Source organism: Glycine soja, chromosome 10, assembly GCF_004193775.1.
Source record: "Glycine soja cultivar W05 chromosome 10, ASM419377v2, whole genome shotgun sequence".
NCBI classification, from domain to species: domain Eukaryota; kingdom Viridiplantae; phylum Streptophyta; class Magnoliopsida; order Fabales; family Fabaceae; genus Glycine; species Glycine soja.
The window spans coordinates 15,365,801-15,437,889 of record NC_041011.1 but is presented as its reverse complement, the minus strand read 5'-3'; the positions used below and the strand labels follow the sequence as shown (position 1 = coordinate 15,437,889).

Sequence of the window (72,089 nt, the reverse complement as noted above, 5' to 3'; positions counted from 1 at the left end):
AGTTTTGTGCAATAGATGCCTCAACTGTTAAATTTATACTGTTTTAGGTGTTTTTGTTTGGTAGAAACATAGACAAGGGATTTGAAGAGAAGTTGAAGCCTGAGGATTCGGGCTTAGCGTGTCAGACTCATTTAGCGAGCTCTAGTCGCTTAGCAAGAAGATCCCTACATAGCGTGAAGAAGTTGCTTAGGGAGCCTGAAGTTAGGTGAAAGGGCGCTTAGCGCACGTCGTGTGCTTAGCACCTAATCACTTACCTGCGTGGGAAACAATATAGAACCCTGGAGCTCGAGGAAGGAGAAGAAGACAACCATTGGGAGCCACTCCTTATCCACATATCCATCTTCCTTCCATTTCCCTTCATATTTCCACCCTTTTTGTATAGTTAAGTCTCTCATAACAATGAGAGGCCAAACAACCCATTGTTGGGGAGCTTTCTACCGAACTCTCTTGATGTAATGACTCTTACTATTTATTTAATATTATTACTAGTTTCATTGTCTCTTTATGTGCATATTCACTTGTATTTGGTTTGATCACCTATTTATATGCTATGTAAGGGTTTAGGCATTGTAAAATGTGGTTAATCCTATGAACTGGAAAGAATATCTAAATTCTTCATTGCTAGGGATAGTGTGAGGTGGTATTTATACATGTCTATTAGTCATGAGGTTCCATGAATTTAGTTCTTGAGGGATTAAGAAAGGAATTAAGGGAATTAGGCTCTATCGTGTGAGTTATCATGGCTAGAGTACTTTAATAGATATAGGTGATAACTAGAATACTATTAAATAGAGAAAAATTAACTATATTATGTCAAGAGAAGTTTCGGTAGGAAGCCCCCAACATATTCAACTCCTATGTTCGCGATTCTTCATTGTTCCCGGTGTTTGTTTTCGTTGCTCAGTCTTAGTCTAGAATTATATAAATATCTAATATACAAACAAAATGATTTGAATTGCACTTCTTAAATCCATTCATTAATTGCACAAAATATGTATATACACCATCTTGAGTACAAACAAAATCCCTATGGAAGCGATACTCGGTCTTACCGTTTTAGAATACTACTTGGACAATTTGGTGCACTTGCCAATGAGTTAACAAGTTTTTGGCGTCGTTGCCGGGGATTTTGCTTTTTGTACTTAGTTGTTGCATATTTCAATCTTGAAGCAATTATTCTTTATTCTTTGATTCTTTAATTCCATTCTTATTGGTAATTTAATCCTTTGTCCTGGTTAATTGTTCTGTTGTAGCTTACTTCTTGTATGCAAGGTAAAAATCCAATGGAGTACTTAGCTCCACTGAACTTGGAGATTGAAGCAGCATAGAAAGAACAACACGACCAGATTAAGAAATGAGCTACAAAAGGTGACAATTGATCAAGGTGATAGAGGAATCCCATCCTCTGAATCATATTCTTCATTTCAGTTAACTTGAAGGAGTCGCTGTGTATACTTTTGGGGAAACTATCATGGCAAAGACAGACCGCCGAAGGTGACCCTTGAGGATTACTCTAGCTCCTCCACACCTTAGTTCTTTACTAGTATTGCATGGCCAAAGCGACCAATATCTCATATCCACATTCCCTAATTCAGCTAATTTAGGACAACCTCTTCCATGGCCTATCGAGTGAAGATCCTTATGCTCACCTAGCCACCTACTTTGAAATATGTAATACAGTGAAAATAGCGGGAGTCTCAGAAGATGCCATACAACTCAACTTATTATCCTTCTCGCTAGTTGGTGAAGCCAAGAGATGGCTACATTCATTCAAGGGGAATAGTTTGAGAACTTGGGAAGAGGTAGTTGAAATTTTTTTGAAGAAATATTTCCCAGAGTCAAAAACAGCTGAAGGGAAGGCAGAGATTTCCTCATTCCACCAGTTCCCTGATGAATCTTTGAGTGAAGCCCTGGATTTTTTATGTGGGCTACTCCAGAAGACAACCACCCATGGGTTTAGTGAGCCCATTCAGCTCAACATTTTCATTGATGGCCTGTGCCCCCACTCTAAATAGTTGCTTGATGCTTCAGCAGAGGGAAAAATCAAGTTGAAACCTCTTCATACCAGCAAGGGGGCAACTTCTCTCACAATTAGGGCAAAGGTTGGAGGTCCCATCCTGGGAATCATTTCAACAAGGATCAAGGAGGTCCATCCAATCGACCTCATAATCAAGGTCCTAACTTGTACAAGATGACCACTAAGCTGAAGGATACATTGACTAAATTTATGCAAGTATGCATGTCTAACCATAAAAGCACAGAGTTAGAAATTAAAAATTTAGAAGTTCAAGTGGGGCAATTGGCCAAGCAACTAGCTAAAAATTTAGAAGTTCAAGTGATCTAATAAATTTTGATACAACAACTTTGATAACTATTGTATCAAGAATTAGTAATGGTGGAATAGAGAAACTTTAGGCCACTTCAGAAAGTGACATGAGGCAGTGGTTTAAGGAAAACTACAATTTTGTGATTAGTCAAGTAAGTTCTCTTATTAAGACTTTCACCTCTTGCTTTGTGTATCTAACCTTTTCCATGCTTACACTCAGTTTTGGCATAAGTCTCATTTCTCCTCATAATGCATAATTAAGCATCTTTGTACTTTCAGTTTTGGCATTCTGCTTTCGCATTGCTATCAGTTAATCTTACAAATTTATCTAGGCTAGAACTCATTATATTTTGTTATACTATTTTATTTTATTTTTATTGGTAGGAATCACCAAAGGCTCATGAGTCTAAGCCAGAGGAAAATCCATAAGAAGAAAAGAAAGAGCCTAAACCACCATCTCCGTATGTGTTGTTTCTTGACTTACATTGTAAAGGATGCACCAAGAAAAATAAGAAATCTATGGTGAAAATGAGAGGTTCATTCTATTCTGTCAGCTATCTCTTAATTTTCTTAATTTTGAATATATTCCCCATGTCATGCATATGTATATCCACTCATCTTCATTAATTTGTTTTTATCTTCTAACAAGAGTTGAGGGAGTGGTGATTGATATGGCTAAAAATAAAGTGACCTTAAAGGGAATTGTGGAGCCTTAAGCAATCTGCAACATGATTTTGAAGAAAACAAAGATAAGAGCCCGAGTTATATCTTCATTGCTAGAAGCAGTGGAAGGAGAACCTATACCTTCTCAGGTAGGTTTGATTATCTAGTTGTGATTGCATCTGACAAACCAATTATACGTAATAAACAAAAATTAATTTAAATAAATTTTTAAAGGTTTCACAAATTGACTCACCGTAATAAAACATTCATTGACTAATCCTACTTTTACTTTAAATATGGGTCTTAAATAGTATATGATTGTACCAAATCCAATTCTGGAAGCAAACATGCTCCTAAACTTTCATCCCACTCAGTTATTGAATATCTCCTGTAAGTTACATTTTTCTATTGTATAGTACTATGTTACAGAAGATAGCAAATAGTTTCACACAATTAAACATAAATATAAGGAAGTAATTTTTATTGTTTCTTATAATTATAAATATCAACTTATTTTTATTTTATTTCTTGTTTAAAAATATAAATAAACTAATATTTTTAATTCTTTAATTTTTTTTTAAAAAAACACATTCTAAGATGTTTCCCTAGAAATTGCCTTCTACTTTTTAAGACGGTCTTAGAATCCTCTATTTTTTATTTTTAAAAAAAAATACATTCTAAGATGGTTTTCATGTCAAAACCGTTATAGAAAGGGTTTCACACTACTATAAAAAAGCGTTCTATGCCGGTCAAACAGAGGATACAATGACGTTTTTCACCTGTCGTAGAATGTGACGTCGTTGAAGGTTAAAAATTTCAACGACGGGTCCAAAATCACCGTCTTAGTAGGTGAGCAACTTTCAAAGACGGTGCTGAGGAAAGCACCGTCTTTGAATGTCAGCTTACTAGGACGGTGCTTACCTCAGCAACACCTTTGAAAGTTGCTCACATTCTAAGATGTTACTTACGTCACCTTAGAATGCCTACTTTCTAAGACGTTGCTAAGATAAGCATCGTCTTAGTAAGCTGACATTCAAAGACGGTGCTTACCTCAACACCATCTTTGAAAGTAGGCCTTCTAAGATGTTGTTGAGGTAAGCACCGTCTTTGAATGTCTACTACTTTCAAAGACGTTGTTGAGATAAGCTCCATCCTTGAATTAAATATTATTTTTAAATATTGATATTTTTTCTGGTTCATATCCCATAAGAGAAAATATAAATAATTAAAAATAATATATATTAGCATGATTGTAATTAATAATATATATTAGCATGTTAGTAAAATTCAAACATTCAAACTATCAAGGAGATTTTTAAACAAATTATCCAGAAAATTACCACAAACTCATCAATCATCATAAAGCATCGCAAAGTTTCTTTTTACCCAACACCCTTAATTGTTGCCCGATAAAATAATAGTGCATAAGTGCGGCATTATTTGCATTCTATTTTATATGAGAGCTAGTCCTGCAATTTAATCCCCACTACTCAATTTCCAAACATTTTGACCAGATAATCAACCTTAAGTTACTTGGATATGAAGTGCATAAACGTAAACAATGATCATCCATATTCCCATAAAGATATAATGGACAAATAATTTTTTATTTACACAAGCACCACTTTGATATACAAGTTCCACCTAAGGTCCATACTTACGTTCCACCAGGACATGCTTTTCCCAACTCCCCAATAGCAGCAAGTCGTGCATCCTTCTGTAAAAGCTCTACTGTAAGGACATCACTTGCCTGAAAATTAAGTATAAACCCATGATTATAAGTGTGAATACCACTTTCATTTCTTTTAAGTTTTAACACAATACTATTACTAGAGACATATTTCAAATAAACGGAAAGTGTTTCTTCTCCCAGCAAACATGGCACATTCCAAATACCGGTATTGATAATTTTCATTATATATTTGGTCTTTCATATTTTAAAAAACTAGTATTTAATTTTGATATTCATTGCATTTATTTATTACATAATATAATTTATATTTGACTATTTTACCTAATTTATATTATTTAAATTATTAAAATAACACTCATTCATTTTTTAATCATAATTTTCTGTATCTAAGAATAAAAGACAAGTTCTAGGAAATTTACTAGAACTCATGCAGTCTGTTAATCCTTGGTAATCATATAAATTTACAACAACATCATAAAATTGCGTGAAAAAAGTCTAATAAATAACTGAGAAATAATCTAATAATAAAATTTTCAATTTTTTTGTTACATGTTAAATTTATTTTTCACATAACTTTTACTATATTCATGATTTCTATTTGATTCGAAACATCAATTAAGTTATATAAATTATATGTACGGGAATTTAATAAAACTAAGTGTCATGTCTCAAATAAAAAAAATTTAAAATTGAGTTTCAAAATCTAAAATAATGATCATCTTTATTTTAGAATGCGAATTTTAATTCACTTTAAAAAATAATGAATTAAATTAAATTATTAAATGATAAGAAATTGAAATATAAAAGATTAAAATATATTTTATCTTTCTTTATAGGTTATTAGTGTTGCTATATATATATATATATATATATATATATATATATATATATATATATATATAAATTAGAAGGTGAAATGGGGGCAAGTGAATCGTGTAGTGTATAGAAGACAGGTGTTGAGTAGTGGTAGCTTGTTGTGTGACGTGTTATGTATATACTGATACAGTAGTAGTAGAAAATAAAAGGCACTCAACTCAAGTTTCATTGATATGGATCATAAATTCCGCGTGTGGATGAGTGTATTGGTGTGCTTGTGTCTTAGTAACGGTGATGATGAAGAGTAGAAGAAGAAGAAATCATCTTCGTGAGAGTGGCAGAGACTGCCTATCAGGCACTATTTCTTGCAAGTATTGGTCTTGGCATGCTTAAGAACCTTGTCAATCACGCATATTCCTCCAAATACAGAGTAAGCTACCTTCAACTTTGTTTTCTCTCTCAATTATGTAGTTTGAAAATGTTTTAGAAGAAAGGATGAAGAAGGGAAAGGCAAAGAGAATGGAGCAGGGGAGAAGGTGACAGAAGCTTTAGAGAAAAGCCTAGGAAATAGCAAATCTACGTTGGAGTATTCATAAACAATTATAGAAAACACCCACTATGACAACAAAGGAAATGAAGTTAAGAAAGGCATCAATTATTTAGCACTTACAGAAAATTATGATATCTTTGAAACCATATAATCTTCAGCTCTGAGATTGCTCATCATCAAAATCTCTCCTGTTAGCTGAAGGGAATATAATAGTCTTAATTTCACTCCTTCTTGTGGCTATGGTTTTCTCTTTAATCTACAAATTTCACAGCATTGCATGAGTAATAGTTTCAGACACAATGTAAAAAATTAAAAATAGAATACAGGAACCAGTGTCAACAATTGAATGTTTGAATTTTCACGCATATATATTTCATTTCATATATTCACCTGATATACAATGAACATGTCAACATGTAAGAACTTATATATGCCAAAGAAGGATGGGAAATATACCTCCAGAAACTCAAAAAAGTTCAGAAACACCTTCTCTGAAAGGTATGTTGGCATTACCAATTGATTGTCTTATTGAATCATATGTAAGTCCTGCAACATCCAAATTTTCGTAAACTAGATTAAAAAGGATTGTTATTTATAAATAAATAGAATTTTAAAAATAATGATGATATTTTATAAATAAATAAATAAGGAGATATAATTATTAATTAAAATAATGATTTGAGAGAAAATAAAAAGGGTATTTTATTTATTTGTTTGATAGAGAATAAAATAGTTTATTTTTATAAAATAATAAATAATAAATAAATAAATAGAGTAAATAATAGGTCGAAAATGCCCCTAGCTATAAATAGCAACATGATAGGTCAGTTTTCAGACAGACTTCTCAGTCTCCTCTGTTTCAAAATTTCGTTTTTTTTTTCTCTTTTCCCAAAACCCTCTCTTTTTCTCGCAGGCCACCTAACCTGTCTCAGAAAAATGACGATCTCAGACTCATTCACCGTTGGATCGCCGTGAAATTGGAGCACCACCGTTGCAACCCAATTCGAAGCATTCTCACCGTTGGGAATTTCGATATTATTTCTGAGCTAAGAGAAATACCCCTCACATTGTAGCATTTTCCTTTCCCGCAGAAACCCAGAGCTGTCTTGGAAACATTATGATCCCAGTTTCTTTAACCGTTGGAGTTTTATGAAATTTGGATATGTTGTTTGAAATTCGGTTTAGCACACTTTCACCGTTGGAATTTGTGAGATAATATTTGTGGAGGGAGAAAAATAAATCTCATGATGACAGTACAAGTGGAGGTTTCAATCCCTTCTCTATCTCTTTGACGTTTAGGAACTCTATCGAAGCAGTTAGAGGAAAAAAATTGGAGGAATCTCAGGGAACCGCTAGAGATGCTGCTATCGCTGGCTGAAGACATGTGAGCTCGCTTAGAGGTAAGGGATGAGTTATTCACAATTGGGAATTAGTGAGAACATGTGTAGGGATCCTTAGAGATATCAATTGGAATGGGTTTTGGGGTGTTTTTGCAATTTTCATTTTATCCTTATAATTATTACAGTGAATTATATATGTTTGACAGACCAATCTTTGTGAAATTGATATGCTATTGAGTTGAGCGTGAACCCTATAAATCGAGTACTTTTTCTAATTAATATGAATTGATGAAATAAAGTAATGAGAAATTTAGATAGAGATATTGATTTTGTATTTTCTCTTTTTCTTGCTATTTAGGTTTTCATATATAATTTAAAAAAAAATTAATATCATAATTGAAACTAACCAAAGTGTTCATATAATTATTTAGAATTTGTGCATTGAAAGCTTACTTTGAAATTTGTGATTCAATATGATGTATGCTAGTTTATAGATATAGAGGTAGTTATTCATATTAATAATTTATGTAAATAATATTGTAGAGTGTTATAGTATGATTCCAAAAATTATTAAGTGTTGGAGTTTGAGAATATTATGGTTAAATTTCATGAACATGTGTATGTTATACCTTATGAATATCATTGGAAATGTTATGAGATGGTTGATGTGATGTTATGAGATGTTAAAGTGTGGACATGATATTCGATTGTGAATAAGTGGATGTGTTAACACTTGATGTTACATTAATTATATCGTGAGCTATGAATTATACAATAACCCGACCAATGTTTATGCGCAGTGTTAAAGAGAAAGTGTAGGTTCCTAGTTAGGAACCAGTGTTAAATTGTAGCGCAATTGTGTTAAACATGTTTGAAACATGAGTGTGAGGTCGTGGTATTGTATAATTCATTAGCAGTGCTTATAAATGAAATATGTGATGAATTATGGAATAATATGTTGCCTTGAGATTATAATATTGTTATTGAGATTGAGTAAAAGTGTAAAGTAGAACAGGTGTTGAATTGTGAGATGCATGAAAACATGTGATGGTGGATTGTGACATTATGAGATGTGAAATTGTGAATGAGTTTTGGTTGTGAACAAGTGTGTGATTAACTCTTGATGTGACATTATTTGTGTTGTAAGCTGTGAATTGTACAATAACTCGACCAGTGTTATCTTGAGAAAAGTGTAAATGCGCAGTGTTAAAGAGAAAGTGTAGGTTTCCTATTTAGGAACCAGTGTTAAAGAGAAAGTGTAGGTTCCTATTTAGGAACCACTGTTAAATTGTAGCGCAATATGTTATACGTGCTTAAGACACGAGTGTGAGGTCGTGGGTATTGTATAATTCACTAGCAGTGTCTGTGTGCTAAAATGATTTTAGGGGTTGGACCTGAATCAGGAGGGAGAGGGCCTGACGGACTCTTCGGAGTGTAGGCCTTGGGGGCCACCGGGTTTGAGTGCTCCTTTAAGCCTATGCTGATCCCATATGGTTGGAGCATTCTCGCAAAACATTGTGACCCTGACTGGTCTCCCTATGATCTTACTTAGTGAGAGTGACCTGACAAACCCATGGTGTGGTGTGTCTTGTTATGTACTCCTAAGCGCCCCAGGGTGGTTTTTCACTGGCATGGTACCACATTGCATATAGGATTGAGTCTTAGCATAACTGTTACATATGCTTGCTAATTGATGTGTTATTATATCTTGATCGAAGTGTTGGATTCTTGTGTAATGTGATTGATGATTGAAAAGTGGATTTTGAATGACGAAGTGGTGAAGTGGTGAAGTTACGTGAGCTATGTTTAAGCAAGTGGTATCTCATTTATATAATATGTATATTTAATTTTCTTGTTTCTCTATTAGCTAGGAATGTGATAACTCACTCCCTGCGTGTTGTTGTGTTTGGATCCTGTGATGATCTTGAACTTGTGTTCGGGGGAGCAGATGAATAGGTGGATGACTATGAAGAACCTCATGCTAGAGGACACGGGAACACAACGCTCTGATAAGATGTGACAGTGGGGCATAAGTTTTATATTAATTGCATAATGTTAGTCTATTTTATTTTATCTCACTGATTTAACAAAATATTTTTGAAATTTTTGACGGCCTTGTTTCGAGCCGAATATATTTTTAATAAGTTTTAATTGATAATAGTAAAGTGAATGTGAACCTTTTACCCGTGTGAATTTGGTTACCGATATTTTTTATATATTTTATTTATTTATATGTCGGGGTAGAGGGTGTCAGAAGTCCTCCCTCAACAAGAAGACCCTGTGTTTTTCCCCACCTGAAACACCACATTTAGAGTTTCACCAAAAAGCATTAATGCCAAAACTGAATGTCACGGTTCAACTTAGTGCCTATATCTCTACCATCAATTCACACACCACTCTTCCATGAGCTTTGTTTACTCTTCAAGTCCAATAGTCGGCGAAAACTCTAATGGATGGTAATATTCATATAACTGGTGCCTCTTGGCATTATATTCTGGATTACCCTGTTGTAAAAGACCATGACTGGCTACAAAAGTACAAATGAATCTATGAGATATGATACATATCAATTCCTAATGACAGATTTTCTTGCATCAAAACCTCAAAGGGAGGAATAAAACGTTGAGGGAACAACATACTTTGTTCATGAGTTCCATTAACCCAAAACTTAGTTAACGTGGCATCAAAATCAGCAATCAACAATCTCAAAAAAAAAAAAAAAAACCATTTTTCGAAGGCAACCCATTTTTTAAGCCATCACATTGAGCCAATTCATTTAGCACACAAACAAAAAAATAATTATGGAATACACAATACAACACTTAAATTAATTATCAACCAAATGCATGCAAAAACCTGAAGCTTCTAGGGACCACCGAAACGAATTGCATCAATTTTCTTCTCCAGTGAAGCAGGGTCACCCACCAACAAGTTTGAAGCAACCTTCATTTCTTCCATTTGCAAATTTTTCCCGCAAACAGAACTAGAAAATGATACCCTTTAACGAAAAAGTGTCATAATAATTAATAAATTCATAAAAGGAAAAGAAAAATACAAACTTTAACATATAGATGTGCAATACAAATGAGGGTCTTGAATTATTATTTACCTGGAACCTACAAATATAGTTATTGTTGCCCATGATGGCCCTTGAGGCTCTGAATGGGCTTTCGATTAGGGTTTTTGGGGCAGAACACAATCCATAAGCTAGCCACGACACTTTCGCTTGGAACTCAAACTTCTCCGCGTTGCTTCGGAGAGATCTCTTCGAGATCAACTACACCTCCCTCTCAATCACAACAACTCACGCACGTTTATACACAAAAAAAACAAGAGAACAAGAGAAAAAGGAAAATCAAACAACACACACCTCTTGACGACATTTGAATCGGTTGAAAGGCCATGAGGCACAACACCGATCTTGTCCTCCACCTTCGGTGGATCTACAAGCTCGTCGGAATCTCCCTCGGCATTCGCCTGAAACATTCAGTGGATCTTGGTCTTCTTCTTCATTGTCTTCTTCGTCCTCCTCGGCGTCGAAAAAGGAGCGGAAGGTTGAGGTCGAAGACTTGAAGGAGAAGGAGGCGTGGAATTTGAGGGGAAAAGGAAGGGATTGAGGGGTTCTGATCCTTAAAGAGCTAAATGCCTCCTTGAGGAGTTCTTCGCTCGAGAGAGAGAGAGAGAAACGAGACTAAGGAAAGAAATGAAGGGTCACATGTCTCTGTAGCTGCTAGCGAAATAAAAGAGAGAAAATAATAATAAAAATATAATCATTCAAAGATGGTGGGATAAGATCGTCTTTGTATAGAGAAGCACCGCGATGGTCTTTTCATTGACCGCCTTAAATTTGTAATTTAATTACGAGCGTGCCATCCCACGTTGTTAGCGCGTCGTAATAAGCAGGTTTTGTAGTAGTGTCATTCTAAGACAGTTTTGACTTGAAAACCGTCTTAGCATGGTACCCTTTTAAGATGATTTTTTAGGAACCGTCGTAAAAAAATCTTGACTTTACACAGCGTTATTTTCAAAGATGGTTCAAAATCATCTTTAAATATGTAAAATAATCGTCGTTGGTTTACTTTTTCCAATGATGATTAAAGTTACTACCCAACAAATATGTATTTAGTTATTGATAATGTTTTTAAAGGTGTAAGAATTGTGATGAGTTCCATTGTATTGTATGGATCCTAATTAAATATGGATTTAGCTATTGTACTTTCTGATAAAAAATGTTATATTTCCAAATTAAATAATTTATAGAATAAATTTAAGAAATAACTATATATTTAAAATATTTTATAAAAATATTCATAAATAACATTTATCTTTGGATGACACGAGTCACACTCTAGTTTAATGTGCATGTGAGAAATTAAATATTATATCTAACGGTATGAAAAATAAATTATATAGTTGATATTTGTTCTCTAGCAGGAAGCAACTATTCTTATAGCCAAAAGTCATGGGACTAACCCTTGAGGAATAGAGATCACTTACATGACTTTTGCATCTCCCAACAAATTTTTTTCATACACACAACTAGATAATCAAACCCCTCCCCTATCAGCATGCTTAAGAAACCTAACCATCTACTAACTATATTAAATGCTGGTTATTATATTGTTTATATTTTGATTTAAAAATAGTTCCAAATTGATAAAAAAAATTCTGTTCCAAATTAAAATTCTCACTTTTGATTTAAGTTAAATAATTTTTTATTTATAATTAATGCTTGATGATTGTATTTTCAATTTAATATAAGACATATTAATTAATGAACACACATTTTAGAAGGACTGATTAAAAAAGATACGGACCTATTATTTTTAAAAGGTCAAATGTTAATTAATTTAAATTAGTTTTATATATTTTCTTACATATTTTTGCTTCGATATAAAGTTTTAGACAAACTTGAACAAGATTAGTTCTGGACAATCAATCCAGTTTGTTTGGATTATATTTATTTTATTCGGTTAGTCATTGCAGTTGGATTGTGTGAGTATTTATATTATTATTTTGAGGCTAAAATATATTTTACATTCTTAATAAATATTGAATTTTATGTTTGTTTCTTACTAATTTTTTCATCATTTGTACTTTCTAATAAAATAATGAATTTATTTTTGGTCTTTGACATTTTTTTAAGTCCTTGATAATTACAAATTTTGTGTTTGTTCCTTGATAATTTTTTGCTATTTTTTATTAGCCCCTTTGAAAAAGATTAAAAAATAAAAAAAAATAACTACCCAGAGTAAACACAAAATTAGCTAATTTATCAAGGATTAAAAAAAGTGTCAAGTACAAAAAATAAAATTATTTTATTAGGGACACACTATGAAGAAAGAATTTATTAGATAGCAAACAGAAATTTTGAATATCTATTAGGGATAGGAAATATATATTTTAGCCTTATTTTTAACAAACTTGAACAACATTACATCTTTTTTATAACAAAAATATTACATTTTTAACGCTATATTATCTAAATCTATCAAAGAAGATGGGAGTTTTATGTTTTATATATGTTATTGTAAGAAAAAAAAAAACACAACAAGCAACCGCTTGAGTGTATCAGTAGCATGGCTAGTGTTTGTACCCATTAAAGGTTGGGTATGTGTTCAGTGTATCAGTATCATGGCTAGTGTTTGTACCCATTTAAGGTTGGGTATGTGTTCTTGCACTTTCAGTTGCGCCCCAAGCTTTGGTTCTTCTTCTTCCACGAAGAAAAGGAAGCTTTCCAACAAAGCCAATGTTGGTTCAAGAAATAAGAAGTTCAAGAATGATGATGATGATGAGGTTTGGAAGATCAAGAAAGTGTTGGAAAAGAGCAATATTGGGACCATGCGCAGGTTGATACTAAGGAGAGAGATGGAAGAGGAGTTTGTGTTGCCTGTGTTGGGGGATGATGCTGATTCAAGAGATGGGTTTCTTCAAGAAGTTATGTATTCATTGGCAATTGGATTAAAGATTTTGTTGCAAGAAGGGATTTAAGGAAAGGAGATGAAATTGGTTTTCAATGGAATCCATTCAAGAATGGCTTTGATTTCTCTGTTCTTCAAATCAACTATATGGGATAGGCACCACTAGTAGAGGCTCTAGTCAATTGCGTAGTTATTCTATTTTTGACTGTGGTCAATTGTGTAGAATGAGGGGTTCTAACCATTCTTCCATTTATTAGAAGCCTTCAAAGTCTTGTTTTGAAGGTCTTATGTATAGAGGACATATGCTCCTATATTGTTATTTTTGACAGTGAAATTTGGACTACAACTATAGCACCAGTTTTGTCTCTTCTTGGTTTTTGTTCAATTTTACACTTTTGAATAGTCTAGTTTTATGTATGTTTATGGGCTTACTAATATTTTGCAACTAAGCTGCGTGATTCAATTAGTGGCTCTAATGTGACTCAGTTTATCAGTGTTGTCTAATGTTCTATAGTTTTTGAAGTTATGGTTTTTCTCCTTTTCATTTTGTTTGTCTGACTCTTAATCGACAATATGCATTTGGTTTAGTAATGCTATTTCAGAGTATCCGGAATTCAATCATGAATCTGAATCTTGTGCTTCGTTAGCACATGAGATCACATCATAATAGACTTTAATTTATGCCAAAGAATAGGATACTTGTGAACATGGAGAAATAACTTGGTTTTAAGGGTTAATCTTTGCCACTTTTGCATATATTGACAATAGTCATCTTGGTTCCTTTATGTGCTCCATCAATAACACTTTTCCCCTTCATTCAAATAGGTGCATCTTTTTTAAGTGAAAAGCATTGCTTTATCTACTTATGTGTAGCGATAACATAGATGCATTCATGTCTCGGCCCCATAGCAGTTTGGATAGGGATTAAAACTGTAGGGGACACTCGGCTGGTTATTAGTAATGCATGAGCTTTTTTTTTGGTGAATAATAATGCATGACCTGTACATGTTAGTTAGTGCTATATTTTTGTTTTCAACATTTTTCTTTTTGTTGTAGTTCTAGACTTCCAGTTATGGCTTTCACTGTTATTTTATTTTACAGTTCTTTTTCTTTATGTGTTTTCCTTTTGTGAAATGCATGACCTTCCATTTCCATATAGTTATTGTACATGAAGAAGGTAATGCGTTGGAATAAGAAACAATTTCTTCCAAAGATTAAAAGAAAGCAGTCAACTGGTGTTATCTTCAGGATTAGCTAATTATTTATCTTCTATGTTTTTAGAGACTCCAAACTATATTAAAAACCTAATTGTTAAAGCCCTGAGTTTTCAAATGAAAGGTTGACCATGAGAGCATGGACAGTGAATGGGGCTTCAATGAAGATGAGATTAGTCTTCGATGAAACGCTTTCAAGAATTGCTTTGACTTCTCTGTTCTTCTAGTCTAGTGTGTAGTTTTCTTTTTTTGACTGTTGTAAGACTTGAGGGGTTCTAACTATTCTTCCATTTATTATAAGCCTTCAAAGTCTTGGTTTGAATGTTTAATGTATAGAAAAAATTTACCATCCATCCCTTGTCTTTTATGCAGTAAAAAGGTTCTTTCTGAACCTATTATTTGAGTCTGATTACATTTTTAGAAAAGCACTTCACAATTGCACAAAAGACCTAAGGATTCATTTGAGTAACATTGAAAATAAGTTTTCCATTTCATAACATGCCTTTTAGTATGAAATCTATAATTGAATATGGAAATGCTAAAATTTCAGGATGGATGCAGGTGAGTATCAGGTATGCAGGTTAACTCAGGAAGTGTCCTGTATTTTGACCCACTAGTTTGGGCAGAAATTGGTTTGGGGCATCTATAATAGTATGTATTTGTATTTGCATAACATATATTACGTGCAAGTGATAAATTTAGGATCATCTATGTTACTTGATATATGTTAGATTGTTAGTTCATCGTGAGATTATTAGCATACATAAGACTAATGATAGCATGCAGTATTTTAATTTTACAAATCATATGTACAGAAGTGAGTATAATCTCTTTTTTTGCATTGAGCTGCCAATTATATATTACCTTTTTCAGTTTGTCATTTTGTTCCTTCTTGACTTACATATGCATTTTTATGTATTCCCTTTTTCTCTTGGGATGATTAGAATTCAGAATTTTCCAATTTCACTTGGGCTGTTTGGATGAGTTTATATTAGTTTCTTAACGCTTATCATTTACATTTATTCCCAATCCGGATTAATAAGTTGGTTCTTGACAATGACACTGTGCTTGTAATTAGGAATGAACTTAAATAAGAAATCAGACCCATCATTTGATGATCTTATGCTTTCAGCCACTGCTAATTACCTGAGACTTTCAAAATCAATTATTGTTTTGAAGTCTGTTTTTTCTGTTCCTTTTTTTTTCTTCTGAAAGTACCTGTGATTGTAAGGATCATGCATGTAATGTGAAGATTGAAAATGGTTTAGTTTACTCTTGCAAACTTGAAAATTGTGTGATTTACTCTACACTCCACATAATGGTTGTATTTATTTCATTCGTAGTATAATGGAAACTCAACTATGCAACACCTAAAAGGTAAGGGAAGTAGGGGAACTAGTACTTACATAGATGAGATGCTTTCAAAGTATACATATCGGAGCATGAATCATAGCAGAATAGTTACTTTAGTTTATGTCAGAATAGGATACATGTGAACATAGAGTAATCATCCCTGCCACATTCACTTATATCCACAATTGTCTTTTTTGTTCCTTTACTTTTTCATTGACACTTTTCCCTTCTTTTAAATGGGTGTCATTTTGAAGTGGCAAACTTTGCTTTATCTACTTGTGTGTAGGAGTTATTTTAATAACATAGATGCATGTCTTAGCCCCATTTGTAGAACTATTTGGATAGGGATTCAAACATTAAGAAGAAAGAAATAATCTTTAAAGGATCTTCAAAATTAATAACGGAGAACTCTCTACTATGCCCTTGTACAGTTTAGTTGGAGCTATATTTTTGTTTTCATGAATTTTTTTTTCTCTGTAGTTCTAGACTTCTAGTGATATCTTTTGCCATTTTTTTATTTTACAATTATTTTTCTTTATGTTTTTTCCTTTTTGTCAAATGCATGACCATCTATTTCCTTCTTGATACTATACATGAAGTGCAGAAGAAAGTAATGGATCAGAATAAGAAACAAATGTTGAGTTGTTAGCTAACGGTGAGATTATTAACATAAACAAGACTAATTTAATTTATTCAGCTCTGCTATGATATGTTTAGTAGACATTCACTGATACATACTGGTTGAAAGGAGGTATGACTAATCAATTAACCTACATCTGATATATACTGGTTGATCAATTCTTATAGTTGTTTTGTACAATAATAAACTGAGAATTTTTATTAAAAGTAGTCTTGCAGCATCCATGGTTCTTTTATAGAAGCTTTGTGATGAGTCTAATTAACCATCGATACCAAAGTCTCAAATGGAAGTTCATGATAGATGTTCAAATGCCCCAATGGAAGATAGTTCAGCAATTCCCCCACAGATTCCAACAAACTAGCTAGCAACTCTGATTCTTCAATGTATATTCATAGCCAGATGTCTGGTACTTTTTCTTTTGTTAAAATAAAAATGTGTTCTTACATTCTTAGTGATATTTTTTTCAAACCACATTTTGAATATGTGGACACAAGTGCATGCTCAGGTTACAGCATGCTAGTGACGAAGAAAGTGCTAAAATAAAGACATCGTTGTAACCAGTTTTACTTATTACTTCATTAAAAGAGGTAAATTCACACATTTTATCCTTATTTTCTCAGTAGTATGTTAGAGTAAACGTTGTATTAGGAATTCCTCATTTCAAATAAGCTTCTAATTCCAAACTGTATGGGTTGCTCTTCAAGATTCCATAATTAAAATTGTTTCAGATATTTAGTTTTGATTTTGAATACTATGTTATCGTAAAGTTTGAGTTACATGCACTTGAGGCCATCTAGTGATGTGGCATTACTTAATTATCAAGTGAAAGCTTTTAAAATCAAAGGTGTTTCCCATGAAGCACGAATCTTCATCTGAGGGTTTGTTGCAAATAGTACCTTTCTTGGTTCCATACATTTTCACATTTCCAAGAAGAGTTTTTTGGAGGATGGTGTATTAAGTGATGATGAGAATATCTGCCATCAAGCAAGAGCTTAGAGTTTCTGGATGAAATGCCAACAACTCAGAATATTGCTGCTGGGAAGGTGCCACCTGTGGCTATCATCATCTCTCATCAGAATCTTGGAGGTGATGTAAGTTCAATTTTCAGTACACCTTACAAGGCAATCATATGCCCTCTGGGACAGTCTTACTTGTAAGGAAACTGATCTCTATGGACATGAAAATAATGCACTACCAGAGCAAGATAGTTATAGTTATAGAGCTTCGAAGGCTGAGAAAACTAAGTCATGAAAATGTAATGAAACCCATTGGATATGTTATTTGTAGTGGTGTAGCTCTTCTCATTCATCAGTATCTACCCAAAGAACATTGGCTCAACTTCTTTATGAATCTACAATACTACCTGGAATTCAGCCTGACTGGCGTGCTAGACTATCACAATGATGAATCAAAAGTTCAATCACAAATAGGTTTTGAGAGTAGCATGTGCATACACACTTGTGCATGATAAAAAGTAATTTGATAAAGTAAACAACAACATAATGATATACAGTTAAATGTCTCCTTTTTCATGGGGCAATAGAAAGTTTACCTGTATTGCCAGCAGTCTAACCAAATGAAACCAATTAGCACTCATTTTTTATGCACTTTATACAACAAGGTACTTGTCAGATCAAACCACAATCATATCCCATGAACTCATACTTTTCCAAGATTAACATTTTGATTTATAAATGATCAATGTTTACATAATATCAGAACTTTCCAAAGCTCAATTTCAAAGCCATCCATAACTTTCTCTATTACTCTTACATACACACACTCTCTCTAAAAAGTCTTTAGTGCAATTATCTGTTCTTAAATTCATTAGAAGAGATTTTCTATTGAAATCATCGAATAGGCACACATCAAATTGACATTTCATCAAGCAATAATGGACAACAAAGGTGATTTCAGATTCAAGCATTAAATCCTAATTCCAACAAGTTCATGTGATTTTTACACAAGAATGAGAGTCAAACAGAAAAGAGGAACAAAAAACTGATATAACAAATTAGAAATAATGAGTGTCGTAATTATGCTTCACAAACCATGACCATCTTATGTGCGTGCTTTATTACACAATCATGATTACCTAAACGGAAAAGGAAAAAATGATCAAATCACAATGAAATAAAAAATAACCGAGATCGTGACAAAGAAAACCCAAATTTCAAACTCGAAATCCAAAATCACAAAAACGTGAGCCATGCAAACGAAATCCAGCCAGCAAAACAACAAACTGTCAAGTAATTATCCAAAAACCGATGATTTTTTTTTTTTGAAAACTACAATATCAAGAGACAAACATTAAATGAGATATGCGACCCAACAAATTTTTTGATTTCAACTAAATTTCAACTAACAAAACTTACAAAAGTGTGTATTTTACATGAGTAGAATTTTTTACCTATTTAATACAAAAAAAATTACCCAAATAATACAAATATAAATTTTTTTACACAAATGATATATAAAATAATGTACACGTTCAAAAATCTAAACAATGTTTTTTGTTTTATTTTTAATAATTTTTTCTACATCTTTAGAAATCTGGGAATCGATTATTTGTATAAGTTTGTTTCTATTTGACAATATTTCTCTTCGTCAAAAACTTAAAAGGTGGATGTACACTCTAACACAATGCAAGGTTATGAATGATATGAATCGAACTCATTTGCTATATTCAATTTCTAATTATAAATATTATCCATACTTTATTTATTTATTTATTTCATCACGAAACATTTAATGTGAATTTAATTAATTAAAACACATCACTTAATAAATCATTAAAATTTATACATTAATTATATTTTTGTATTAAATTAAATAATATAATAATGAAGGAAAAATCCCTCGAGAAAAACATAATTTATAGAAATGAACCACTCCTCTAACATTAAAGTTCTACCAACACATGTATGGGACGGGCACAAATATTGTTTTTATCAAGCGTATGAGAATGGTTCTATAGTACCCTTTTGAGATCCTATCCATTGTTATCCATATTGATGATCCATTTTTGTGTTCAAGAGCTACTCATATTTTTTATACTAGTAATAGGTATAATTTTTATTTGTAATAAAATACTCATACAATGTTAAATGGTTTTTTAGAATACTTTTTAATGTTATTAATATAATATTTATAAATAGGTACATTTGTCTTGTTTGTTATTTTATTAAAAAAAATAATAAATAAGCTATTTAGAAAAAGTAAAAGTCAAACACATATTTAAGAAAGTTAGATTTGAAGAAATGTATTAGTATAATAAAATCAATGGTATGAGCCAATTTTTTTATTTAATTAAAAATGTAAATATGTATTTTTTTAAAACATTTTGAAAAACAAAAGTCAAATGTATAAATAAGAATGTTAGATTTGAAAAAATTATTATTAGTATAACAAAATGTATGGTATGACACAATTTTTTTATTTACTTAAATTTAAAGAAATTTAGCTTTAAATCATTTTGAAAAACAAAAATTCAAACATATATAAAATAAATTACATTTAAAAATTATGATTATAACATTTAATTATGTTAATATAATATATTTAATAACATTGGAGCTAATTTAATCCATCTTTTTCTTCTTTTTCTACATTATACTTGATAATTTCTTTTAATTCTTATAGGTACATAGTGAATTTATTGTGATAGATTTTAAAAATTAATCAAATGTTATGGTGGTAACACTACAAGAAAAGGGGCTTATACCGACCATCATAACAAATTGGCTTAAAAATCTTAATTGGACATATATTTTAGAAGTTTTAAGCTGCTTTTAAACTTTTAAATATTTTTCTCTTGCTCTTGTGACCATTGGCCATCACAAGTAGAAAACAATAAATCGAGGCCGATGGTAATGCCACCATGAGCACCGCCATGGACAAGGAATGAAATAGGTTAACATCCTCTACGTAAATTGGTGACAGAAGCATTAACAAGGTACAAAAAAAATTCCATCAACTTTCTCCTCTAAACCCTAACCTGATTTTTTTTATTTCTCTTCACTTGCTAAAGAATGCAAACACAAGTTACTGTATTGATTTGATAAAAAAAAAATATTGAATTAGGAACTAATCTTTTGCTATCAACTTAATTACAAGAAACATTTAAATTGCTTAAACTAAGAGCAACTTGACAATTTTTTGTTTTGTTTTGAGCTTTTATTGTTGATTGCTAACATTATTTATTTATGGTTGCAATGTATTTTCATGCTAGATCATTAAATATGTTTCACAATGCAGAATAATTTATTCTTATTAAGAATTTTGATTTTTAATTCACACTTGGATCTAGATTGGTTTCGATTTAGGCAGAAATTATGATATTTTCCGAATCAACAAAAATGTTGTTGTTTGGACATTTTTTCTCTGTACATAATATTAATTTATGTATATCTAATCTTTAATATTTCTATTCTTTATTGTTATCGTATTTTTCTAATTATCATGTGATGTCTTGGATTTCATTTGTTAGGTATTTTATCATTCTAATCACATTGGTAATGATGTTGATTCAACTATGTAATTTTTTTTCTGACATTTCTCTTAAACAATAGTCAAGATGTACATGTGATTGATAACACCAATTCAATATATACCCCATATTGTATATAAGATTGTATTTATTTGACAATATTTGTCTTCATAAAATACTTGAGTGGTGGATGTACACCCGTCCCAATTGAAGCTTATGAACGAGATCTATTCATATTGATAACTTTATTCAATTTATAACTATTATTATTTTACATATTTTTTATTTACTTATTTTATACAAAAAGAAACTAATGTGAAATTAATAAGAAATTAATTATATGAATTTAATAATATAAAATATATCATTAAATCTTATACATTAATTGTATTTTTGTAATAAATTGAATAATACATTAATGGAAGAAAAGTTGCTCAAGTAAGACATATCTCTTTTAAATCAATCATTCCTTTCATATTAAAGTTTCAGCTCGCATAGGTTTGGGATAGGTACATGTATTGTTTTTATTGCATGAATCGGAATGGGTACAATAGTACGCATCCTACAACTGCTCATTGTCATCCCCATTGATGACCCATCTTTGAGTTCAAGAGTTGTTTATGCCGATGATTTTTTTTTAATAATTTATATTTGTAATAAAATATTCTTATAGTGTTAAACGACTTTTTTTTTCCTATTTTCTATATCATACTTTTAGTACTTATATTGTGAGAGATTTTTAAAATTAATCAAATATTTTGTAGTAACACTAAAAAAGGGTCTTTTATTCTGAATCATAACAAACTACCTTAAAAATCTTAATTAGACATATATTTTAGCAGTTTTATAATGTACATTTGATTCCTTTAAATATTTTTCTTTTTCTTTTTTGGCACCCCAACATATCACTTACAATTCTTATTGAGGTGACATATCGTGTCACCTAATAAATATTAAATATAAAGTATCCAAAACTACAAATAAAATAAAATCCTAACAAAATCGTTGATGTTTTTCTCTCAATCCCTCTTCATCTCCAAAACCACCTTCTCTTTCAACCCTTCTTCATCCCTAACTTCTCATTTTTCCTTGTCAAGATCATTAAAATACCCTTTGCACACTTTTGCATTAAAGCCCTTTGTTTATTTTATTGTTTGATCCGAAAAACAAAAAACTACCTTCTCTAGTTCTTGGGGCTATTGTCCATCGCAAGTTAAAAACAATAAATCATGACTGATGATAATGCCACCTCTAGCACCACCATGGACAAGGTATGAAAAAGGTTGGCATCCTCTACTTGAATTGATGATAGGGGTGTTAGCAAAATACAAAAACTATTTCATCATCTTTCTCCTCTAAACCATAACTTGATTTTTTTTTATTTCTCTTCTTTTTGCAAAGGAACACAAGCATGAGTTACTGTGTTGATTTGATAAAAAAATATTGAATTATTATCATTAAGTTCTCATTAAGTTCAACTGAGAGAGACACATAATGAGAGGTAGCCAAGCTTCAAATATTTGAAGTTCTAGCTAGTACACTTGAATTATTATCTTTTTTCTTAAGCTCCTTTACCTCTGCCTGGTAGTGGCTGGGATTGAGTAGGCTTATGTGACAGGGCAACAGAGATTGGGAAGTTAATTTATGGTTTTGGGTTGCAGATGAGTGATTTAAGTGATAAGCTAATGATAAAGTTTCTGTGGGGATGTAACTGTGTTTAGATGTTTTGAAGGTATTTCTAGATTAAAGGTTAACATTCATAAGACCTAAACCTTGCCGACAAGATGAAAATGGTTATGGGGAGGCAAACTTGCTTGAAGAATTTTAAGTGTCATGATTTGTTGGCTCTAGCTATCTGCTTGGAGCCAACTATGTAATTGGATTTTTGGATGTTACTATTATTCATCAATTAGTTACCATTGTCCTCAACGTTTTCAGTTTAGAGTGGGGGCATGCGGACAAGCATGTGAGTATGACTATGTACTATGTAGTGCATATATAGGTCATGGGAGAAAAACCTATTGGCAAATGACTAAATTGATCTTTCTCCCAAAAGAAATGACAGGAATACACTCTTTTAAGCACACTCCTTCTTTGCATCTTCTATTGGTCAAAGAAAAGGCATGAGTGGAATCTTAATAATAAAGGCACTCTCTAAATGATAATGTTGTTCTTCTTTCTATGATAGTACATGATAATGGTAGAGGACGTAGCTACTTGTTACAATATAACTACCGTGGTACTCCAGTCAAGGGAAATCCGACAAAGTAACAGTAGTAAAATTGTGGACATCTGATTAAGTGGAGTCCTTGTTTTTTACAGTGTGGGAAGCATGTTAAGTACACATATCTCCCCCAACATTTTCACATCAAAGAACCAAAGTAACAAAAAGCAACAAATAATTGCTTCCTAGAATATATGCACTATTTTTCCTTTAAAATAAGACTTTGATCATGTATGGTTATTAGTATTGGAGTAAATTACTCTAACATGCCTTTTAAAAAAAATTCTAACCACGAGTTTTTGTGAAATTATACATTTTTTTTTACATTTATACTAATTTTCTTAATTATTTAAAAAATATTAGACCAACACTTCTTCTATATTACACTAATTCCTCAAATGTTGCTAAAAATGTTAAAAAAAGATGAAAATTTTGTGTAATTTCACAAAATTCCTAAGATGATTAGTGAATTTTACTCTACTCTTTGATTTATTTTTTTCTAAAAAAAAAACAGTAGAGGAGAACTAGAAGAAATTAAGTACTAAAAAATTACCGAAATTTTGTTCCAAATCAAGGCTGGTCCAAATCACTATCTGCTGCAGCTTCTGCCTGATACTCATTTTGAATATTTGAAGTTTTGAACTGACCTTTCTAGTTTCTACACACAACTATTCAATCAATATAGAAGAGAATCAAACTTCAAAATGCTGACACATAGTTCACCTACAAGGCTACTCTACTGAATAAACTTCATAATAATTGATGAAAGTTTTTTTTTTAACTAACACGGTACTTTCTGTACCTGGTCTTGGCTACTTCTGATTAAAAAGTACAAACCCTATGTTGAAAGAACCAGCACAAGGACAAGGACAAGCGTGAATTATAATAGAATCAGAGGAAATAAGGGGGGACACAAAGGATGGGATTTTTGTGCTTTTGTGGAAACTTAAGATACCACCTAAGGCAGCGGTATTTACATGGCGGCTTATCAAAGACCTCTTACCAACGAAGATGAATCTAAGAGGGAGAGAAGTAGAGATAAGTGACCCAATGTGCCCGTTATGCAACAATTCAGAGGAGGTTGCAGCACACCTTTTCTTCAATTGCAGTAAGGTCCTCCCCTTGTGGTGGGAGTCACTCTCATGGGTTAATTAGTGGGTGGTTTCCCGAAAGAACAGAAAGATCATTTCATGCAGCACAGCCGAAGGAATGCTACACGAACAAAAGATATAAGATGGAGCTATTGGTGGATAGCCCTCACAAGGACCATATGGCAACATAGAAATAAGGTGGTCTTTGATAACCAAACTTTTAATGCAAGCAAGCTGATGGATGAAGCACTTCTTCTAGTCTGGTCCTTGCTTAAAGCTATGGAGAAAGATTTCGATACACATTTTAATCAATGGTCTTCCAATTTGACACATGCCTTTGTGTAATTAGAAAGGGAGGATACATGCTGAGACCTCTTCCAAGAGGTGCAACATATATGTACTTAAGTTATGGGGTGTAGCTGGTCCATAATAGCTAAATGTTAATTTCATCTTTTGAACCAACTATGTGTTTAAACTATACTTGTACCTATAGTACCTCTCGTACTCTTTTATATATATAATATATATCTACTTTTGCTGAGCCAAAAAAATAGTGTGTTTTGTGCAACAGGAGCAGGAAAATTCCACGGTGGTGCGGAAGAGGTTTCTAAAGGAACAACATGAGGAAAAGACAAAATAGCTGTTATATATAAGCTGGAAGCAAGTCCTAGTTAGTATCATCTAATGCTAACAGAAAAAATAACTAATGTGGCACACAATTATGACGTGATATCATATGTTGCTAAGTTAGTCATGTAAAAATACTTGCTTAATATGACATGAAAGATTAAAAAAGGTCAAGTAGTTTAGTAAAAAGAATTGAATGGATCATACGTCTTGATCCTATATGTCACAAAGGGTCATTTTAGAAGACCAACAAAATAACACATTATGCAACCCCTTGAAATCGCATGTCAGCTATTTCCATTAGTAATTGTATGATATTGCGACAAAAGGACATAATAAAGATCATAGTAGAGGGCTCAAAAGAACAATTACATGCCATGAATAAAAAGGAAAAACGCATACATGTTTTCAGGCATCATACATGTTTGTCATTTGTGGAATTTGAAAAACATTTTTAAAACTATTATAATAAATACCAATTACTAGAAAAAATAAACCAACCTGCAAATAATTAAAGGAGTTCTTCCCAATGTGATTCTTTGGTTCCTAATTCAGCCAGAAAAATAATAAAACTTTAGTCAATCAACCACATCTATGACAAAAATTTGCCTAATATGTACAAAATAATTTGTGCTAATCAACTTCATATTATAAAAAAAATAAATTGCAAGGCATTTACTAAAGAAAGCAGTGAAGACAGAGTTCCAAGACTATTCAACCCCAGCTTAGATAATCTGTCGTATACTACCCTAGTATGAATAGTTTTTTCCTAGAATTTTGGTTCCCAAATATCTCCAATTTCCACTTTTAATATATTCCTGGGTAAAATATTCAGCAACTGCTCCAAAATAGCATGGGACTAGTCGCTTTGTAAATGGTAATAGTGACTCCAAATATTCTGTTTTTGAAAAATCAGAAAGACCAAATAAAGAGAGAAAGGTTGTGGAAGAATGCAACTGACAGAACAAGTATGACTAAAGGAAAATTATCAAATATCATGCAGCTTGGAAAGAGAAGCAAAAGAGATTCAAAGAAGCTACAGAATACGACATAATTGTTCAATATCCTCTACAAAATCAAGAGTCCACTAAAAGAAACTGACAACAGCAATAATCAAACCCCCTATTTTATCCCCACCCATAACAAAAAAAAAAAAAAACTCCTCCCAAGTAAATTGAAATAAGCTCATAACTGAGAAATGCAAACATAAGCAAGAGGAAAATCATGAAAAATCCATCATATACAGACCACTTTCTTGCTTTATTTATTTTGACAGAAAGAAAATATTCATTTTTATAAAAGCAAAAGGCAGTTCTTCCAACAAAACCTGTGGATCCTCAATGGCAATAACACTTGGTTGTCCTATGTTTAAAAACCCTGAGAAATGACAATGGGAAAATTTTAATAACCTATAGGGGATAAATTATACAACATAACTGAAAATAACATTATTTCACAACCAACAATTTCATTTATTCATCCAGTACGCCTGTCTTGTAAAATTTTGCTTGTCATTCCAGTTAATGTCATGCTGTATATGAATATATAATTGGATTTTAAGTATTTTTGTCTTAATCACATGTATCTTCCACTTGAGACAATCTTTAATTTCCAACACAGATCACCATTATTGACAGTAAAATTCTCCCTTCAAGTATTTAAGACAACTATGTACTAGGATTCAAACAAAGTAATTGGATTTTAAGTTGAAGCAATATGTTTGACAATGCTCGCATTGTTGGATAAAATATTGAATTTTACTACTAACAAAACATAAATGATACATCACTTCAAAATTAGTTTTAACCAAGATTGATTTCAAAAAAACCATTTTATCCAAATCATTTTAAAACTTTTATTAATAAACATACAAACACGAGCAAGAATTTAATAACACTTTTCATATATTAAAGAAATTGGAATATTAGTGAAAATAACATAGAGTAACAAGATGTTACTCCTACAGAACCTGATGCTTTTGGTCTTTCTGCATTATTTTTAGTGGTGGAAAGTGCAAACTATATGATCTTAAGGTATATCTGCCCTAAAGATCTCATAAGAATCCTTGTTAAGAAGGATCAAAGAACTGAAAGTGCTAATATCCTGCCAAGTTTAGTTGATTGCAGAGTTGTAAGAGTTGTTGTAATACTTTATTTTATATTTTTTTATCTTAATTTTAGGCACATGTAATTTTTGGTTTTAGATTTAAGATAACTATCTTAATCTTTCAAAAAAATTCCGATGACCCTAGTTATTGAACTTGTTTTGCTGTCTTTTTTGTTCTCTTTTATTTCTTACTTATCATGCAGCTGGCATATTACCTAGTTTCCATGTTTCTTTTATTAGTCTTCTCAAGAGGAGGCTATAAAACAGAAGGATGTCCTGGCTACAGAAGTTTCCTCTCTTAGAGGAGAGTTGCAACAAGTAAGAGATGAGCGAGACCGACAATTATCTCAAGTACAAACTTTAAGTTATGAATTAGAGAAAGTTAAAGAATCTAGGAAACACTCCTCCACTGAATTGGACAGCTTGACCTTAAAAGCTAATGATATGGAGGTTGGTTTGTATACCCTATTTATTTTTATTAAATATCACACCATTCTGTTATTGTGGAGTCATGAGAGGATGAGCTTCCTTCCTCCAGGAAAAATGTTCTTTCAAAGATAATCAGATAAAGGCATTGGAAGAGCAACTAGCAACTGCGGAGAAGAAACTGCAGGTAATCAAGAATTTTTTTAAAAGTTGTATACTACTAGGTATAGAACCATTTGATATATTTGTTAGATAAAGAATGTGAAATTTTACCTAATTGCTTAATTCTTTTGTTGGTCCCTGACTTATACATTATGATGATTATTTATCTTATTCATAGATTTTGTTCCTTGTTAGGTGTCTAATATATCTGCATACGAGACAAGGACAGAGTACAAAGGACAACAAAAATTTGTGAATGAGTTACAAAGACGCTTAGCAGATGCAGAATATAAACTTATAGAAGAGGAGAGGCTGAGGAAAAAATTACATAATACCATTTTGGTAATTCCCTGAACCAAAACGTTGATAATAATAATAAAATAATAATTGACACCTTAATAATCATCATATTAACAGGAGTTAAAAGGGAACATTCGTGTATTCTGTCGAGTGAGGCCTTTATTAGCTGATGAAAGTTGTAGCACAGAAGGCAAGATTTTCAGTTATCCAACATCAATGGAAACTTCTGGACGAGCCATTGACCTAGCCCAAAATGGTATATCTGTTGTGATCATGTATTTTAAACAATTCTTATTTCATTTTCCTTGAATTAGATTGTGCTGTAAAAATATCAACTCATGTTGCTCTTGTTTTGTTCTTAGGCCAAAAACATTCTTTTACATTTGATAAAGTTTTTACACCAGAGGCATCACAAGAAGAAGTTTTTGTAGAAATTTCACAGCTTGTACAAAGTGCTCTTGATGGTTACAAGGTAATTTCAAATTTCTTCTGTTATCTCTAAAGCACTATTCATTTAAAATCGTATATACATATGGATCAACCATTTAATGCACTATTACTAGTCAATTTTGGAAAAGCAGAATTCTAAAACCCTTTATTTTCTCTACTCACTTTCATGTTGTATTGTATTTTTGCCCTTCTTTGCCCTTTGATTCTTTGGTTCTGACATATCAATGTTATGAGACACATGTCTATCTGTTAGATTTGGTGTTGGATGTTGCCTTTCTAGCATGAATGTTTGTAAATCAATATATATACTATATACATTGATGTCTAATAATATGGTGATGTTTTTTCTTTTCCAGGTTTGCATCTTTGCCTATGGTCAGACATGGTCAGGGAAAACCTATACAATGATGGGAAGGCCAGGACATCCAGAGGAGAAGGGCTTGATACCTCGTTCATTAGAGCAAATATTTCAAACAAAGCAGTCTCAACAACCTCAAGGCTGGAAATATGAAATGTAAGTAACAGAGTATTTTTCTTCTTGATTTTTCACCATTGCAATTTGTATAAAATTTTAAATATGACACAGAATTGCTGATAAGGTTTTCCTTGCAAAATTTACAGGTGTCAATGTTGGAAATATACAATGAAACGATCCGTGATCTGATATCTACAACAACACGCATGGAAAATGTACTCCTGGAAAACAATATACAATCAAACATGACGCAAATGGAAATACACAAGTTTCTGATCTCACAGTAGTGGATGTTCATAGTGCTAAAGAGGTTGCATTTCTTTTAAATCAACCTGCAAATAGCAGGTAACTAATTTCTAGTGTTTATTCTATTGTCTTGTAAGGTGTAACAAACTAATTTCTAGTGTTTATTCTATTGTCTTGTAAGGTGTAACAAACTATTGCATCTTTTAGCTATATATGAAGGTGATGCTATGTTGTCCTAATTAAGGAGATAATAAATTTTACACTCTTCACAATTTTTCAAGTTGGACACAGAGGCAAATCGCATGCACTGATATAAGATGTCGTTGCCCATTCTCTATGGCTTTCTTTCCCTATTCCAAATTTCCAATAGTTTTTTTGGTCTAGATTAAAGTTATCATTCACTAAGACAATCTTATTGGAATCTAATAAAATGAGTACAAAACCAAATTTCCAATAGCTAACAAGCCACAGTTAACAAAGACAGAATCAACATCCAGAATTCTGGATCTATGTTGGCACATCTATCATAAAAATACAATATCTATTTAAAATTAAAAATATATGAAGATTGGTTTTATTATTAGGAATTGCATACCATAATTTCAATATTATGCAGGCGTTGAAGAACAAAATAACATTATTTCTATGAGTTGACAATTTGAACTAAACACAGGTATGAAATATGACAATACGAAAAAGTCTGAAGAGAGCCCATATAATAACAGCCTGGAACCAATAGAAACAGATGCAAAACTGTATTTCAGATTCAGAAGATACGCACCGTTTTGTACTTAGTTTCTATGAGTGACCTTTTCGTACTTAGTTCCAAATAGCAGCCTGCAGTTGATAGATGTATACTATAGTAACTTGTTTCACACAATTTATTTTTTTCAAATGATGGTTATAACAATACATTTTTCCCGAGCAGAGTTTCCCCACGATAAGTGTGAACAACACTAGTACAGTAACATGAACAATGAGTGGAAAGGGATTGCAGCATGTTCGAAAATCACTTTCTCAATATCAGCGTCTTAGAGCATGTTTGGAAATCAGATGGGATACCAATTGGGAAAGAGGGTTTCTTGTTTAAGTAAAGGTACAACCACAAACAATTCAAATACTAACAATTAAACATAAAAGGGCACGATTTTCACTTATTTTGCTTCAAATCCTTTTTGCATATTGAACGATGACATTGTCAAGGCAAGTGAACAAGTCGATAATCACATATTCAAGCATTACCAAAGAACAACTCAAAAACCCTTAATACTATAACATATTGAACCATTTCCAAAATAGAACTCAAAAACTTCGACATCCTTACCTTCAGGAACACTCGAAAGGTGGCAACGCCACTCAAAAAGGCATGACTTCGGCTACGTGGCGGTGGTGGGAGCAGCAGGTCCACTTCGGCTTCAAGTACTTCACGGCAGGAATCAAAACGTCAAGGTGGTAGCGGGACGGAGTTCATGGTGGGATGAAGTAGTTCAGGCAATAGTGGGGGCGCTAGGTTTTTGGAGGGTACGAGAGAGGGTGTTTACCGCGAGACTATATAAACAACAAAATTTACGACGGTGTTTAATGACACCGACTTTGTATGTGACTATTTCTAGGACAGTGTACCTACAAGCACCGTCTTTGATGACTTCCATCAAAACTACAACGACGGGGTTATAGACAAATGTCGTTGTACAACAAACGCGCCACATAAAAATATTATATAATTACGTAAATGCCACCGTGTTGACAACTACGACGGGTTCTTCAACACCAACGTAGAATGTGCGTCGTCAAATCATGTTTTTCTAGTAGTGTTGGTTCCTTTATTTTTTCATTGACACTTTTCCCTTCTTTTAAATGGGTGTCATTTTGAAGTGGCAAACTTTGCTTTATCTACTTGTGTGTAGGAGTTATTTTAATAACATAGATGCATGTCTTAGCCCCATTTGCAGAACTGTTTGGATAGGGAGTCAAACATTAAGAAGAAAGAAATAATCTTTAAAGGATCTTCAAAATTAATAACGGAGAACTCTCTACTTTGCCCTTGTACAGTTTAGTTGGTGCTATATTTTTGTTTTCATGATTTTTTTTTTCTCTGTAGTTCTAGACTTCTAGTGATATCTTTTGCCATTATTTTTATTTTACAATTCTTTTTCTTTATGTTTTTTCCTTTTTGTCAAATGCATGACCATCAGTATCTACCCATTGGATATGTTATTTGTAGTGGTGTAGCTCTTCTCATTCATGAGTATCTACCCAATGAACATTGGCTCAACTTCTTTATGAATCTACAATGCTACCTGGAATTCAGCCTGACTGGCTTGCTAGACTATCACAATGATAAATCAAAAGTTCAATCACAAATAGGTTTTGAGAGCAGCATGTGCACACACACTTGTGCATGATAAAAAGTAATTTGATAAAGTAAACAATAACAAAATGATATACAGTTAAATGTCTCCTTTTTTCATGGGGCAATAGAAAGTTTACCTGTATTGCCAACAGTCTAATCAAATGAAACCAATTAGCACTCATTTTTTATGCACTTCATACAACAAGAAGGTACTTGTCAGATCAAACCACAATCATATGCCATGTACTCATGCTTTTCCAAGATTAACATTTTGATTTATAAATGATCAATGTTTACATAATATTAGAACTTTCCAAAGCTCAATTTCAAAACCATCCATAACTTTCTCTATTTCTCTTACATACACACTCTCTCTCTAAAAATTCTTTAGTGCAATTATCTGTTCTTAAATTCATTAGAAGAGATTTTCTATGGACATCATCAAATAGGCACACATCAAATTGACATTTCATCAAGCAATAATGGACAACAAAGGTGATTTCAGATTCAAGCATTAAATCCTAATTCCAACAAGTTCATGTGATTTATACACAAGAATGAGAGTCAAATAGAAAAGAAGAACAAAAAACTGATATAACAAATCGGAAATAATGAGCGTCGTAATTATGCTTCGCAAACCATGACCATCTTATGTGCGTGCTTTATTACACAATCATGATTACCTAAATGGAAAAGGAAAAAATGATCAAATCACAATGAAATAAAAAATAATTGAGATCGTGGCAAAGAAAACCCAAATTTCCAAATCGAAATCCAAAATCACAAAAACGTGAGCCAAGCAAACGAAATTCAGCAAGCAAAACAACAAACTGTCAAGTAATTATCCAAAAATCGATGATTTTTTTTTTTTGAAAACTACAATATCAAGAGACAAACATTAAATGAGATATGGGACCCAATAAACTTTTTTATTTCAACTAACAAAACTTACAAAAGTTTGTGTTTTACATGAGTAGAATTTTTTACCTATTTAATACAAAAACAATTACCCAAATAATACAAATATAAATTTTTTTAACCAAATGATATATAAAATAATGTACACGTTACAAAATCTAAACAATGTTTTTTGTTTTTTTTTCATACTTTTTTCTACATCTTTAGAAATCTGGGAATCGATTATTTGTATAAATTTGTTTCTATTTGACAATATTTCTCTTCGTCAAATACTTAAAAGGTGGATGTACACTCCAACACAATGCAAGCTTATGAATGATATGAATCGAACTCATTTTCTATATTTAATTTCTAATAATAATTATTATCCATACTTTATTTATTTATTTATTTTATCAAGAAACATTTAATGTGAATTTAATTAATTAAAACACATCACTTAATAAATCATTAAAATTTATACATTAATTATATTTTTGTATTAAATTAAATAATATAATAATGAAGGAAAAATCCCTCGAGAAAAACATAATTTATAAAAATGAACCACTCCTCTCACATTATAGTTCTACCAACACATGTATGGGGCGTGTACAAATATTGTTTTTATCAGGCGTATGAGAATGGTTCTATAGTACCCTTTTGAGATCCTATCCATTGTTATCCATATTGATGATCCATTTTTGTGCTCAAGAGCTACTCATATTTTTTATACTAGTAATAGGTATAATTTTTATTTGTAATAAAATACTCATACAATGTTAAATGGTTTTTTAGAATACTTTTTAATGTTATTAATATAATATTTATAAATAGGTAGATTTGTCTTGTTTGTTATTTTATTAAAAAAAAATAATAAATAAGATATTTAGAAAAAGTAAAAGTCAAACACATATTTAAGAAAGTTAGATTTGAAGAAATGTATTAGTATGATAAAATCTATGGTATGAGCCAATTTTTTTATTTAATTAAAAATGTAAATATGTATTTTTTAAAAACATTTTGAAAAACAAAAGTCAAATGTATAAATAAGAATGTTAGATTTGAAAAAATTATTATTAGTATAACAAAATGTATGGTATGACACAATTTTTTTATTTACTTAAATTTAAAGAAATTTAGCTTCAAATCATTTTGAAAAAGAAAAATTCAAACATATATAAAACAAATTACATTTAAAAATTATGATTATAACATTTAATTATGTTAGTATAATACATTTAATAAAATTGGAGCTAATTTAATCCATCTTTTTCTACTTTTTCTACATTATACTTGATAATTTCTTTTAATTCTTATAGGTACATAGTGAATTCATTGTGATAGATTTTAAAAATTAATCAAATGTTACGGTGGTAACACTACAAGAAAAGGGGCTTATACCGACAATCATAACAAATTGGCTTAAAAATCTTAATTGGACATATATTTTAGAAGTTTTAAGCTGTTTTTAAACTTTTAAATATTTTTCTCTTGCTCTTGTGACCATTGGCCATCGCAAGTAGAAAACAATAAATCGAGACCGATGGTAATGCCACCATGAGCACCGCCATGGACAAGGAATGAAATAGGTTGACATCCTCTACGTAAATTGGTGACAGAAGCATTAACAAGGTACAAAAAAATTCCATCAACTTTCTCCTCTAAACCTTACCGTGATTTTTTTATTTCTCTTCACTTGCTAAAAAATGCAAACACAAGTTATTGTGCTGATTTGATAAAAAAAATATATTGAATTGGGAACTAATCTTTTGCTATCAACTTAATTACTAGAAACATTTAAATTGCTTAAACTAAGAGCAACATGACAGATTTTTTTTTTGTTTTGAGCTTTTATTGTTGATAGCTAACAATATTTATTTATGGTTGCAATGTATTTTCATGCTAGATCATTAAATATGTTTCACAATGCAGAATAATTTATTCTTCTTAAGAATTGTGATTTTTAAATCACACTTGAATCTAGATTGGTCTCGATTTAGGCACAAATTATGATATTTTCCGGATCAACAAAAATGTTGTTGTTTGGACATTTTTTCTCTGTACATAATATTAATTTATGTATATCTAATTTTTAATATTTCTATTCTTTATTGTTATTTTATTTTTCTAATTATCATGTGATGTCTTGGATTTCATTTGTTAGGTTTTTTATCATTCTAATCACATTGATAATGATGTTGATTCAACTATGTTATTTTTTTCTGACCTTTCTCTTAAACAATAGTCAAGATGTACATGTGATTGATAACACCAATTCAATATATACCCTATATTGTATATAAGATTATATTTATTAGACAATATTTGCCTTCATGAAATACTTGATGTTAAATATAAAGTATCCAAAGCTGCAAATAAAAATAAAAATCCTAACAAAATCGTTGATGTTTTTCTCTCAATCCCTCTTCATCTCCAAAACCACATTCTCTTTCAACCCTTCTTCATCCCTAACTTCTCATTTGTTAGCTTTTGATTGTTGATAGCTAACATTTTTTAGCTTTTATTGTTGATAGCTAACATTTTTTTAGCTTTTATTGTTGATAGCTAACATTTTTTGTCGATGATACCATTGTATTTTTGGGCTAGATCATTGACAATATTTAACCATGCAGAATAATTTCTTCTTTTACAGCATTGCGATTTTTCAATCACCTTTGGATTTAGATAGGTTCTGATTTAGACACAAATTATGATATTTTCTTGATCAACTAAAAGGTTCTGTTTGTACATCTTTTTGTCTGTATATGATATTAATTTATGTATATCTAATTTTTAATATTTCTATTCTTTATTGTTATCGTATTTTTTTAATTATCATGTGATGTCTTTGATTTCATTTTTTAGGTTTTTTTATCATTCTAATCACATGGGTAATGATGTTGACTCAACTATGTAAATTTTTTTTTACCTTTCTCTTAAACAATAGTTAAGATGTACTTGTGATTGATACACACCAATTCAATATATACCCTATATTGTATGTAAGATTGTATTTATTAGACAATATTTGTCTTCATGTTAATTTAACTATGTGATTTTTCTCCTGACATTGTGAAACGATAGTCAAGGGAACCTATGATTGATACGGTTGAATTCAATATATATCCTTTATATATTGTGTATAAGATTGTTTGCATTAGACACTATTTGTCTTCATGAAATACTTGAGTGGTAGATGTACACCCCATCACAATTGTAGCTTATGAATGAGATCCGTTCAGATTGATAGCTATATTCAATTTATAACTATAATTATTTTACATACTCTTTTATTTACTTATTTAATGTGAAATTTGTTAGAATTTAATTATATGAATTGAATAATATAAAATATATCATTTACTAAATCATTAAATTGTATACATTAATTGTATTTTTGTATTAAATTAAATAATACATTAATGAAGGAAAAGTCCCTAGAGCAAAACTTATCTTTTTGAAATCAACCACTCCTTTCATATTACAAATGCGGGTATGAGGGCGGTTACATGTATTGCTTATAATGCGAGTATGAGGATGTTTACTATTATACTTTTCCTACCCTACCTATTGTCATCCCTATTGATGACCCATTTATGTGTTGTTGCTCATGATGATGATTTCTTTATACTAGTAATGAACATAATTTAGATTTGTAATAAAATACTCATGAACAATGAAGACAAATATCTAGTTATAACAATGGGATGACAATATGTGGCTAAATATGTTATTTTGAAAAAGTAAAAGTCAAGCAAATATTTAAGAAATTAGATTTGATGAAAGGTATTACTATAATAAAATCTATGGTATAAAGCTAATTTGTTATTTGATTAAAATTTTAAATAAATTATTTTATAAAACATTATGAAGAATAAATTTCAAATACACACACACACACACACACACACACACACACACACACACACACACACACACACACACACACACACACACACACACACACACACACACATATATATATATATATATATATATATATATACATATGAAAAATTTATTTGAAAAAGTATTAGTATGATAAAATGTATGGTATGACACAATTTTGTTATATAATTAAGTTTTTAAGAAAATTAGTTTTAAAAAATCAACCATATATAAAAGAAACTTACATTTAGAAATTAAGAGTATAATATTTAATATTGGTAATAAAATATATTGAATACTATCATAGCTAATTTAATCTCTCTTTCCCTTTTTTGTACATCATTCTTGATGATTTCATTTAGTGCTTATATGAACGTAGTGAGTCTATTCAGAGAGATCTTAAAAAATAATCAAATGTTTTGGTGGTAATACAACAAAAGGGGGCTTGAATCTTTTAAATGATTTTCTTTTTCTTTTTCTATTTTTGATTTTGTAATTCTTGGTTGGATTTGATAAAGGGTTTTCAAGAGCATCAATCTGAAAATGAGTGAGAATGAGAATACCCAAAACTTGGACATTGGAGGTGAGTTAGTCCTTAGCCTCTAATATATAATTATGATGTTTAACTAGCATATTTTAAATATGGTTCTTAGTTATAATATGTTGATTTACTTAATTATTTTATGTCATCTTTCCTCTCGATATGATTCTTATGCATAATGGAAATCATGAATATGTATATGTTCAAGAAAAAGTGTTCCATATATTTTTTGGCAAGAGGATGTGAAGGAAGAGTAGAAAAATTAAATTTACGATACAAAGAATAGCATAAATTTTGAAATTACATGATTAAAGATGTTGGAATGTCCAGGGAACACTCAATAAAGTGAAAAAAATATTCAACCATTCATTTTAAAATGAGTAAATCTACTTGTTACAATAATGCTATGCACAATGGGATACTAGTTAGGCTAAAGGGAAAAACAAAGGTAGGAAATGTTTTGCTTACTCATTTCTTTGTGAAAATATGAAACATGGTAGCATGAAAAGTTCATGTAAAAATCTTTTGACAGTAGAATTCAAATAAAAAAAATATTTGTTGATTCGAATTCTACTGTCATTGGAGCAAGTGATGCAATTCACAAGAGAATCCTTAATCTAGGTGAATGCTCAAACACTAACATGGATATTGATTCGTATAGAGAAACAATCTTTGGTAGGTAATTAATTGATTTTGATGGACAAATAATGCCCCCTAATGATACCTCTGAAAGGTATTGTGGGTTCCATAGAAATCTAGCTGAATTCACTATAAAAGAACTAGGGAATCCCTACATGTTATCCAAATCTTAATCCAAACATTCTCACATATTCCACAGAGCTATTCATGATATTGTTTTTCTTTGTTGCTGTCAAATGTCACCTTTTCTTTCAAGGTACCTTTTTTGTGCGACTCTTATTACGATTCATACTTTCTCTCTCTTCATCTTACATGTCTTATGACTAAAGATGGATAAACCTCCTACAAAGTATACAACCAGAATTTTCCATATATTTTTTTTAACGTCTTTCCATTTCTATGAAATGTTACAAAGAATTTTGGCCATTCTTGCTTTGCACAAAGTATGCTCTCTTTCAGAAGAAGTTGGGTTGGAGATTAGATTTGGTCTTGGTTATAATCTATAACTTAACTGGTCATGGTTTTAATCTTGCTTCTCCTATGGATCTTATCCTGGTTGTTGGCAAATTAGTTGTTCGCCCGCAAGCTAAAGATGTTGTTCTTGCTAGTTTTATCTCTGTGGTTTGGGCGATCTTAAGTTGCCACAATCAAGCCTGCTTTCATAATCTTTTTGTCTCATAGCAGCAAGCAATGATCCTTATGTTTGCTCATATTTTGCTTGTGGGCCGGTTATCTTACTTCAAGCTGTATGAGATCCTCTTTGAATGAGTTTCAGGTCATCAAAGCTTTTAACATCAATATTCATGCACCCAAGGCTGGTAAAATCATTTCATGGTTCCCTTCGCTATGGTAGGTTATTTCATGATTACTCTGGTGCTTTCTTAGGAGGATATGTTTTATATGTGCGTATCTTTCTTTCTTTACAACTGAACTAGAGGGAGTTGTTTTGGCTATTTCTATAGCTCATTCCAAAGGTTAGGGCAAGCTTTGGCTGGAGGTGGATTCCCTTTTAGTCCTCAAGGCTTTTAGTGTTATCAATGTGGCTCCCATATTTTCTGAGATAGTAATGTATGCGCTGATCATTTGGCTAACTATGGTGTAGAATTATTCTATTATGTTGGAAGATAAACTTTGAATTTGGATGAGGTGTACAAGGGGAGATACTTGGTATTGCAAGGACAAAAAAATAAAGATAACCTTTGTTATTTGGATGGACAAGCCTTGAAGAGAAACCATGATTGCAAAGTGAAGAAGAAAATGAAGTTTTCTAATATTGTAGAAGTGTTGGGAGATACTTCCGTTGGAGGAGGAGTTTGTTCACTTTCAAATTGATCGAAGGATATTTCTCTTTTGGCTTGAGGGGGAGAATTGTAGTGTTTCAAGCGAAAAAGATAAGGTGCATTTAATACATAGTGGGAATTGAATTTTTATCACAAAGGTTTAGCTGGTTTAAATACAAAGTGAAAGATTGCATTTTACTAGATGAAACGTATTTGATTGGATGAATTGGAAGTTGTTTTTGTTTCAACTTCCTAGAGAACTTATTTATTATAGTCAGTGTCAATCTTCACTATAAATAGAGAAGAGAATTAATGGAGAAGATACGCATGAAGAGAGTGTGTGTGAAAAGAGAGATTGTGAAACAAAGTCACTTTGTTGAGAGAAAAGTGTCTTTGTGTGAGAGTGTTATCATTTCTCGTAACCGTTGAGTGTGGTACTCAGGTTTGTAAAGTGATACACTATTTGGGGTGGATTACAATCTTCTAATCAATTATGTGATAGGAAAATATTGTTGAGACAGTTCCGTGGACGTAGGTAAGAGGTGTCGAACCACATTAAATTATTGTGTTTGTTATTATTTTTCTTCCGATGTAATCTTTGTTGTGTTCTCATAATCCTTTGTAGGTGTGAGTAATTTGAGGGAGCGTTGATTATAGAACAAATGTATACCTTCCTTTATACATGTTATTTCCCAAATTGTTAATTAAGATAACATCCACATTCCTTTTATATTGGTCTTGCTAAATATTGCTCCTTATTCTCGATAAATTATGATCCTTACAAATTCAATGAATATGGGACCATAATTGATTACTATCTTATAAAGTTTTTATAATATTGAATGTATTACACTTTTAGAATGAGTTAATTTGATCAGTGAAAATTATTTGGATGTGTTGAATTGGAAGATTTGGAGAAAGATGAGGTTTCAAAAAACAAGGCAAAACAAATAGACATAAACGAGGTTCAAGAAGCATTAAAAACAAGGTATAATTTTTTTTAATAATCCTCCTATTTATTTACTAGGTACTACTAATAAATTTAGTCATTTTTATACTTTTTAGTGTATATTTAATTTCTGATCAACTATATATCTTTAACTTTTGCATTAATAGTTCTAAGAAGACTACTTCGGTAAAAAAGAAAGAGACAGTAGCAGGAGAGAGTTCAACATCTACAACGAAGAAAAGAAAAACTTTACTAATTAGAGCTTCTAATGACATTGATGTATCATAAGCTACTTTTTTATTCTTAATTAGTGTATATTTACTTTTTTATAACCTGAACTTATAGTTTACTTCTGAGTTTTAGATACCATGTAATAAATTGTTAATATATCTTGTTTGTAACTAGTGGTCTTGTTTGCTTGTATCCAGGTCATTATGGAGCTGCGTAAGAAATGGCGTACGACAAATAAAAGCATTGGAACTAATTAATATTGACCAATGACGAGACAATCTTAAACTATATATTGGGATGCCTTTAATTGTTGTTTAATTATTATGCCATTTTGATTTTGTTGTTGCCTCAAATTTCTTGTTAAACTTTTCCATATTTTTTAATTCCTCTATTTACAACTAGAATGAGAATCAAACATGTCATAAATGCTTGAACTTTAGATGATAATTTGCAACTACACATTTAGTTGGAATTAGTAAGAATTTTTTATTTCAATATTCAATATTCAATTTTGCTATTTCTTTTATCACTAATTGTGAAAGTTTGTTTATAAAATGTGAGATCAACACTTGTAATCATTCTCGCATCATTTTACCAACAATTACATAATGGAGAAAAATTTTCTCTGTTAATTTTTACGATTATTGGTATTAATATGGTATTAGTAGTATCATTCACCATATTGACTTGATCTGTTTGTGTCAATTGACTCTCAATCTGCTTCTTCTCTTCAAAGGAAGACTTGAAAGTCATTTTTTCTATATCCTTTCTGTAAACATGGCTGGGTTCTTGCTTCTTAGTCATTGATTAGTGTGAACTACAAGTCTTAACCTGGGATTACATAAATTGAAGTTTTTCCATCCTTCATACATTGTGCTCATTATATAGATCCTTATCTATTCCCAGAACAATGAGGAGCAAGCCAACCATTTTCGTTCAAGTCTTCCATTTTCATTGAAGATGCTCATACGAAATTCTAAGATGGTGTTACACCTTTGAGTTGCTCGCTTGGAAGGACTGTGCATTTACACCTTTAAGCCACTTATTCGAATTAAAGATGGTCTTGCAAAACTTATATCAAACATTGGAAGACTCAATTTTGTAGCTTTACCTTATCGCTGGAAAAGGAAGAAAAGTTAGAGAAGGCAACACAATCCTTGGAAGACTCATCCAAAAAGTGTGTTGAGAATTAAGATTGCATGTGTAAAATTGACAATTTCAACTAAAAATTATGAGTTACAAGCTTACCAGAAGCGCCAATCAGTGGACTTTGTTGTTGGCGATTTTGTCTGAGCTATCATGAGTAAAGATCGTTTACCCACTCATTAATACAACTAGCTTATTGCTAGCAAAATCGAGTCATATTCATAGTTCTGATGCTTTCAATGTTAATTTCGTTATTGTGGTAATGCTTCTTCTGATGATGAGATGGCTTTTGATCTGAGGATGAATCTTCTCCACCCCGAAAAGGATCCTGTAGTGCAAGATTGACCAAAGTTGACCAAAAAAAGTCATCCGTGTCCATTTTTTTTACAAAGGAGTACACTTTTTCGAATGGAAACGACCTTCTAAGGAGACTGCATTCCCTACTAGCAATGTGTTGATTGATATTTTAGCCAAATTCTATTGTTAAAGGGTAAAATTTGCAATTTTATCTTTATTGTTTTTTAGTCAAATTCTATCGTTTAAAAGACCATGAAAATACCCTTTGCACATTGTTCCATTAAAGCCCTCTACTTATTATATTTTGTGATCTGAAAAACAAGACCATACCTTCTCCTACTCTTGTGACTATTGGCCATAGTAATTTAAAAACAATAAATCGGGACTGATGACAATGCCACCTTGAGCACTGTGACACCCTCTACCCCGACATATAAATAAATAAAATATATAAAAAATATCGGTAACCAAATTCACACGGGTAAAAGGTTCACATTCACTTCATTATTATCAATTAAAACTTATTAAAAATATATTCGGCTCGAATCAAGGCCGTCAAAATTTACAAAAATATTTTGTTAAATCAGTGAGATAAAATAAAATAGACTAACATTATGCAATTAATATAAAACTTATGTCCCACTGTCACATCCTATCAGAGCATTGTGTCCCGACGTCCTTCAGCACAAGGTTCCTTTAAGCACTTCACCTAGCCATCTGCTCCCCCGAACACAAGGTTCAGGATCATCACAGGATCCAAACACAAACAGCAAATCGGGAGTGAGTTATCACATTGCTAACTACTAGAGAGAAACAAAACAACATATAGTAGCCAAATACAATTTACTTAGCATATCTCGCATTATTTCATCACTTTGTCATTCAAAATTCACTTTTCATCCATCAATCACACTTTTCAATCATCAATCACATTACACAAGAATCACACGTTCTGATCAAGACATAATAACACCTCAATTTCATAATAAACAATTAGCAAGCGCATGAGACAATTATGCTAAGACTCAAGCCTACATGCAATGTGGTACCATGTCAGTGAAAAACCACCTTGGGGCGCTTAGGAGTACATAATAAGACACACTACACAATGGGTTTGCCAGGTCACTCTCACTAAGTAAGATCATAGGGAGATCAGTCAGGGTCACGATGTTTTGCAAGAATGCTCCAACCATATGGGATCAGCATAGGCTTAAAGGAGCACTCAAACTCGGTGACCCCCAAGGCCTACACTCTGAAGAGTCCGTCAGGGCCTCTCCCTCCTGATTCAGGTCCAACCCCTAAAATCATTTTAGCACACAGACACTGCTAGTGAATTATACAATACCCATGACCTCACACTCGTGTCTTAAACACGTACAACATATTGCGCTACAATTTAACACTGGTTCCTAAATAGGAACCTACATTTTCTCTTTAACACTTGTTCCTAAATAGGAAACCTACATTTTTTCTTTAACACTGCGCATTTACACTTTTCTCAAGATAACACTGGTCGGGTTATTGTACAATTCACAGCTTACAACACAAATAATGTCACATCAAGAGTTAATCACACACTTACTCACAACCAAAACTCATTCACAATTTCACATCTCATAATGTCACAATCCACCATCGCATGTTTTCACGTATCTCACAATTCAACATCTGTTCTACTTTACACTTTTACTCAATCTCAATAACAATATTATAATCTCAAGGCAACATATTATTCCACAATTCATCAAATATTTCATTTATAAGCACTGCTCATGAATTATACAATACCACGACCTCACACTCATGTTTCAAACATGTTTAACACAATTGCACTACAATTTAACACTGGTTCCTAACTAGGAACCTACACTTTCTCTTTAACACTGCGCATAAACACTGGTCGGGTTATTGTATAATTCATAGCTCACGATATAGTTAATGTAACATCAAGTGTTAAACACATTCACTTATTCACAATCGAATATCATGTCCACACTTTAACATCTCATAACATCACATCAACCATCTCATAACATTCCCAATGATATTCATAAGGTACAACATACACATGTTCATGAAATTTAATCATAATATTCTCAAACTCCAACACTTAATAATTTTTGGAATCATACTATAACACTCTACAATATTATTTACATAAATTATTATTATAAATAACTACCTCTATATATATAAACTAGCATACATCATATTAAATCACAAATTTCAAAGTAAGCTTTCAATGCACAAATTCTAAATAATTATATGAACACTTTGGTCAATTTCAATTATGATATTAATTTTTTAGATTATATATAAAAACTTAAACAGCAAGAAAAAGAGAAAATACAAAATCAATATCTCTCTAAATTTCTCCTTACTTTATTTCATCAATTCATATTAATTAGAAAAAGTACTCAATTTATAGGGTTCACGCTCAACACAATAACATATCAATTTTACAACAATTGGTCTGTCAAACATATATAATTCACTGTAATAATTATAAGGATAAAATGAAATTATAAAAACACCCCAAAACTCATTCCAATTGATATCTCTAAGGATCCCTACACATGTTCTCACTAGTTCCCAATTATGAATAACTCATCCCTTACCTCTAAGCGGGCTCACGTGTCTTCAGCCAGCGATAGCAGCATCTCTAGCGGTTCCCTGAGATTCCTCCAATTTTTTTCCTCTAACTGCTCCGATAGAGTTCCCAAACGTCAAAGAGACAGAGAAGGGATTGAAGCCTCCACTTGTACTGTCATCATGCGATTTATTTTTCTCCTTCCAAAAATATTATCTCAAAATTTCCAACGGTGAAAGCGTGTTAAACTGAATTTCTAACAACATATCCAAATTTCATGAAAATCCAACGGTTAACGAAACCGGGATCGTAGTTTTTCCGAGACAGCTCTGGGTTTCTTTGGGAAAGGAAAATGCTACAATGTGAGGGGTATTTCTCTTATCTCAAATATAATATCGAAATTTACAACAGTGAGAATGCTCGGAACTGGGTTGCGAACGGGGTGCTCAAATTTCACAAAGATCCAACGGTGAATGAGTCCGAGATCATCATTTTTCTGAGATAGGTTAGGTGGTCTGCGGGAAAAAGAGAGGGTTTTGGGAGGAGAGAGAAAAAATGAAATTGTCAGACAGAGGAGGCTGAGGAGTCAGTCTGAAAACTGACCTATCATGTTTCTATTTATAGCTAGGGACATTTTCGACCTATTATTTACTCTATTTATTTATTTATTATTTTATAAAAACAAACTTTATTTTATTCTCTATCAAACAAATAAATAAAATACCCTTTTTATTTTCTCTCAAATCATTATTTTAATTAATAATTATATCTCCTTATTTATTTGTTTATAAAAATCTCATCATTATTTTTAAAATTCTATTTATTTATAAATAACAATTCATTTTAATCTAGTTTACAAAACTTGGGATGTTACAAGCACCATCATGTACAAGGTATGAAATAGGTTGATATCTTCTTACTGAATTGGTGACAGGGGTATTAGCAAGGTACAAAATATTTTCCATCATCTTTCTCCTCTAAACCCTAACCTAATTTTTTTTATTTCAATTCACTTGTAAAGGAACACAAACACGAGTTACTGTGTTGATTTGATTAAAAGAAAATACTGAAATGGGAACTAATCTTTTGCTATCAACTTACCATAAGCATTTAAACTACTTAATTAAATTAAGAGCAAGCTAATGATTTTTTTTGTTAACAAGCTTTCATTGTTGATAACTAACATTGTTAATTGATGACCGTGATGCATGGTTGTGCCAGATTATTCTTTTGTAGCATTGTGATTTTTCAATCACACTTGGATTTGGATAGGTTTCGATTAAGGCAAAAATTATGATATTTGCTTGATCAACTAAAATGTTCTTTGTACATATTTTTCTGTGTATATAATATTAATTTATGTATATCTAATTTATAATATTTCTATTATTTATTGTTATTGTATTTTTCTAATTATCATGTGATGTCTTGGGTTTTATTTGTTAAGTTTTTTTATCATTCTAATCACATTGGTGATGATGTTAATTTAACTGTGATTCTATTTTTCTGACCTTGCTATGAAATGATATTAAAGATGTACTTGTGATTGATACAATCCAATTCAATATATACCCTATATTGTGTATAATATTGTTGGTATGAGACAGTATTTGTTTTCTTGAAATACTTGAGGGGTGGATGTACACCCATCACAATTGAAGATTATGAATGAGATCCATTTATATCAATAGCTATATTCAATCTCTAATTATAACTATTTTACATACTTTTTTATTTACTTATTTTATATAAAAAAGTGATTAATGTGAAATTAATAAGAATTTAATTATATGAATTTAATAATATAAAATATATCATTTAATAAATCATTAAAAGAAAACTACATTTGAAAAACTGATTACAATAATTAATACTATTAATATAATATATTTAATACCATTAGAGCTAATTTAATCCATTGTTTTCCTTTTTTCTACATCATACTTGATAACTCCTTTTAGTGCTTATATGTGCGTAGCGAATCTGTTGTGAGAGATTTTCAAAATTAATCAAATGTTTTTGTAGTGACACTACAAAAAAGTGGTCCTTTACTTGCAATCACAACCATCTGCCTTAAAAATCTTAATATGAATTATATATTTTAGCAGTTCTATACTGTTTGAACATTTTAAATGTTTTTCTTTTCTTTTTTGACACTTGTCTCAGCATGTCACTTATGATTCTTATTGTGGTGGCATGTTTTTTGTTTATCGTGTCGCCTTCATAAATATTAAATATAAAGTATTTGAACAACAAATAAAAATAAAACCCAAAATAAATCCTTGAAGACCGATGTTAATATATGATAAGTTAACATTGGTTTCTTATAGAAAACTGATGTTAACATTAACATCATTTTGTTAACATCGGTTTTTTTTATTTATTGAAAACCGATGTTGGACATACATTTTAAAATATATCAGACGTGAGCCCTATTTGCTCGCGCTTTCTTCTTCTCCATCTAAGCTCTCTTCTTCTCTATCTAACCTTCTTCTTCTCCACCTAGGTACATTTCATGACTCTTTCTTCTCTGTAACATGTTCTATTGAATACCTAGGTATGTTTGGGGAACTTGTGCTCACTGCAAGGTCCTTTGTTTGTTTCTACTACAAGGATTTGGTTTGTGGAACTGGTGCTCACTTTGCAGTTTGTTTGGGGTGTTCACTCGCGCTCATAGGGTCTCATTTTGATTGAGGTAAGTCGTGCTCACTTTGTAGACCTTTGAATGCTTAATGTCTATTGTAATGTGTATAGCACCATGGCGGCCACTTCGCACTTTGAGTGCGATGTTCCAATACTTGTGACCACTGCAGTTTTGGCAGAGTTTCCAAAAGTAGAATAATGGGTAGCATAGTGTAGTGTAGTGTTGTTCGTTTTGATTGAGGTTGCGTAGTGTTCCAATAGTTGTGATCACTGTACTTGGTCTCATTTTGATTGAGGTAGCATAGTGTTTTTCATTGGGGCAGGGCATGAGGAGATTGAATAATGGGTACGTAGTGTTATCACAAAACCCCTAAATACTTCCCTAGATCAGAAGTGAGCACAAAACCTGATAAATGACTAAGATGTCTTGCTACATGATGGTTCAAGTTATGCATTGTATCTTCTTGAGCCAAAACAATGTTGTGAGTGCATTATTTGTCTCCCAGTGACAAAACTACACTTGCAGTGATCAACCAAGTTTCCTATGTGCACTAGCAAATTAAAAAGGCTATGTGGGTTGGTTGACTGATTAATTATAAGCAGCGACTTGTATTCTGAACTTAATTATATATATGTTTTGGTAACATACTGTCTTGTTTCATACTAGTAAGTTTTTTTCTTAATTTGTCGCATTTGAAACATAAATACTTTTATGATAAGAGAATAAAAGTTCACTGCTTAATTGACCTCATGTAAATTTGATTTAACAAATCCATATGATCAGTCCCTCCAACTCATTTGTCCATTAGTACTCATTCGATCATTTGAGACTAAATATGTTGATTGCTGAAGAGTGAATGTACTACTTACTTCTGAATAATTGATTTTTCAAACTTCCTTTCTGCATAACTCACAAAGTAGAAGCTTGTTTTTACAATCGGTGCAGTAACCAATAAGTTTGACCATATTTTCGTGGTGAAGCTAACCAATCTGTTGGATAAACAGGGAGCTGTAGGACCAGCAAAACCTGCAGATAGGCCGGATCATGAGGTTGATGATCCCCTATATCTGATGACATTAACCATCCCACAACTTTTTCTGAAGCCATTACAGGTTATGTGGGATGCTACCGTGTTTGGGGTGTTTAATGAACACTTCCCATTGTACATAAAGAATGAAGATCTGTCTGAAATAGCACACGATGGTCAATGTCTCAGCATATCTATTATACAATTGTAGATTCTATAAGTCAATTTAGATTATTGTTAATTACCTAAATTATTGTTTTAAATTCATACATAATTTACTTTGTGTTAACAACAATAGGCATATGACTGAGACAAGTATGCGAGCAGGAAATGCCGAAGTGTATGGATTCCTCGAGCGACAGTCCATTCAGAGATCTAGGCAATCGTAATTTGAATCAAAAAGTTACATGAAGAACTGGATGTCTACCTAAGAGCCTACCTGAATGGGTAAGTTAAACTGAACAAACGAATTTAAATAATGTATAATACTATAATAGCCTATATTGATATCCACTGCAGTGCACATTGGCAAATGGTCATCATTTTGCCTAAGGAAAATCTTTTCGTCTAGTTTTGTTTATTGCATAATAGGCCAGACAACTACCTGTAAGGAATAATTAACAGGTCAGTATTATTTTTCAATACATATGCATTAGCATTAGTCAGGAACATCAATATTTTAATTGTACAATAAGAATCCTTGTTTGTATTCAACAGTGCTTTGAAAGGACTTGAGGATACTCCACAACCTAAATCCAAGGCTGGTGCTAGGTGGATTGTTGTTAAACTAAACAATGCTTCTACTTATATTTTATGTATGCGTAGACTAATATGTAGTTAACGTTGAATATCTAAATTTCATTATGTATTTAGTGTAATAGACAAAAAGGAAGCACTGAGTGTGGATATTACATGATGCACTGGATGTCAATTATAATCTTAGTAAGTTTCAAGAATAATTGGGAAACGGTAATTATTTATTTCAAACAAATTTGATTTTGTTATGATTGGTATTATATTATTAACTTATGTTTTATCTGAAAGTTAGAAATGAAACTTAGGATGTTAGGCAAATTTGTAATTTTAGTTTACTAGCTTGCTTTAAATTTTTTACAATCCATGTCTCCTTTTAACATTGAACATTTTTTATTCATAGTTATTAAAAAATTTGTCATGGATTTTTTCTACTTAAAACTGTTTCAAAATATAATTCAAATATATGTTATGTTGCGTGGTATGATTTAAAATTTGCATGTTAATTTTTGGGTTTATTGAAAAAATAGACAGTATATTAAAAAAAATTCCTAATAACAACATCGGTTTTTTTTTAAAAAAAAACCAATGTTAACCTACACAAACATCGGTTTTTTAAAAATCCGATGTTAAAATGTTAACTGATGTTAAATAACCGATGTTAACAATAATACTTTCAACGTTGGTACTTTCAACATCGGTTAGTAACCGATGTTAAAAGCTTACTTTCTAGTAGTGATTACTGAAAGTTAGCTTACATTGTTTACTGTACATTTTTACAAAACAACTTACACACAATCTAAATCAACATCTTGAGGAATATGAAGACTTTGGGAGGAGTGGATGACATCTACTATGCCGACCTCATCAACAAAGTTCTTTTGGAATACTAAGTCTTCCACGTCTTCAAAGGAATGGATGATGACTCCTAGCAGTCCATTATCAACAAGGGCAGCTTCATCACTAGATAACAACACTTCAGTGTTGTAAACCTGAAGGTAATGAAGGTTGACATCAAGAGGAACTTACTTATTCCTCTAGTGAACTAGGATGACATTCAGCAAAAGAGGCAGAAGAAACTGGCCAAGGCTATTGTTAATAAAGACAAGGCTTTGGAAACTTTTGGCCTTGCTATAAAGGTTAAAAGGATCCTTAGGGAGCAGAAGGGAAAGGTCCAAACCAAAAAGCCTGCCCATCAACAAAAGGAGGAGGAAAAAATTGTTATAGAGGAGCAACGGATGAAGAAGAAACATGAAATGCCCAGACCCTCTCTTCCAGTGTAGACTCAAAATTCTACTATGGTTTGGGTCACAAAGATTTTGAATGAACATTAAGGATTTCAATCTCTCTATATTCTACAGCCACTTGAATACAAATGCATGAGATTAGGGAGAGACAACATGGATAGATGGAGCCTACACAAGCTTTCACAAGAACCAAGATTTACTCTTTCAAGTTTTTTTGTATTTGATAAGTCTAGCATCTCAAATTAAGTCTTGGAAGCAATAAAGATCAATTGCCATTCAACATGGAAGGTTTTGTAATAGAAAAAATACATCAAAATACTAAAAAATCATTAAATTCTTACGCGTTACTTTTTTTGAAAAAAGAAACCTAAGCATACAAAAAGCACATCATCCTAGCCACTAGGTGTGGCTTTTGTGAATGAGCTACCGGTTACCACTTAGAACTCTCTGTCATACTTTAGACACCAAAATAAAAATGTATTATGTATAGCCCCTTTATATTAAACAAAACTACCACACCACAACTAAGGTTAGTGTCTGGTCTTAGTTGAAAATTGTAAAGAAACACACTATTAAATTGTCAAGGGTGGGAAACATTCATATTAAACAAAAATAATCAATCCACAATAAGTCTATAACCAAATTTGTATTCCTATAAAGAGGAAAAAATCAGAAGAAGAAATAGACAAGTGTTCTTCTTTTTTATTCTTTAATTCGAACATAAAAAGAAAAGCAAATGTGTGCATATTTGACTTGGTTGCATCTTGATTGAAGCGGTATCTTTTTTAATCTTTAATTAAGACCAAGAAAGGTTGTTATCTCTTTATATTGTAGTGCTACTCTAGAGTTGCTAGCTTTGGAAAGTCTAACAAAGAAATTAAGAAGTAAAAGACATGCAGAAGTTTGCTACACACAGTCCCAATCAGCATAAGCATGCATCGATGATACTATATATATTATATAAAAAAAGGAAGATATGCTAAACCAACCTGGATGTAATCAAGTACATCAACTGTTCCAACTCGTGATCCTCCTTCTTGTTGAAATGATTATCCACTAATAAAGTTTTTCCTGAAATAAGAACACCTTAAAACATCCGTGTTAAACTCAATGTTGTTAATTTGATGCAGCAATCAAAATAGTTGACAGTGGTCTTCCCGTAATATTAGCTCAAAGATTTCGATTCATAACTCTAAATTTAAAAATTTAGAAGCAGGGGCTTACAACATTGATAATTTGGTATGAATGGATTTAAAGGAATAACTTCACTCATGACTAAGGCCTATAAAAAAAGTCCAGCACAAGTTCAAAATTAACAGCACAAAAGTAGAATTGTAGTTACGATATACCCCTTAAAGTATTATCTACTCCTTTCTCCTGTTTGAAGCAATATTTTCATTGAAACTAATGGCTCCTTGACAAATCTTTTATTAATCATGCATGGAACCTAAATTATAAGGGTTGGACATGAATCATCTCTAGACCCTAGGCGACAACAAGGAGAGAGAAAGACACGTGACCTACACTCCATGCCTTTCTCTTTCCTTGTCGTTACACCGTGCAAATGGAGATTAGGGGGTTCAGTTAGTTTATTTTAGAGAATAAGTATATTTTTCTTTTACTAATTTTCTGATATTTGTATATATAATTTTATGATATATCTACACAAAATGAGAAAAGACTTTTTAAATTCTAAATTAGTAAAACCCAAAAATGAATAAAAAAAGACTAAAACTAGATAGTTGGATCACACTATAGAAGTTATGTTACGACACATCATGTTGTTTCATGAATTCTGAAATGTACAAAGCAAAGCAACACTACATTAGTAAAGGCAAATTTTTGTTTCCAAAAGGGATAAACCTGATCCATCATTCCCACTAAACAAATAAGCCTAGCATATTTAGTAATAAGCCTAATTTGATCCATCCATTCGTTATTTGTTCGTTTCTATAGTATATAATTTTTTTATGTCCATAGTATATACTCTCTTTTTTATTGCCAAAGCATTTGTTAGAGTAGAGACATAAATAATCCTCATCCAAAATTATACTTCACATGACATTAATAAATCAAGGCATAATAGTGGTAGCTGAAAATGGTAGTATGATTTTTTAATAGGTCAATGCAAAAAATTCTTTCTCGGTCATATATATTAGAAAAATCCACAAAGGACAAAACTATTAATTATGAAAGCAAAGAATTAACTAAATGAATAGAGGAAAAACAACATTCATAATAGAGGAAAAAAGAGTAAGTTTAGAAAGGAGATCATCCAAAGGGAAATAGTTCTCAGCATCTACCTAGTCTTTTCATCCATCTATAAGTTAATAAATCCTACTATTAAGTTCAGAGCCATCATTCTCAGCCAACATGATCATCTTCACTTTTTAGCTATGTCTACAATTTGTCTTGAGTTGAAACTATTTTATCAGAGTTATCCACTAAAATTTAGCTTGTTACAAGAAAATTATCATACAAAATTGGTCAAGCTTTTACATCCATTAATCAACAATTTAACACGCATATGAGATCAAATTTCCTCTTCAGAACTATACTTACTAAAATCTAGAGTTGTCCCTCGTCAGGGTGGACGTGGCCAAGGTAGGCTCTAAGATCTCGCACGTCGGACAGAGAGCAGCCTTTGTTAAAAGGACAAGAGGGGGGACCTGCAAAATAAAGGACTTCGACACTGAAGTAAGTACGAGAGTTAGGTGAGAAGAAATTTTGTAAAAGGGTGAGATAGAACCTGGTACTTATAGAGTGGAGTGGAAGCTGCGGGTCCTTATTTGTTGGGATTGTTACGGTGTTGTAACAACCCTTGCAGATAATGACTAGCTTGTAGATAATTGTAGCTTACAGATAATGTGTACCTTATAGATAATTGAATACCTGCCACGAGATAAAAAGGTCACAACATATTCAAATAATGGGTACTTAGAGATAACCTATCAGTTTGGGAACCTGCCTACTAAGCATGGAAGTCCATGCTCATGAGGCAGGGCTAACATGGAGGGCAAACATGTGTATTTGAGGGCCACATTGCTTGTCACGCGTATTTTGTGGACCCTGGATAGTACATAAGCCCCCTAAGCTCTAAGTCGGCTTGTCAACGAAAGACGTTGTCTAGTGATGCAATCTTACCCCCCAAGAGGATTGGGCTAGAGCTACTAAAGAAGGCCCTAGGGTTCTCATGATCCTCAGGGTAGATTTCTGAGCCCATGGGCCAAGGTTGGATCCACTTTTCTTTGTAAATATTTGAATATGTTTTTCCTTCTTTTGGGCCTTGTATTTTGGCCATTCTAGTAGTATAGGGTTTTAGCCTTGTATTTCAGGGCATTTTGAGTAGTCTTTGTAGTAGGGACTTTTTTTGTATTTTCATGTATTTTGTCATGGGGTGAGCTTAGCTATTATAGGGGCTGTGTAGCTAAGCTCTAGCTTCTCTAGGAATCTTCTCATGGAAGCTTCTCAAGGAAGTGTCTCAAGGAAGCTTCTCAAGGAGGTGAGCTTAGTTATTAGAGGGGTGTGTGTAGCTAAGCTCTAGCTTCTCAAGGAAGTTTTCTCAAAGAATCTTCTCAAGGAAGTTTTCTCAAGAAAGCTTCTCAAGGAAGCTACCTAGTCTATAAATAGAAGCATGTGTAACACTTGTTGTAACTTTGATGAATGAGAGTCTTGTGAGACACAACTCAAAGTTCAACTTCTCTCCCCCTTTTCCTTCTTCAATTTTGTGCTCCCCCCTCTCTCTTTCTCTCTCTCTTTTCCTCCATTGAATCATCCTCTCCAAACTTCTTATCCAAGGCACATTCTTGGTGGTGAAGCTCCTTCTTCCATGGCTTATTCCCTAGTGGATGGTGCCTCCTTTCTCCTCTTCTCCTTTTCCTTCCGCTGCATCTCCATGGTGGAAAACCACCATTGAAGGACCTCATTGAAGCTCAAAGATCCAACCTCCATAAAAGCTCCACAAGCAAGCTTCCATCATCAAGTGTCAAGGGAAATTGTTTTGTGTTAAGGGAGATTGTTCGGTGTTGAGGGTGGTAACCTCGACTAGTGTAAGAGTTGTAGGTTTGTGAGGCATGTCAAGCTCCCCTAGCTTGGACGACTGTTGTTTAGGCTTCTTCTGGCAAGTTGTCTAGGATGGACATGCTTTTGATCTTGCAAGCAAAATTAGACGTGTCAGTTGGATGATGTCCTTATATATGACGATTCAGCCCTTTTCTGATCATTGGAGGATGCATTGAAGACAAATGTTTCGTTTTGTCTTTTGCTACAGGCGAGTGCAACACACACATATTACTCTTGCATATGTATCACTCATGGAGTGGGTGTGTACTGAAGATGCAATACGTGGGTGAGTGGAGCTGCATCATGGTTTAAAAAATTAAGACACCATTTTAGCTTATGCGAGTTACCGAAAAGTCACGCCTCCACTAATGGAGTGAAAGTTTGATTTTTGATTGTCACCATTTTCGAATTTCTGCTTTCTCTGGATACAAGTGTAGCAACATTTACAATGTTTGATCGATATGTTCATCAAATTCTAAATAGAAGGGCTTCCGAATTCCTTCACACCCAAAATGGAAATAATGCAAACATACCCACAATAATACATAACTTTTTCAATTGCTCTTTTATTTTTGAAATCAATCTCACAACTTACAACCTTATAGAGGGGTTCTAAGCCTACACCAACACATAGTGGTGTAGTTTCAACTTTTAAACATTTGCTAACAATGAACATAAAAAAAGGGTGAAATTGTACAAATTGACATTATTTTTTTATTTTCATTGTTAACAAAATTAACTAAATATTGAGATACATTCATAAACCGCGCAACACCTGGGTAAACATCTAATTATTAACTAAATATAGAGATACACTTGATTGTAAATGGAATCACTACTAGAAAATAGGCTTTTAAAATCGGTTAATTATTAATGACTTTTAAAATTGATGTTGTTTTCTGCTCAACAACATTTGTTTCTAGAAGAACCGATGTTGTCGTACATTCACAACATTGATTTTTCTAAAAACCAATGCTATTTTTTTGCAATTTTATTTTAATATCTTGTCTGTTTTTTAAATTACCCCAAACTTAAAAATTGAAAAAATAACTAGTCCACAGTTTTTAGGCAATTCAAATTTTGCCCAAAATAATTGAATAATTAGTATCAGATAAAAGAAATGTTTAAAATAATGAAAACAATAATGTCAATACACTACTAGAAAAAATGCTTTTAACATCATTTATTTTGGGCATTTAACATCGGTTTTGAACCAAGGTTAAAAGTATTAATGTTAGCATCGGTTATAAAAAAACTGATGTTTTGTAAAGTAAGAAATAAACCAGAAAAGGTAAAATATGCAAAAACAAACCGATGTTGTGTCAAAAATAACATTGGTTTTAGTGAGATATCCTAGTGAGTTTGATTTAATATAAATAATTCATATATACAAGTCAGTATCATCTTTAAATGCAAGAAAAACCTTCACCTAGTGGTGTACCACAATAGAGTCTTCAATCATTATGTGGTCCACATCTAGTCCTAGTGAGACATCCTCATTGGCATACTTGTGGAGAATGTGCTGCACACAAAGACAGGTATTTTCTTCCCTTCACAGCTGCCACCCCAGAGAAAATTCCTTTGGATTGCAGTTAGCCTATTAATCACTGCTGAAGGGGCCCTGAAAAAGGACAAATAAAACAAAGGCAGAGCTGTTAGGACAGCTTTAATTAGAGTAATTCTGCCAGCCATAGAGATGCTTCTCTGTTTCCATTTATTGAGTCTAGCCTCAAATTTTCTGATAATAGGTTCCCACACCACCAATCTTCTCGGATTAACTCCAATAGGAATCCCAAGATAGCAGAAAGGAAAGTTGAGCATAGCACAATTTAAGAAGGCAGCAACAGATATGCACCAATCCTCAGATTTCCCTATAGCTCCAAATTGACTTTTAGCAAAGTTGATTCGCAGGCCAGACACCATCTCAAAACATCTAAGCATTGCCTTCACAGATTTGACATTTTCCATAGAAGCTTCTCCAAAAAAAATAGTATCGTCGGCATATTGGAGAATATTAGCAGGCACTTTATTCTTCCCCACTAGAAAGCTTTGGAAGCAATTTTTGCTGATTGCTTCCCTCATCAAACCTGTCAAACCTTCAGCAACCAGGTCAAAAAGGAGTGGGGCCAAAGGGTCCCCTTGTCTCAAGCCTCTTTGAGGCTTAAACTCTGAGGTTGGGCTTCCATTAACAAGGACTGACACAGAAGCTGAAGTAATGCACCCCTTGATCCAGCTAATCCATCTCTCATTAAAGCCCATTCTTCTCAACATATAGAAGAGGAACTGCCATGACACAGAGTCATAGGCCTTTTCAAAGTCAACTTTAAAGACCATACAAGACCTGTTGGTCCTCCTTGCCTCCTCCACTACCTCATTAGCAACCAAAGCCCCATACAACAGCTTTCTATCCTTTACAAAGGCTGACTGCCTTTCATCAATAAGATGGGTTAAGACCTTTCTCAACCTATTAGCTAACAGTTTAGCAATGACTTTATAAACACAGCCTATGAGGGAAATAGGTCTAAAGTCACTAATAGACTGGGGGTCCTTTAGCTTAGGGATGAGAGCAATAAAAGAGGAATTGTTGCCCTTAGGGAAAGAAGCATTGACATAAAATTCTGCAATAAACCTTAAAAAATCAGGTTTTAGCTCCTACCAAAAATGTTTGATGAATCTGAAGTTAAACCCATTTGGACCCAGGCTTTTGTCGCTTCCACAGCTCCACACAACACTCCTTATCTCTTCTTGAGAAAAAGGTTGAACCAACATATCCCTCTGGGTATCATATAAGACATTAAACTGCACTCCATCTAAGTTGGGTCTGCTTGAATGGGGTTCATGAAATCTGTTCTGAAAATGCTGTAGAACTTCATCCTTAATCAAATCAGGGTTTTCTACCCAAGTACCATCCATCATCAGCCCCCTCAAGGTGTTTCTTCTCCTACTGAAATTGATAATTTTATGGAAATAGGAGCTATTGCTATCTCCCTCCTTAATCCATTTAGATTTCTGCCTAACAAAGGATTCCTGCAACTTAGCCTTTTCCCATAGCTCAGCCTGAATATTCTTCAACTGAAGGACTTGCTGGTCAGAAGGTTGGTGAGACATGGAATCTTCCAATTCATTCAACTTTTGCTACAGCTGCTTAACCTTAAAGCACAAGTCACCTACAGTATCTCTGCTCCAGCCTTTCAGCCTTTGTTTGAGATCCTTAAGCTTGCATTTTAAGACAAATCCCCCCCCACCCCGAAGGCTGATTCTCAATCCAGTAGTCCCTTACCACCTTGTGGTAATCCTTGTTATTAAGCCATCCATCAAAGACCTTAAAAGGCTTAGGACCCCAATCAATGCTCTTAGATTTCATGAGGATAGGGCAGTGATCAGAGTAGTTCCTTTCAAGGTTGTGCTGCGAACTGTCTGGCCACTTAGAAAGCCAACCATCAGAGACAACAGCTCTATCCAGTTTGCTTTTACAGGAACCATTAGGCCTAACCCATGTGAACTGCTTACCCACACTAGGAATATCTTCCACCTCCATGACAGCAAGCCAATCATTGAAATCTGACATGATGCTGGACTCTGAATTTCCACGATTGCTTCCCATTCTCTCTAAAGGGTGCCTAATACAATTAAAATCGCCAATAAGACACCAACAGATATCTTGGGAATGCAGCTTCCTTCTACTCAATTCCTGCCATAATTGCCTTTTGCCCACCATGTCACGGGGGGCATATATATTAATCACAACTACCCTTTGCATATCAGGCACCCAAACCCCTCCTAGCATAACGAAGCCCTTTTCAGAGACTCTAAAGTCAACTTGGAAATTTTTGTTGTTCCAGACACAAAGCAACCTCCCTGCAGCATTAATAGCAGGCTGCCACTCCCAAGCAAGGTCAACATCACCCCACAGAGCCTGACAGGAAGCCTTGTCAAAGGACTCCCTCTTTGTCTCTTGCAAGCAAAGAAGATCAACCTTATATCTCCCCACCAGGTGCCGAATAGAGGCCCATTTGATGCCCCTGCCCATCCCTCTAATATTATATGAGAGGATATTCATCTGTTAATATATTTATTTCCCAGCTGCAGAGCTTCCTCCCTATCACGGATTTCCATGTTGGCAAAATTTTGGATATGGATAGATTGGTCTATGGCACCCTCAAGGCCTAAGGCTTTCCCGATATTCCATTGCTGTTGGGCTTCCTCCATCACTGCTGTGTTGCACTCAATTATGCTTTTTAAGCCCCTCCCTGAATCATTCTTGCACTGCTGTAAGTTTTTATCTTGAGATGCAGGCCTAATTTCCACAGCGTTATCACTTTTAGATAACAGAGGTTCCTCTTCCACAGGTTCAAGAGCTTGGGCTTTGGCTTTGGTATATTTTTGACGAACATAGACTTTAGGGTGCAATTCAGACTTTGTTTTAGATATATGGGCTATGGGTAAGAGACCACCCTTATAGCTCCCATTCTTCTCCCAAAATGGGCCCAAGGTACCAGTTGGCCCATTACAAAATTGATTCTGCGGGGGGGGGGGGGTGAATTTGGGAGAGGGGGTGCATGCCTTATATCTCCCAAACTTATACCTCAAGTGTTACTAATATAGAAATTAAAGGAAATTCAATCCAAAAGAAAACTTGCTGTCATGCTTTGCAAGTGATATAAATTATCAAAATCTAATGACAATGAGTGCGCAGAGCTGCAACTTGGCAGTAGTTTCTGACTAATACATCAGCATTAGGATTCCCAAGCATACAATGAGCTAATCAAGATTTTCACGTATCATTTTTGCTGTTTCTGCTGCTATATGGAGAACAGTGTTATCATCATCATCCTGAGACAAAATAAACAGCTTAGAACTTTAAATTAGAAACATAACACACAGAGACACACACACTCATGACACACACACACACACTCATCATACAAACACACACACACACACACACACACACACACACACACACAGAAGTTTGATAACAAATTTGTTCAATTATACATGCAGAAATTTCTTCAATTGTAACTTATTAGGTGTGACAAGGTAGATGGCCTCTTCATAAGGTACTTATCTAAATTTAACTTAAATTCTACTGCAGTGGTGATGACCTACTAATATTAGTGAAAACAAATTTGCCAAGTCTACATAAGTTAATTTGTTCAGAGTTGTTTATTCCTATTTTAAGTTTTGAAATATGCTTGCATGATTGTATTTGTATGAGGATTATATTGTTTTTTATATAAATTATGGCAAGCTGAACAGTAGTGAGTATAATGTTGGTATTTTAGGGGCAGTGTACTTATTTTTTTTTTTATCAGCAAAGATAATTTTTTTTTGCTCAGCAAAAATAGATATGTATTAGATAGATGAAAGAGTACCAGAGGTACTGTGAGTACAAATATATTTTGAACATAGCTGGTACACAAGATGAATTAAGTACCAGCTACAACCCCTGACTTAAGTACATATGTGCTGCACCTCTTGGAAGAGGTCTCAGCCAGTACATTCCCTTTCTAATTACATAAAGGCATCTGCCAGATTAGAGGACCACTCTATAGAAACCTAAGAAAAGTACAAAACTAGTAGCCAAAATTGTGTCCTCTACTAGTACAGAAAAGCTTGTCTAATACTATTGCAACAGTGATTAAAATGTTCTATGAAGCCTTTCTCAAAGTTCCTAAGCCAGGTCCAAAGAATGAAAATTGCATCATCCTCACTGTCCCTGCAAAATTGGCATGACGTGTCAGCAACCTCTGTCGTGTCAGCAACCTGCACATGCTGATGGTCTAAGGATTTGAAGAAGATGCCATCAATTTTAGGTCTCTGAAAATCTGCTTCTAGAAATCTGTTAGAGAAGAAGGATCCGATTTCTTCTTTCACCTTATTTGGGTCATCAGTCCACACACCTTCAATGAGAAGTCCTTTGATGCTATTCCTATTTCTGTTTGCATTCACCCTGATATGGAAAAATTTAGTGTTGCAGTCTCCTTCTTTTAGCCATCTTGATCTTGATTTCTGCCTTAGCAAGGCTTCATGTGCTTGGGCAGCCATCCACCAGTCTTCCTGCAACTTCTTTCTTCTTGAAACTTCCAAGTCAGTCATCTGTCTATGCAATGTGTCCTCTTCTAATTTATTAAGCTCCATTTCCAGCTGCTGCACTTTTTTAAAACTATCCCCATATTCTTCCTTGTTCCATGTCTTTAGTCTGCACTTCAACCTTTTGAATTTTTCCTTCAATACATAAGCTCCCCATCCTGACACTTGGACAGAATTCCAACAATGCTTGACTACATCACTGAAAGACTTATCTGTTAGCCAGCAATTTAAAATCCTGAAGGGTTTAGGACCCCAGTCCACATTATTAGCTTTGATAAGGATGGGGCAATGATCTGAAACATTTCTTGATAGAGTGAACTGCACACTTTCTGGCCAAGTCTCCCTCCATTCAGGGGATATTAAAGCCCTGTCTAACCTGCTTTTAGATTCACCATTTGGCCTAAACCAAGTGTATTGTCTGCCCACATTTGGAACCTCCAATAACTCCATGTCTTCAATCCATTCATTAAATTCTTGCATACTGTTGTCTCCCACTGACCTGTCTGTTTTTCCCATTCTTTCATTTGGATTCCTTATGCAGTTAAAATCCCCAAGCACACACCACAGTCTTACTTGAGATGCTTGTTTCAATTGTCTCACAGAATTCCATAATAGTCTCTTGTTATGTATATCACAAGGAGAATATACTGTCACTATGCATATTTTTAGGGCCTCTCTGGTGCAGACTCCTTCCAAGAGAATGAATCCAGTTCCAGTAACCTTGTTTTGTAGCCTAAAAACTGATTCAGTCCACATGCATAAAATGCCACCAGCTGAATTGATTGCAGGTTGCATCTCCCACATAACTTCATCACTTCCCCATATAGCCTGACATAATGTCTTATCAATGCTGTCTTTCTTAGTCTCCTGCAGACAGATCATTTGAATATTTTCTTTATTTATTAATCTCCTTATGGCAGCCCATTTCACTCCCTTCCCCAGACCTCTAACATTATAAGAGGCTATATTCATGGGTCCCTGACATGTGCTCCCATCCTCTCAGCTTCCAATCTGTCTCTGGTTTCCATACTACTTAATTTCTGCAAAATTTCCTTGTGTTGGACCTCTTGATTGTCTCCAATGGTCACCCCTAATTGCTGGATCATTTTCCACAATTTAGCAACTTGCTGGGTCTGAGTATAACCTCCACTTGCCTCCTGTTGTAGATCTATACTGATATTTCCTGTTGCAGTTCCTGAACTATTTCTGCTGCTGCTCTGTTGTATGATACTTAGTGGCATATGGTTTCCTTCAAAGCTTCCACTCCTTTGATGTCTCCTATTAGACCAGCTTCCCCGGGAATATACCTGTCAATTACCTCCCGTAGGTTTTTTATGAGTAGAGGGGGTATGGTCCAAGTAAGTTTGAGGCCCACATTGTATGGACTTAGCTTGCTGTTCAGCTCTGTCTTCCTTATCATATATTTGTTTATTTGCCTCCTTCATGATGTGCTTACCCTTTAGCCTGCTGTCCAGTAGTCCCATTTAACCCATGCAATTTTCTTCTGATCAAGGCCACCACCCTATAGGAACCTCCTCTGGATTAGCCCCGATTGGTATTCCCAAATAAGAGAAAGGCAGAGGCATGATTCTGCAATTCAGATAACTGGCAGCCTGCAATTTCCATTGTTCAGATTGGCCCAACACCCCAAAGCTGCTCTTCCCATAATTTATTTTAAGTCCTTGCTGCAGCTGAGATCTTGCTGCATCTTCAACACACACAGCCACACACACACACAGAAACACACACACACACACACATACACAGCCACACACCCACACACACACACAGCCACACACACACACACACATACACAGCCACACACCCACACACACACACAGCCACACACACACACATACACACACACAGAAACACACACACACACACACAGAAACACACACACACACACACACATATACACAGCCACACACCTACACACACACACACACAGAGAAACACACACACACACACTGAAACACAAAAGCTTGTAAAGCATTGATTTGATACTGCTTCCCTCATCATGTGGCTCATGATGTTTACAATTTAATGATCCTTTGCTACCCTGCAATGAGACACACACAGATACACAAACACACACACATAGAGACAAACACACGCAGACACAAACACAAACACATACACAGACATAAAGATACACACACACACACACACAGAGTCACGCACACATAACGACACAGACAAAGACACAAACACACTGAGTCACAGACACACACAAAGACCCACACACAAAGACACACACACTGAGTCATAAACACACACATACACAAACACACTCACACACATGGACAGACACACACACACATAAAGAGACAAACACACACACACACACAGATAAAGAGACAACCACAAACACACACACCCACACACACACAGATAAAGAGACAAACACACACACACACACACACACACACAGTCACACACACATAAAGAGACAGACAAACAAACAAACACACTGAGCCACAGACACACACACAAAGACACACACACTGAGTCACAGACACACACATACACAAACACACTCACACACATAGACAGACAGACACACACACACACATAAAGAGACAAACACAAAACACACACACACACACAACTGTTGATGTCCTTGTATGTTCTTGTACGTCATGAATGTTCTTGTATGTCATGAATGTTGTTATACGTGCTGAATGTAATTTGCTATATAAATAACTGTTGTTCATGCTGAGTGAATCGTAGATTCCCATTTGAGACTGAATGCAATGATTCTTGCGGATAGTTTGCATTAGTCATTGTATTTAGTCTTGAATTGTCCGTTTGGACAGTTTGGGGAGACTTGTATTTTTATGTTAGACTCATTCGGTTAGGTTATTATTATTTTGATTAATTTGATGAAATTTCGGTTGAATGCATTTCAAGTTGTTCTCTGAGTGCATACTTGATTATCGTGAAATTCGTTTCACCGATGTCATGTCGTGTACTTGGAGACCAATACGAAATGCTGCTGAAATTTACTCAAATTGTTCAAAATAATGCTAACCATGACGTTTGAGGCTAACATAAAAGACAGTCTTCCTAAATGGGATAGGGCCACACCTATAAATAAAAAAGTGAGATTTGCATCCATGGATTTGCTTAGATGGATCGAAGTTGGATCAATCAAAGTCGCATGAGCCTAGAATATGAGGATGGCGTCGAGCAGTTTTTGCAATTTGCTTTAGAAAGAGGTCGACCGAATGAAGAAGGAAAATATTATTGTCCTTGCATCAACTGTTTGAATGGAAGACGACAACTACTTGACGACATACGGGACCATCTATTGTGTGATGGGATGAAGAAGAATTACACGACGTGGATATGGCATGGTGAAGTGACTGACATGCATACTGGGTCCCAATCTGAACCGTTTGATGTAGAAATGGGAGATCGCTTGGAAGACATGATTCGTGACCTTGGACAAGAGTGTTTTCAACAAGCACACGCCCTTGTGTATGAAGGATTGCAGAGTGATTCAAAGAAGCCTTTGTATATAGGGTGCAAGAATTCCTTAACCCTGTTGTCTGCGGTGTTAATTCTGGTTAATGTGAAGGCCAGGTATGGGTGGAGTGACAAAAGTTTCACCTCACTGCTTGAGGTAGTGCACAATATGCTTCCAGAGGACAACACACTGCCTAAAAGTTACTATAAGGCGAAGAAGATATTGTGTCCCATGGGTATGGAGTATTAGAAGATTCATGCTTGCCCCAATGATTGCATACTCTACAGGCATGAATTCCAAGAAATGTCCAAATGCCCTGTCTATGGGACTGCACGGTACAAAGTGAAGGATGAAGAGGAAAGCAATTCTGATGAAAACTCCAACAAGGGCCCCCCAGCGAAGGTTTTGTGGTATCTTCCAATCATTCCAAGGTTTAAGCGTTTGTTTGCTAATGAGGACGACGCAAAAGACCTTACATGGCATGCAAATGGAAGGATTTCTGATGGAATGGTCCGTCATCCGGCTGATTGCTCCCAGTGGAAGAAGATTGATGGTTTGTATCCGGATTTCGGGAATGAGCCAAGAAATATTTGACTTGGACTAGCCAATGATGGAATGAATCCATATGGCACCTTAAGCACTCAACACAATTCATGGCCAGTTCTGCTAGTAATTTACAATTTGCCTCCTTGGTTGTGCATGAAGCGAAAATACATGATGTTGTCTATGATGATATCGGGCCCAAGACAGCCAAGAAATGACATTGATGTTTATCTAAGTCCGTTGGTTGAAGATCTGAGAAAGTTGTGGGACGAGGGGGTTGTAGTGTTTGATGCGTTTCGCAAGGAGACGTTTGAAATGCGTGCAATGCTTTTTTTACCATTAATGACTTCCCAGCATATGGGAATCTCAGCGGTTACAGTGTTAAGTGTCATCATGCATGCCCCATCTGTGAAGAAAATACAAGTTACACACAACTGAAACATGGGAGAAAAACAGTCTATAGTAGGCATCGCCGCTTTCTAACACCTAATCATTCTTACAGACGACTGAGAAAAGCTTTTAATGGAAGTCAAGAGCATGATATTGTGCCGATACCATTCACTGGTGAGCAGGTATATCAGCAGGTTCAACACCTGAACACTGTATTTGGGAAGACCCAAAAGAAGGATAAAAGTCAGAGTTGCATATGGAAGAAGAGGTCCATTTTCTTTGATCTTCCGTACTAGTGTGATCTTGACGTTAGACATTGTATTGATGTTATGCATGTGGAGAAAAATGTTTGTGACAGTGTGATTGGGACGCTCCTTAACATTCAAGGCAAGACGAAGGATGGCTTGAATACCCGTCAAGATCTAGCTGATATGGGTATAAGATCACAGTTGCATCCAAGGTCTGATGGGAAGAAAATTTACTTGCCCCCAGCCTGCCATACTTTGTCCAAGAAGGAGAAGATAAGTTTTTGTCAGTGTCTTCGTCGGGTGAAGGTTCCACAAGGATACTCTTCAAATATTAAGAGCCTTGTGCAGTTGAAGGAGCTTAAGCTTGTAGGGTTAAAGTCTCACGGTTGTCACGTGCTCATGCAACAATTGTTAGCCGTGGCTATACGAGACATCTTGCGAAACAAAGTCAGGTTCACGGTAACTCGCCTGTGCTTTTTCTTCCATGCTATATGTAGCAAAGTGATTGATCCAGTAATGTTTGATGAGTTGGAAAATGAGGCCGCAATTATACTGTGCTAGTTGGAGATGTATTTTCCCCCTGCTTTCTTTGACATCATGATTCACTTGATTGTGCATCTGGTCAGAGAAATCAAATGTTGTGGTCCTGTTTATCTACGGTGGATGTACCCGGTTGAGCAATACATGAGGTTCTTAAAAGGGTATACAAAGAATCTATATCGTCCGGAAGCATCTAATGTTGAGAGATACATTGCAGAAGAAGCCATTGAATTTTGTTCAGAATACTCAGAGAAGGCTAAAGCTGTTGGGCTTCCTGAGTGTCGGCATGATGACAGAGTGGGTGGTAAGGGTTCAAGAGGACTGCAGGTAATCACTCCAAGTGTAGAAGATTTGTTACAAGCTCACTTGTATGTCTTGAACAACAGTAATGAAGTTTTGCCATACATAGTTAAGCACGAAGCTTTAGTCAAACAGAATAATCCGAAAATGTCAAAGAATTGGGTGTTGAAAAAGCATAACAAAACTTTCTGTGATTGGTTTAAAGATACAATCTTTGCAGATGAGAATGCTTCAAAAACATTAAGAAAACTAGCAGATGGGCCTAAAAGAAATGTTATAACCTGGCAAGGATACGACATAAACAGGTATTCATTTTACACAAAAGCACAAATGACAAAAGTACAATGCAGAACAGCGGGGTCACCCTAAGGGATGAATCTCAACACTTTGCAAGTGTCAATGATGCGAATCCCTGTGTAGCTTCCATCCCTTACTTTGGGTTCATTGATGAAATTTGGAAGCTTAATTATGTGAAATTTACAGTATGTGTTTTCAAATGTAAATGGGTTGACAGCAACACCGGTGTGCGCACCGATGATATAGGATTTACCCTGGTAGATCTAAAGAAACTTGGTTACCACAATGACCCTTTCATCATGGCAGAACAAGCTAGACAAGTATTTTACGTGCAAGACCCTTGTGATGAAAGGTGGTGCGTGGTTCTGCAGGGCAAAACAGTTGGTGTTAATGTAGAAGATGATGATTCATACATGGACACCTATGTTAGTCCTTTGACCGCTCAAATCACTGGTAACATTGTCGGAGAAGAAGAAGCTGACGACGTTCATGCAAATCGAAATGATCATGATGAAGGAGAATTGATTAACATCGGCTAATGTAATTTTCTGCAGAGACAGAGGTCACCAAACCTAGTAAGTGACAACTACATTTTTCTCTTATTGAGGCATCGGTTTTTTGTTTCAATTTGCTTCCTTAGGACTTCATCCAGCTCATGTTTGTCGCCAGTTTCATCATCCACCACCCTTTTCTTCTCTGGCTTCTCACGTTCATTGTTGTTAAACCCATATTTATGCTCTCTTCCCTTCATGTCTTGTTTTATCACAACTTTAGCTGAATCTCCCATCTTCAGCATAGTTGAATCTCCTGTCTTATTGTCCAATGCCAAATTTTGATGGCCTGTATCTCCTTTGTTCGTATGTTCTACTACTTCAGCTTCACAATGCATAGAGCAATCAGAATTTCCGAGTGATCACCAAAGGCTTCTACATCAGCATTGACACTCTCCACCCTCTTTGGTTTATGCTTCTGTGTTTTCTTCCGTGCCTCCTCGTTATAAATCTCAGCTTTATTCGAGGTTGCACTAGCACGATCACCACCAATCTGTGCTTCTTCCTCGTCTACTAGGTCAATATCTTTCCTTTCAACTTTTGTTTTGTAAATTACAGTGTAGTTTTCAAAAGCAAAGGTGAAAGGAAAGATATTGAGCTGGTAGAGGAGGAACAGGCACGAATTGGTGCTGATCCTTCTAGTGGGACCTCCAATAAATTTGAGAATTATAAGGAGGAAGCATGGAAGAAAACACAGAAGCATAAACCAAAGAGGGTGGAGAGTGTCAACGCTGATGCAGAAGCCTTTGGTGATGACTCGAAAATTCTGATTGCTCTATGCATTGTGAAGCTGAAGCAGTAGAACATACGAACAAAAGAGATACAGGCCATCAAAATTTGGCATTGGACAATAAGACAGGAGATTAAACTATGCTGAAGATGGGAGATTCAGCTAAAGTTGTGATCAAACAAGACATGAAGGGAAGAAGGCATAAATATGGGTTTAACAACAATGAACGTGAGAAGGCAAAGAAGAAAAGGGTGGTGGATGATGAAACTGCCGACAAACATCAGCTGGATGAAGTCCTATAAAGATCCTCCTCATTCTCAAAGAGGGGAACGAGCAACAATTTGAAGGTTGTACATTCAGGAACTAAAGAATTCAAAATAGCTAGTCATAAGAGGGATTTGTTTTTGGGATTTTCTGAGCACCAAGAGCGGCTACGCAAGAAGTTTGCACTTGAGGAGGGAAGGATATTTGCAGCTAATGAACAAGTTTCTTAACTATTTGTCCTTAAGATTTTACTGTTTCTTTTTGCTGATATGTAAATATAAATGGTATAAGGGTATGGCGTAAAAACATAGTCTATATTTACTTCTAAGATTGTTAGGGGTAAAAATGACCATGTCCCTATGGCATAACCATATATTATTTATATTTACATATAAGAAAAAAAAACAGTAAAATCTGAAGGACAAATAGTTAAGAAAGTTGTTCATTAGCTGCAAATATCCTTCCCTCCTCAAGTGCAAGCTTCTTGCGTAGCTGCTCTTGGTGCTCAGAAAATCCCAAAAAAAAATCCCTCTTATTACTAGCTATTTTGAATTCTTTAGTTCCTGAATGTACAACCTTCAAATTGTTGCTCATTCCCCTCTTTCTTTTCTGCAAAAAAGAAAATCAAATGCTGTCAAAACATGGATGAAGTCCTAAGAAAATCAATATCAAAGAAAACATGGATGAAATCACAATTAAAAAGCACAAGGTATCTTTCAGAGTCCTTTGGTTAATTTGTCTTGTCTCCTTATGTGGTGGGGTTTTGTTTAATAATCTTATACTTTTGCCTTCCAAAAAAAACTTATCACTAATCCTCTTTTCATTAATCCAATTTTGTATGTTATTGTATAAAAGATCATGGGTTCTCCACCTGCCTCCACTACTGCTCCTCCTCCTTCTCCTCCTCCTCCTCCTCCTTCTCTTCCTTCTCCTCCTCCTCCTCCTCCTACTTCGAATGCATCGGCTTCGACGTCTGCCGTGAAGCGGACACACAAAGCCTCACGCCTACGATCGTTGTCCACTAGACCACCTGGTGTTGAGAGACCAGTGGTGCATGTTGATCCTGCTACAGGGAAGGCCGACGGTCCCCACAAGAAGAAATTAAGAACATATTTGGGGATTGTGGCACGTGATAAGGTGGACATCACCTACGAGAACTGGAAGGAGGTCCCTACTGCTCAGAAGGACCTGATTTGGGAGGATATTCAGGTATTTCTCTTTTCTTATTTGATTATGTGTAATTAATAGCCAAAAAATTTCATTATTGTAACAAATAAACTTTGTTTCATGTTGTCAAGCGGAATTTGATATCCCAGAGGCTTCTGACAGTAGGACGAAAAGGAAGTTACTACAGACCATGGGGGAGAGATGGAGGCAGTTTAAATCAGACCTCACGAGGAAATGGGCCCTTGCAGCCGATCAGGACGGTGTCGAGGACACTGTCTGTGACAAATACGGCATCAGCAAGGAAAAGTGGGCCCAGTTTTGCCAGACTCGCAGAGACCCTTCTTGGGAGGTATGTTCCTTTGCCATTTAAGTTGTTTTTCATATTAAACATGATGTTGTTATACTTCATTCTAACCATTTCAAACATTATTGTTTAATTTTTTCAGGATGTGCGCATGAAGGCACAGGCCATCCAGAAGCACAATACTGCCCCCCACGTTTTGTCTCGTGGGGGTTATGCTTATTTGGAGCAGAAGCTCCTGGCTAAGAAAACCAAGAAGAAGATGCAGGAAGCTGCACAGTCAGGAAGCGTTGATGGCGTCATCGACCCTCCATCCCCGGTCAGACGCTACGTGAAGTGGAAGATGGCCCGCACGAAGAAGACAAGGGAGATGACGACTGAGGCCGCAAAGGAAATCGCTGAGAAGATTGTATTCATGTTCAACTAACCATTACAATTATGTTTGAATATTTTGAGAATGCCATGTACCACTGTGTGTTTTTTGTGCAGGATTCGTTTGAGGAGCAGGCCACACAGGGATCGTTCGTCCCCCATGGACGTCAGGATGTTCTGGCCGCTGCTATTGGACGTCCAGAGCACCCTGGACGTGTCCGTGCTGCTGGAGCCGGTGTCACCATCAAGAAATACTTTCGATCGGCTCCACGGACGTCCCGCAGCGCTTCCTCCTTGCCTCCTGACGAATTACAGCAGCTGACCCAGCAAATCAGGGACCAGCTAGAGGAGTCCATCACAGAGAAAGTGACGAGGCAGGTCATGGCATCCTTCAGCCACCTTCAGTCGCAGATGCAATCTCAAGGAGTTGCAGTGCCTCCTGAGCCTGTGGTTGGTCCTGGTCCCTCCGGTCCTCGAGTGAGCACAAAGGGGAGTTGTGTTGATCCCTCAGGAAACGATCCTGAGACCGATGACTCTGACAGGTGCGGCTTGTACATAGAAGCAGATCCTACACGCCTGGTTGCCATCGGGAGAGTTTATGAGGGATCCACTGTTGTTCATAACACTCCTTTTTTGCCTGGCCAAGTAAAGGTGAGTGTGGAGGAGGTTAGAGATGCAGATGCTCCAGTTCCTGTACCCACTGATGAGGTTTCCTTAGTGGGGCAGACACTTCACACCTTCCTTGCTTGGCCGACACATCTGGTCAAGTATTTATCACAGCAGGTACTTATTGTCCTTACTATATGTTTCTTCTTTTCAAATTAGGCTATTTAACTTTGTTTCATGAATAGGTAGCTGTGTCTCCGCCAAAACCACCTCCGAAGCCCGATTCGGAGGTCGATGATCTGCTTTATCTGATGACATTGACCATCCTAGAGCTTTTCTTGAGGCCTTATCAGGTTAGATGGGATGCCACCGTGTTCGGGGTCATTAATCCAAATTTCCCCCTGTACATAAAGCACGAAGACCTCTCCAAAATCGCACACGGTGGTCAATGTCTCAGCATATCAGTGTTACAGTTGTGGATTATGTAAGTCTTTATATAAAAGGCTTTTATTTACCTAAGTTATGGCTTTCAATTCATAAATATTTAACTTTGACTTAACATAAACAGGCATCTCACTGAAACATGTATGCGAGCGGGAAATTCTGATATCTATGGATTCCTCGAGCCTCAGTCCATTCAGAGGTCTGGGCAATCGCAGTTTGAATCTGAAAGTTACATAAAGAGTTGGATGCAGAGTTCACAGCGCGATGTGTATCTTGGAGCCTACCTAAATGGGTAAGTCACAAAATAACAAAATTTAATTAATGATTACTAATGTACTAACCCATTTTAGGTTCCACTGCAGCGGACACTGGCAGATGGTGGTCATCCTGCCCAAGGAACACTTAGTTGTCTGGTTTTGTTCATTGCATAACAGGCCAGACAACTACCTTAAGGGGATTATTAATAGGTTAGTGTTGTTTTCAATACATTTGCATTGTAATACCTCAACGTACAACACCAGTTTTTAATTGTTACTCATATGGAACAGTGCTATCAAGGGTCTTGATGATGCTCCACAGCCTAAATCAAAGGCTCCTGCTAGGTGAATTGTCGTCAAGGTACGTCATTTACATAAAACTTCTACTTATATATATTTCTTTATGTGTCTGTACACTAGTTGTTTAATTAATATCCAAATTTCATTATGTATTTAGTGTAATAGACAAAAAGGAACTACTGAGTGCGGCTACTATGTCATCCACTGGATGTCCACCATCATTTTAGGAACTTTTACAAATAATTGGGAAGCGGTAAGTTTATTTCAAAGAAAATCGATTTATTTATAATTTGTATTACATTATTAACTTAATATGATTTATTTAATCATGCAATATTTTAACGACCCTAGACCATTGGAGCCTGAGAGATTAAAAGCATTGCGGATCCAGTGGGCACAGTTTTATCTCCGAATTAGAGATCAGGCCTAGGATTTAGGGACATTTTTTAACATTTTTGACATTTTTTACATTTTCTATGTAACATGAACATTCAATTCATTTGTTGATAGTTCTTTATAATATATAAATCAATTATTTGATGTTTATTATCATTAAAACTGCTTGAGAGCATAATAAAATGTTTATTTGCTGTGAATTGGGTCTTCTGAAATTGCATTTGACAGGTACAATTTTGGGTTTACTGTAAAAACAGAAAGTATATATAAAAAAAATATTTGAAAACAACATCGGTTATTAACAAAAACCGATGTTAATATCATAACCAACATCGGTTATAATAGAAAACCGATGTTAACGTTTGTATATTAACATCAGTTTTTTATGTATAACCGATGTCAGTGTTTGTAATTTAACATCGGTTATCTGTAGAAAACCGATGTTAACTAGTGTACATTAACATCGGTTAATTATCAATAACCGATGTGAATATTTGAATATTAACATCGGTTATTTATAATTAACCGATGTTATACACAAAGAACTACACCAAATAAGTGTATGCATCATCAACGTTGACATCGGTTTTCTAGCAAAACCGATGTTAAGGGCATATATTAACATCGATTTTTCTAGAAAATCGATGTTAAACTAACATATTTACATCGGTTTTACTGGAAAACCGATGTCAACGTTCATCATGCCTACACTTTTTTTGCTGTTGTTCATTGTGTTTAACATCGGGTATTTGGAGAACCGATGTTGTCATATGTATGATAACATCGGTTCTCCAAAACCGATGTTAACATTCATACATTCAACATCGTCACTTTTAACATCGATTTTAGAACCGATGTAGAATGTTCTAAATAACCGATGTTGAAAGTGTATTTTCTAGTAGTGTAAAATCGGTTAATTATTAATGACTTTTAAAATCGACGTTGTTTTCTGCTCAACAACATTTGTTTCTAGAAGAACCGATGTTGTCGTACATTCCCAACATTGATTTTTCTAAAAACCAATGTTGTTTTCTTGCAATTTTATTTTAATATCTTGTTTGTTTTTTAAATTACCCCAAACTTAAAAATTGAAAAACATAACTAGTCCACATAGTTTTTAGGCAATTCAAATTTAGCCCAAAATAATTGAATAATTAGT

The 72,089-nt window shown here is 34.0% G+C and overlaps 2 pseudogenes; both read left to right on the top strand.

Moving 5' to 3' along the window:
• Nucleotides 1-17,526: 17,526 nt before the first annotated feature.
• On the top strand, nt 17,527-29,215 carry LOC114371454 (annotated as a pseudogene).
• A 34,312-nt stretch (nt 29,216-63,527) lies between these two features.
• Nucleotides 63,528-72,089, top strand: part of LOC114371453 — a 17,494-nt pseudogene continuing 8,932 nt past the window's right edge.